We start from the raw sequence: 70,858 nt of genomic DNA, 5'->3' as shown, positions 1-70,858 counted from the left end.
GGCTACAGGTCATGGGTCAGAGCTCTATTTTTATATGTGGTCTGGCCATTATCCATTTGTATACTGTCTTTCACATTCCTCTGCTAGGACTCTCCAGCAGCGTCCCATCACACAGAAATCCCTGCAGTGGCCTAGAAGGCCCTGCACGAACTGGCCCCTTCTTCAACTCTAGCCTCATCTCCTTCCACTTGCCCCTGCTCTCCACTCTAGCCACATTGGCTTCTTTGCTGTTCTAGAATATGCCAGGCTCTCTCCCAAGGCACTAATGGCCTAACACACTGCACGACTTTATTTTTAATGTTTAAGTCAAACTCTCCCAACTAGAATGTAAATTCCACCTTGTTCATTACTATCCCAGCACCTAGAACATTGCCTTGCACAGAGAAAGTGCCTAATACACTTTTTTAAATGAATGAATAGATGAATATGTGAGTATGTGTGTGCAGATATATTTAATAATATCTACTACTTTTTATTGGGTGCTTAGAGTTTACTGGGCACTGTGCTTTCTTCTATTATCCATTTTTTATTCTTTATAGCTCTCCTATAGGGTAGGTATAGTCAGAGCCACTCATTTTTCAGGTAAGGTAGCCAGTCCTGAAGGCTACAGTGCCCAGCTTCTCAGGGACCTAAATAAATGTTTAAAACCTGAGAAAACTCTGGCTCCAAAATGCAGAAACTTTGGAATAACCCAAATTAACTAATGTTTAATCAAATATTTAAAAAAATATCATCAGTTGTTAACGTATGTCATTAATTCTGTGCCAACTTCTTTAATCATTAAATGTAGTGTTCATGAGAATTTCATTATATCTGGGAATAACTTTTAGATTAGATTTTTTTTTAACTCTGTACTTCAAGAATGCAAATGAATGCCAAAGGAGTTGAGAATGTGCAGATAATTATACTATAAATGACTTACTCTTAGCCAAATAATTTCCAAAGCAAACTTATGAAAATCACTTCATATTATTTTACAGTAATATGTTCTATTTAAAGTAGCAATTCTGCATATTTTTATAATTGATTTGGGGAGGAACCTCCAAAAGTAATAGTACCACATCCTAGGAAAATCTTAAAATAGCCTTTGATATAGTTAGCCCCACTTAACAGATTTAACTCCATGATCTGTAGTTTGAGTCACATTAGTCAACTTTCCTCAATTTCTCTTGACCAAACCCTCCCACCATCCTACCCCCGACTTCTCTCCCTAACCTTCATCGCTGCCAAGCTCACTCTGGGCCTAGGTACACACAGTGATGTGTATGTGTGAATGTACATGGGAATGGACAGACCAGGTAACATTTCTCAGGCCTGGGCCTCAGGCTCCTTTCCTCCCTTCACTTTTTCTCCATTGCCCTCTGAGATCCTTCCGAGTCTTTGAAAGCTACACCTGGAACGAGAAAACCAGCTATTCCTCAAATAGCCACAAGATGGTGCCACAAGCTCATAACCAGGCTTCTGTGGGTTCCCTTCAGGGAAACCGGAGACTCAGACCAGAAAGCCAAAGCATCCAGAGAGGCCTCTGGCTACTCTCCCCAGGATGACTCCAGCCCCTCACCAGTGACCCATGTGGCTCTGTTTGCACCACTGTGGCAGACCCAGTGGGGTTTGGCTCCTAATTCCTCTCTGTCCTTGCTTCCCTGTTGTTTTGCTCCTCCTTGTTCACCTTCCCATCTCCCTTTTCCTGTCTCTATTTTTGTGTCTGTTATCCTATCACCATCTCTCTCCTCGCATCTGTCTCTCTCTACCTCCATCTTCCTCAACAAATCTAATACACCATCTTATTCAACAAGTTTTAATAACATGTTGCTAGTCTTATTTTATGGCACATACTATGCTAGGCTCTGGAAAGTCAATGAAAGCAAGTTGGACTCTCAGTCCAGGGGAGTTAGCTCCCAGCTGAGGGGTGTGGTGGGCGAGGTTCTTTGTCCTCTGCCTCCTCCCTGTCCCCTTCCCTCCTCTCTTTAGTGATTGTCAGCAAATCTGGGGCAGTGGGGGTAGAGACTTTGTCCCCTTCCCCCCAACCCTGTACAGTGGAGTCAGGCTAGGCAGAGCAACAAAAACCCCAAGATCTCAAGACCTAATCTGGGGCAGTGGGGGTAGAGACTTTGTCCCCTTGCCCCCCAACCCTGTACAGTGGAGTCAGGATAGGCAGAGCAACAAAAATCCCAAGATCTCAAGACCCTCTTTATTCTAAGCCAATTCCACTGCTATATGATCTCCATTAATGCAGAGCCCAGCTCCACCCTAAATCCCTTTTTAAGGGTTGTCTTTGGGTCTGCTGGGCCTCGGTCTTCCCATTTGTGAAACAAGCTGGGTGAATTAATTCTTTGCTCCCTTCCATTCAGGACCCGTAGGTTCTCTAGGACGACTCCCAACCCTGCCTTGGCCTTGCAGGTGCATCTCGCACTCCCAGCTTCTCCTCACCAGTATTGAGGGTGTTGGCCTTCGGTCATCACTTAAAGACTCAGTTGTCCTGGCTGGTGAGCTGAAATCCACTGGCTTAGGATGGGAATCAAGGACCATTCACAAAAAACAGCCAGAAATGTTCTCCCAGCCTCCGACACACAAACAAATCTCGCCAAGGACTCACCTCCTCATCACTTTGGTTCATGGTGTTTGGTTTAGAGGCCTCACCAAGGGGCTAACCCAAAGACGCCTGTGCGAGTGATGCGATGACTAAGATTTTACCACCAGTATTTCTTTCCTTTGACTTTGTTACAGTTAATCAACATCCCAGAGCCAAACCCCCATGTTGTAGGCTGGACATCAGGGTGGGTGCATACTACCCCATCCTTATACTCTCCCTTCTTTCTCCAGGGTGGGCTCACTTTTTGTGCACAGCTAATGCCTCCATCAGGGTTCAAGATCTTACCTTTTCTTCCTATAGAAATTTCCTCTTTTACACTCTCTCTCATTTAAATTCCAAACGGGTTAAAAATTTACATGTAAAAAAATGAAATTAAAGACTAAGGGGAATTCTTTTATGGTCTCAGAATGAAGGCTTTTTACTTATGAATCAAAATCTAAAAGCCTTAAAATAAAATACTTGTCAATTCAAATACACTGTTCGAATTTCACAGAAAAATATCAAAGTCAAACTACAAATAAGAAATTGAGTTTTAAAAAAAGAAATTTACAACTCATATCAATAACACCTTCTCTCTGATGTATTTAAAGTGCTCCCAGATGTCAAAAATATAAATAGAAACAACCAGACCCAGAAAAATGGACAAAGTCAATTAAATGACAGTTCACAGAAAAGGAAACACAGTGGTTCTTAAACATACAACAAAATGTTCAACTTTACTCCGAATAAGAGAAAGCACAATAAAAAGGCTTCAACATAATTTAATGGAGAAGATATCTTTTCAACAAAAAGTGCTAGAACAATTGGATTACCATGTGGGGAGCGGTGGGGGAGAAGAACCTCAACGTTTTACCTCACACCATAAGTAAAAATGAATCACAAACCTAAAACTAATAGCTGAATCTAAACTTTTAGAAGAAAACACAGGAGAAAATATTCAAGATCTTGAAATGAGCGAAGACTTCCAAGATATAGGACACAAAATTTCTAACCATTAAAAAATTATAGGTTGAACTTCATCAAAATTAAAAACTGTTGCTTGTCAAGTTAAAGCATCAAGTTAGAAAGGCAAACTTGGAGAAAATAGTCCAAATATACATACCTGCTAAAAGATTTGAGTCCAGAGTATACTAAGAACTCTTAATGACATCAATAAGATAACCTATTTTTTAAATGGAAAAAAAATATCTGAACAGACACTTCACAAGTGCGTGCATAGACAGAGGCTCAACAGCACTGGTCACACAATATCCAGGCTTCGGTTTTAGAGACCTTGGTTGATTTCAGTAACTGACCATTTAGGCTACTTCCCACCCCCACCCCCGCGTCCCCGCCCTCATTCCCTGGTTTAGTTCCAACTCTATTTTAAATTCACCAATAAAGATTGAGCCTGTGGAACCGTAGGTCGCCACCCTGGATCCCAATAAAAGCAGCATCCCTGGCCTGTGCGCATGCTCTTGCTCTGTACCCACCTGACCTCAATGTGTGGCCCGAGGTGTGTTGTTTAATTGCCAAACCTGTGAGTAATAAACCGGTATTTTTTCAGTTTCCTGATGGTTATTGCTGAAGGGCAGCTCGTAAGAACTAGTAAGATCTCAGACAAGGACTAGTCTGAGCACAACACTGGTTATTGATAGGCTGAGACCAGGACAAAACACAGAATATTACTAACAATAAAAACTACAGACACTAGACACAAGAGTACATGCTGTATGGTATAATTTATATATAGTTCTAGACAAGTAAAATTTAATCAATAGTTTCAGAGAATTCATCACTGGTGTCCTGAGCCTCAGGAGAGGGAGCGACAAGGATTGACTGAGAAGAGACACAGGGAACTTTGTGAGTTGATGGAAACATTCTATATCTTGATTGTGCTGGCTGGTGGTTATACAAGTGTTCACATTTGTCAAAGCACATCAAGCACTACATTTAAAATGGATGCATTTTATTGTATTATACTTTTTTAAAAAGTAAATGCTGGAGGAAGATAGAAAAAAAAAACCATAATTTTGCTGGGACTGAAAATCCAAGTCTTAAAAATAAACAATTGAACAATTTTAAGAAACTAGAGATGCAATTTTTCACTTAACACGACTCAAAAAATCTAAACTTTTAATAATGCACTGTGTTGGCATGGCTATGAGGAAAAACACACTCTCAATCACTGATGTTGGGAATATAAAATGGGCATGTGGGCAATATATACTAAATTACAAATGCCCTGAACTAGCAACTTCCCTTCTAGGATTTTATTCTGCGTATAAACTCAATCATAGTTGAAATAGCATATGTTAAAGATTATTACAACATTGTTTGAAATAGCAAAACTCAAAAAATAATCTAAATGTCCGTCAATGCAAAACAGGTTAAATAAATTATGATACACCCATACAGTAGAATCCTATTTAACTACAAAACCAAATGGGGAAAGTGAGTGTGTGTGTGTGTGTGTGTGTGTGTGTGTGTGTGTGTGTGTGTGTGTGTGTCCTAGCTAATATGAAAAAAGCCTCAAGGGGTAATGTTAAGTGAACAAAGCAACACTATGCTTGCTAGGTTGCAATTTGTGTAATAAAAACCCAGAAGATACATATTTGGATTTCCTTGTATATATGTTAAAAAAAAATAAAAAAAAAAACTCCTGGAAGAATAACCAAGAAAGTAATACCAGGGGATACTTTAGAAGAATTTGTAGGAAATTCATGGAGTCAGTTGTATGAGGGATAATACTTAGTATACCTTTTCAATTTTTCAAAATTTTTGAACCAGTGACTGTAGTAGCTATTCAAAATTTAAATATTTAAAAAGTAACATCAACATAATACATTATATATTATGTATTATATATTATATATATCAACATAGCATAACTTTTTAACACATAGGCAGTGTCTAGTACAGCACAGGGACATACTTGGTACACAGTTAACATTTACTATTTTTATCCCCCCTCATACTTTAGGTTCTAGTTCCCCAAATCAGAGGGGCCCAGCTGCCTCTTCTGTGTCCTCACAGGGGGTTTCCCTTCTGCCCAATGTTCCCCATTTCTTCTTGCCCACAGAGCTGCAAGGCTCAGGTATCACCTACTCAAGAAGCCTTTGATTGACACCTTCCTTCTTCCTCCCCAAACCCTGTTTGGTGCCCCTCCTCCTCTTGTGGAGACTGCAAGGTCTGCTCAATCCCCTGAAGCATAGAGGCTCCTGAGCCTGTGGGCTCTCTTTCCTAGAGTGCTGACCTTGCCAAGGAGTGGCGAATATCCCCAGAACCAGGTATTACTGGTGGGCGGCAGGTCTGATTTCAACCACCTACATCCACAAGTTTCAGTTTCCCCTAAATGTTATGTTGATCCTCTCACGCCCACAGAGAGTCTGTAAGTTTCGGTTTCCCCTAAGCTTTCAGAGGAAGATGTCCATTAACCCTTGGTGTGCTGTGTGCAGTAGTGATGGAGGAAACAGAAATGACTCACTCATACAGGAAGCTCATGGAGGGCAAGCACTTGTACAAAGAATAGTGACACAGGCAGTGGGGAAGAGGCATGATGACAGCCCCAGAGTGGAGAGGGAGCCCAGGTGACAGCAAAGAAGATCATGTCCCACTAGGCCTACGGGCAGCAAGACAGGAATGGGAAGGCAGGCTTTTGGGCAGACAGCCCTGGCTGGGTGGCTTCCAGGTGGGCAGAGAGGGGCAACAGGCAGGGGCTTGGGCCCTCTGGGGAGGGGCCCTGGAGCTGTAACCTGAACCCAATGGGTGTGTGGTCTCTGCTGGGAGTACAAGAGGAGGCACAAGGCACTGGCAGGAATGAAAGGGTGAAGTGGACAGCGCCTGATGCCAAGGAAGCTGGAGAGGGCCCTGAGGGAGAGGGTCCTCAAAGGGAGAACTTGGATTTCTGTGGAGTTTCACAAACTTCAAGAAGTGATTTGTTTTTCTTCTTCTTCTTTTTTTTTTTTTTTTTTTTTGATTCATTTCTGAGGAATGGAGAAAAGCCCCTCCTCTGAGGTCTCTGGGGTTTGGGCTGGAGCATTGGAGCAGAAAGCCAGGCCAGGCTCCCAGAGCTGGGCCAGGCCAAACCTCCATGTCCACTTCCTGCCCTTCTACTAGTGGAGAAAGTGACCCACAGTGCAACAGAAGCAGCTGAGAGCAGCCCTATCTCCTAACCTAAATGTGGTGACTTTACCGTGCCCCACATTAGGTCGTTTCCTGGACCAGCTCTAACACACCCATATGCACCCTTTCATGGCAAACTTCCTTTTCAACTATAAAGAACATGAGTGCCCACTCTTGTCCCGGGGCTGTGACACCTTCCGCAGGAAGGGGAGCTGTGGGTGATTCAAGAGCATCATGAGGGCCTGTGTCAGCCTTCAAGGCCCTGGTCCCTGGCTGGCCAGGAATAAGGGCATAGCCTGGGGAACCAACTACCTCCATTCTCCCCACTGCTCTCCAATACACTGTAAACACTACATTTGAGTTTTCAAACCTCTGTTAAGAAGCACAGGAAGGGCAAGGCTCCCTTTCGAGCTACCCTAGGCCCTGGACTGGCCCCTCAAGCATGCAAGACAGAGCCGGTAAACAAGCCAAGAGGTCTTTAGGGCCAAGGGAAGAGCAGGCACCCCTCTTTCCAATCCCCAACCCACTGGCCTGGACCCAGGCTGCAATTAGTAAGGCGGGCCCAGCCGGATCCCCAAATCCTTCCCAATGCGGTGACCTCTTCTTGGTGGCCATCTCCCACTGCCAATCTCTCTGATCCCCCCAACTCTAGAGCCGGGAACCTGAGCCACGTGCTTTACTCCCTCACACTGGGACCAAACCAACTGCCGTTGGGCTTTCTGTGGGCCATGTCTCTCTAGTCAGGTAGCCAGCAGAGCAGAGAGACCTGGCCCTCCTGTCATCATGCTGTGTGCCCACTTCAGGGCTGGACAATCGGCAAGGATTGGGATGGGCAAAGGGTTGTCCAGAGAACCACTGTAGGTCAGAAGGGCAGGGTAGCCCGACTCAGCCTCTCCTAGCCTCTGGTGTTTCCCAGCCTCCATCTAAGGTGCAGTGCCAATGCATCCTCCAGCAAGACGCCCCCTGGCTTGGTGCCAGGTTAGGACTGGGCTATAGTCAGTCAACCAAGGCTGCTACTTCAGGGCCCTGAGGACAGCCTCCAGCTTCATGGCCACAGATAAGTCGCCCTTCACCTTCAGCCGTCCACTCATGTAGGCCCCCAAGGGCCACAGCTCCCTGCACAGCAGGGCCCGAAGGTCTGCCTCGGCCATCTCCGCCACCACGTCAGGGATGCCATCGGGCACCCCACATCCCACCCTCCCTTGCCCTGTGGGGAGAAAAAAACTAAGCATTAGTAGGGGAAAAGCTATGCGACAGCTATGCAACAGGGAAAAAGGGGCTAGCACATCCCACTGGGAGGAGTGGAGAGTAGTGGTTAAGTGTTCAGGTCCCAATATCCTGGGTTCAATTCCTATTGACTATATGACCACTCAGAGCCTTAGTTTCCAGACTGGTGAAATGGGGATAACCTCTAAGTCATAGGCTCATGGTGAGAAGTAAGTGAGAGAATGCATGAAAAGTGCTCAGCACAGAGCCTGGCACTCAGTAGGCCTGCAACATGTGCAGGGTTCTTGGTACAGGAAACTCTGCTTTCTGAGTTGTCCTGCTGATGAGTACAGGGTGGGGACACAATGGACTGGATAACCATTGTCTGCAAATGGTATATGGGTCCCCCGACTGCTATGGGTTCACCCGAAATTGTTGGCAGGAGCAGGGGCAGTCTAAAACAGGACTGGGGAAAGGGCTGCTACAAGCAACCTTGGTGGGAAGGAGAGGACAGGGAGGGCAATTGCACCTGAAGTGAGATCCAGGAAGTAGGTGCTCTGGGTGCCACTGGGCAGGATGACATTGAACTGGTAGCAGGCCCCAACTTGGTTGACCAGGGCCTCAGACAGGTAGGGCTGTAGAGCAGTGAGCAGCCCCTCGGCCGCAGGCTGCTTCGAACTGGGCCCAACACCGTGATGGGCAGGCAGCTCAACTTCATTCACCATCTCCAAGGTATCTGTTGAGGGGTGGCCCACAGGGTTGGGGAAGGAGGCAGAGAGGAGAGGTCAATATGCTGCCAATGTCAGGATCACTGTGGCCTCTGTACCTTTGTGGCAGTTCCCTCTTACATCCCCTTCAGGTCTGTGTTCAACCCCCTTCTCCGCTAAGAAGTCACCCTTGAGTATTCAACCTTAAGTCTCACACCCCATTTCTAAGGTACTCCAGCCTTGGAATTAAAACTCTTTTCCAGATGCTGTTGCTTTCTCCCATGAAGACTCCTAAAGGCCTCCACACACTCACAAATACCTGGACTCTTCCTACTGCCTTAGCCCTCGTCAGCTCTAGAATTGGGGTAGCCTGAATGGATGAACAGGGTATGGACTGCACAAAGGTGCTTAGTTAAGGGAGCAAGTACAAAGCTCAGCCTGTGCTGGACACTAAGCTGAGTGCCTTACTGAGCCTCTTACCCTTTTCTGGAGTCTCCTTATCTGGCCCTGGGTGCAGGGTACCCCCTGCCACTGAGGACATGCCCCCCCGCAAGAAGTAGAGAGCCAGCTGCTGAAGGGGGCTGTCCAGGCCAGGTCCAGCGGGGCTGTCTTGGGGCGGCTGCAGCACGGCCTCCACAGCCAGCTCCATGCGGTCCACCTCCAGCCCCCAGGCCCTGGTCACATCGTTGATCTCCAGCTGGAGGACAAGGTGGGAAGAAATGGAATTTATTCGACACATCTTTCCGGAGATCCTTCTTTGGGCAGGCAGGTATAGCCACACGTGGACATGGAGGTACATGAGGCACCACATCTGCCCTCGAGCGGTTTCCGACTGGGAACACAGACATGGGCAATTACAACCCAGCTGTGAGGCCAGGCAGGGCATGGGGCAGTGAGGGGGTGACGTCAGGAGGAGAAGTTATCCAGGTAAAGGGGCATCAAGGGAAGGAGGACCTTTCTAGACAATGCGAATACCATGTACACAAACCCAGACAAGAGAACCTGGAATGTTCTTGAACTGCGAGTAACCAGAGTTCCCTTTGGCTCAAGTGTGGGCTGAGGGATTAGAAATAGCTGAGGGGTCAGAGACAGCTGCTCCTGTTCACTTGGATTTATTCTGAGGTACAAGGAGCCCCAGAGAGGAGTTTAGCAGGGAGTGACAAAGCGACTTGCTTGTTGGAAGGATTCTCTTGGCTGCCACATGGACACTGAATTGGAGGCGGCTCGGGGTGGAGGAATGGAGACCAAATAGGATGTTGTTTCAAATCGCAGGCAGAAACAATATGGATCTGGTGTCAAGCTGTGAAGCCAAAATACACCAAGGAAGGAGCACAACTCTGCAAACTATATGAAGCTTCAGCAAGACACTAGAGAAAGAGAACCACCAGAGTGGTCATTTGCCCGGATGTGCGGTAACAGGGAGGGTGGTGAGAAGAAATCAGAGAAGACAGGTTACTGGATGTGGGTTCCCACATGGATCATGAGTGTGGACGTTTATCTAGGAGGACACACAGAGGGAGATACAGATTTGGGGGTGAGGACAAGAGGGATGGTAACTTTTTTAATACATTAAGCTTGAGGTGTGTATGGCACAGTCAACTGTCTAACAGGCAGTTGAATAACTGAGTACAGGGTGCAGGAGAAAATGGGGCAGAGCACAGTGTTGTAAACAGTGTCAAGAGGTAGCAAAAAGCCCTGGGTAGATGAGCTCTCCCCATGTCATAGGTAAAAAGAGACCACTGAGGGAAACCTGGAAACTGAAGGGCAGGAGAACAAGGAGTAACAGGAGTGACCAAGATGGAAGGATCGATGCAGGGGTGTAGAGAAATAAAAGCCCAGGGAAGCAGATGATTGATCAATCGATCAGGAGTAAGAGAAGGATGGGTCCACAGAGTCACAGGTTGCCACCAGATGAAGTAGAGGAAGGACTGAGAGGTGTCCTCTGTGTTAGCAAAAGGGAGGTCACCATGATGTCTATGTTATGAGCCTAAGGGAAGCCTAGACTAACGACAGGAGGGGAAGAAGGAAAAGGAAGAGAGGCAGAAAGGCAAAAAGAAGAGAGGATGAAGGCAGGGAGGGAGCCGGGCCCAAAGCACTGCTGGTGCAGGGATGAGCCTCAGACAGAAGTGGATGCTTCCAAAGAGGCAAGAAAAGTAGCACAGATGTTAATGAGTTTGAAGAGGTGACAATGGAGGAAGTTGAAAGAGTTCTTGTTCTAGTGTTTCTTCTCTTGAGTAGGACTGTAAAGCCTGCTACAAAGAGTGATGGTGGGGGCGGGGAGTGTGTGTGGAGAGGCTAGACCAGGGCAGTGAAGAGTGAAGTAGCTGGCCTAGAGCAGGTAAGGAGGGCCTGGCAAGTGAGAGGTGGGAATGTACAATCCCTCCAGATGAAATGTATGCAAAAAAGGGAGAATGAGAAATCTATGCCTGAACTGGGGCTTAAGGGAGGTATACTGGCTTTCCTGAGATTTCATTTTAACCACAGGCACTGACCTGACTGTACCAGGGGCCAGTTCAGTCTGGGCAATGAACCCTAACTGACTCTGACAACCTGGTGTGAGACTGACTCCCCGCCAACTGCCTCTCTTGGCTTTGTGTACCAAAGCCAAGTGCAAAAGGCTGAGGTTAATTTTCTCTTCCTAAAAGTAAATTAAAATAGAATGTGATTCCATGAATAAACTTGTTATCACTTATTATCTGAGTTTTATAAGATTGAGTACTGGCAATGAACTTAGAAAAAGACTAAATGAACTCAGTCAGAACTTACACAAAGAAATAGAAATCATAAAAAAGAAGCAATCAGAAATTAAGAATACATTAGATGGAATCAACAGTAGATTAGATGAAGCAAATGATCAAACCAGTAATCTGGAAGTCAAGGTAATGGAAAACACCCAACTGGAACAGCAAAAAGAATTTTTTTAAAATGAGGATAATTTAGGGACCTCTGGGACATCAAGTGTACCAACATTTGCATCATAGTACAGAAGAAGAAGACAGAGAGCAAGGGATTGAAAACCTACTTGAAGAAATAATGACTGAAAACTTTCTTAACCTACTGAAGGAGCAGACATGAGTCCAAGAAGTACAGAGAGTCCCAAACAAGATGAACCCAAAGAGGACCACACCAAGACACATCATAATTAAAATTCCAAAGGTTAAAGACAAAGAGAGACTCTTAAAAGCAAGAAAAGAAATGCAGTTTGTTACATACAAGGGAGCTCCCATAAGACTGTCAGCTGATTTCTCAACAAAACCTTTGCAGGCCAGAAGGGACTGGCACCAAATATTCAAAGTGATGAAAAGCAAGGACCTACTCCACCCAGTAAAGTTAGAATAAAAGGCTTCCCAAACAAGAAAAAGCCAAAGGAGTTCATTACCATCAAATCAGTATTACAAGACATGTTAAAGAGACTTCTTTAAAAAGAAGAAAAAGAAATCAAAAATACAAATAATAAAATGGCAAAACTACAAACCTATCAATAATTACTTTATATTTAAATGGATTAAATGTTCCAATCAAAAGACATAGGGTAGCTGAATGTATAAAGAAACAAGACCCATACATATGCTGCCTACAAGAGACCTATTTCAGATTGAAAGACACACAAAAACTGAAAGTAAATGGATGGAAAATATATTTTATGCAAATGAAAATTTAAAAAAGGCTGAGGTAGCAATATATATCAGACAAAATAGACTTCAGAACAAGGCTCTATTAAGAGACAAAGAAGGACATTACATAATGATAAAGGGATCAATCCAACAAAAGGATATATCCTCATAAACATTTATGCACACAATATAGGAGAACTAAATATATAAAGCAAATATTGACAAATGTAAAGGGAGAGATGGACAATAATAGTAGGGGACCGTAACAACCTATTGACATCGATAAACAATCGGACAGAAAATCAACAAGGAATCAGCAGCCTTAGATAATACATTAGACCAGATGGACTTAATAAATATTTTTAGAACATTTCATTCCCAAACACCAGACTATACATTCTTTTCAAGGTCACGTGAAACATTTTCCAAGACAGACCACATGTTAGGCCACAAAACAAGTTTCAATAAATTTAAGACTACAATCAGATCAACAATCTTCTGCAATTACCATGGTATGAAATGAGAAATCATTACAAGAAAAAAACTGAAAAACACACAAATATATGAAAGTTAACTAACATGCTACTCTACAATGAATAGGTTAACAACAAGATCAAGGAAGAAATCAAGAGAAACCTTGAGGCAAATGAAAATGAAAACACAATGGCCCAAAAATCTATGGGACACAGCCAAAGCAGTTCTAAGAGGAAAATTCAGAGCAAGACAGGCCTACCTCAAAAAATAAGAAAAATCTCAGTTAAGCAATCTAACCTTACAAAAAAAAAAAAAAAAAAGAATAAACAAAGCCCAAAGTGAGTAGAAGAAAGGAAATAATAAAGATCAGAGCAAAAATAAATAAAAAAGAGTCTAAAAAATATTATAAAAAATCAATGAAACCAAAGCTAGTTCTTTGAAAAGATCAACAAAATTGATAAAGCTTTAACCAGGCTCATCAAGAAAAAAAGAGAGGACCCAAATAAATAAAATCAGAAATGAAAGAGAAGTGACAACTTCTAAGTAAATACTACGAACAATTATATGCCAACAAAATGGACAATCTGGAAGAACTGAATAAATTCCTAGAAACATACAATCTCCCAAGGCTGAATCAGGAAGAAACAGAAAATCATAACAGACCACTACTAATGAAATTGAATCAGTAATCAAAAAATTCCCAACAAACAAAAGTCCTGGACTAAATGGCTTCACAGATAAATTTTCCAAACACTGAAAGAAGAATTAATGCCTATCCTCAAACTATTCCAAAAAATTCAAGAGACAGGGAAACTCTCAAACTCATTTTATGAGGCCAGCATTACCATGATACCAAAACCAGAAAAAGACACTAGAAAACAAACAAACAAACAAAAACACTATAAGCCAATATCTCTGATAAACTTAGATGCAAAAGTCCTCAACAAAATATTAGCAAATCGAATTTAGCAATACATTAAAAAATCACACACTGTGATCGAATGGGATTTATTCTTGAGATGCAAGGCTGGTACAATAGCTGCAAATCAATAAACAAAATGAAGGATAAAAATCATTATTTATATCATTAGATGCAGAAAAAGCATTTGACAACATCCATTACAAAATCCAAGCATTTGACAACACCCAAAAGCAAAATCCAACACCCATTTATGATAAAAACACTCAGCAAAGTGAGGATAGAACAAACATATCTCAACACAATAAAGGTCATATATGACAAACCCACAGCTAACATCATACCTAACTGTGAAAAGCTGAAAGCTTTTTCTTTAAGATCAGGAACAAGATAAGGATGTTCACTGTCACCACTTTAACCAACATAGTACTGAAAATCAACACAGTAAATCAGAAAAGAAAAAGAAATAAAAGGTATCTAAATTGGAAAAAAGTAAAACTGTCATTATTTGCAAATGACATAATTCTATATACAGAGAACATTGAAGATTCCACCAAAAAAACTACTAGAATGGAAAAATGGAAAAAAGTTGCAGAATACAAAATTAATATCTAGAAATAGGTTGTATTTTTATACACAGAGAACTTCAGAAAGATAAATTAAGAAAAAAAATCCCATTTATAACTGCATCAAAAAAATATCCAGGAAAAATTTAACCAAGGAGGTAAAAGACTTGTACTCATAAAATTATAAGGCAATGAAGAAAGAAATTAAAGATACAAATAAATGGAAGCATATATCGTACCCATGGAAAAAGAGAATTAACATCATTAAAATGTTCATACTACCCAAAGCAATCTATAGATTCAATGCAATCCCTATCAAAATACCAATGGCATTTTTCACAGAACTAAGATAATTCTAAAATTTGTATGAAACCACAAAAGACCCTAAATAGCCAAAGTAATCTTGAGAAAGAATAACAAAGATGGAGGTATCACGTCACCTTAAGTCAATCTATACTATGAAGCATGGTACTGGCATAAAAACAGACACATAGTGGAACAAAATAGAGAGCCCAGAAATAAACCCATTTCTATATGGCCAATTAATCTATGACAAAGAAGGCAAGAATATTTAATTGGGTAAAGACAGTCTCTTCAAAAAATAGTGTTGGGAAAACTGGACAGATAACGTGTAAAAACCTGAAACTAGACCACTTTCTTATATCACAAACAAGAATAAACTCAAAATGGATTAAAGACTTCAATGTGAGATCTGAAACCATAAAACTAGACAAAAACATAGACAGTAAACTCTTATATTGCTCTTAGCAATATGTTTTGGCTATGTCTCCTAGGGCAAGGAAAACAAAAGAAAAAATAAACAAATGGGACTACATCAAACTAAAGTTCTTGCACAGAAAAGGAAAGCATCAACTAAATGAAAAGTCAACCTACTGAATGGGAGAAGATATTCACCAATCATACATCCCATAAGGGGTGAAATCCAAAATATATAAAGAACTCATACAACTTAACGAAAAAGCAAAAAAAAAAAAAAAAGAAAAAGAAAAAGAAAAACCACATTAAAAAATGAACAGAGGACCTAATAGACATTTCTCCAAAAATGACATACAGATGGCTCACATAAGAAAAGATGCTTAATGTCACAAATCATCAGAGAAATGCAAATTAAAACTATAATGAGATATCACCTCACACCTGTCAAAATGGCGATCATCAATAAATCAAAAAACAACTGTTGGTGAGGATGTGAAGAAAAGGGAACCCTCATGCATTGTTGATAGGACTGGAAACTGGTGCAGCCGCTATGGAAAACAGTATGGAGATTCCTTAAAAAATTAAAAATTGAACTACCATATGACCCAGCAATCCCACTTCTGGTTATTTATCTGAAGAAATCCAAAACACTAATTCGAAAAGATATATGCACCCGTATGTTCATTGCAGCATTATTTACAATAGCTAAGATATGGAAGCAACCTAAATGTCCATCAATAGACAACTAGATATAAAAGAGGTGGTACATATATACAATGGAATATTACTCAGCCATAAAAAAGAATGAAATCTTACTATTAGCGACATTGATGGACCTAGAAGGTAGTAAGCTAAGTGAAATAAGTCAAACAGAGAAAGACAAATACCATTTGATTCCTCTTATATGTGGAATCTAAAAAAAAAAAAAATGAACAAAACAGAAACAAACTTATAGAGAACAAATTGATGGTTGCGAGGTGGGAGGGGCATTGGGTAGCTAGGTGAAAAAGGTGAAGGGATTAAGAAATACAAATTGGCAGTTACAGAATAGTCACAAGGATGTGAAGTACACACAGTGAATATAGTCAATATTGTAATAACTATGTATGTTATCAGGTGGGTATCAAGAATTCTGGGAGATCACTTTGTAGGTTATATCAATGTCTAACCACTATGCTGTACACTTGAAACTAATATAACATTAAATGTAAACTGTAATTGAAAAATGTTTAAAAGTTAAAAAAAAAGATCGAGCACTGGGTTGGGGGTAGGGGAGCAGTTGATCTGGCTCTGACCCAGCTCTGCTTTGGACCATGATTCTCAGAGGCATGTCAAATAATCCCTCCCTCCAAATAAAACAATAATACTGGCCCCCTTGCAGTGACATATAAAGCTGAGATACACTGGGATGGGCAAAAAGACTTTGTAAACTATAAAATGCTCTGTACGTGACAACGATTGCTACTGTCACAAGTAGTTTTCTGAAGAATTTACCAGTTGGTTGATTTACTTCCTGCAGGGACTGGGCCTTCCAGGACTAGCATTACCCAACTCCTCCTCCTGTCCTCTGACCCCAGTCTCCTGGAGAAAGCAGAGCTGAGGAAAATGAGGAAAAACTTCACCCAAGTTTCCATCGGGACATGGGAGCAGGAAACATACTGTGTCTCCATTTCTATCGTATCTTGTAACAAAGATCTGAGGTGAATTCCAGTATAGATAACTGCTCACACACGGAGAAGAGGCCGGAAAAAGGTCCAAATATCCTTATGTCCTTTCGTTGTCAGAACGAGGAACACAAAACCACAAAATTGCACGTGCTACACCTACACCATGGAGCACGGAAATTCCCAGAAGGTGAATGAGCCAGGCATGCCCCTGCTCCTCTCACCTACCTACCTGCCCCAAATCTGCAGAGGGCCCCTGAGGCCAAGTGTTGTCATGGCAACACCCACAGAGCAGTAAAGGGCAAAACCTTGGCAGTCAGAGGCAGCCTGCAAGAATTTATGTCAGGCCACTGTTAGCGCCTGTTTCTCAGGGACTAGTTTGCTCCAGATCACTATGGTCTGTGCCCATTTTCCGTTCCCCAACTCATAGTCCCACCCAGATCACTGGCTCTTCAGAGGCTTTCACACTCTTGGGCATATGGTAAACTGAGGCCCAGAGTGTTCTGTGCTTTGCTTAAAACACCTTGGCAGGAAGAGCCAGGCCCAGATGCCAGCCATTGAACTCTGCCCTATGAGAAGCTGCTTACCAGGAGCTGGTCGCTGATCTTGAGCTTCTCCATCTGGATCTCCCGCAGAGGTCTCTTGAGCAGGGCCTTGGTCATGGCATTCTGGGCCGTCATGCGCGTGGCTGTGTTCAGGTCCTTCACAGTCATCACTGACAGTACTGGGTCCCAGATGCGGAACTGAACATCAGCCCCCACGGACAGCACAGCCCCATCCTTAGAGGCCAACTGTTAGGGGAGGCCATGAAAGAGGAAATACTCAAGGCACTGGGGCTGCAGGGAGGTCAAGCCCACTGAGACAACCCAGCTTGATCCACCTGTCTGGTAGCTAGTGCTTCATGGACAAAATGGTGTCCACAAGTACACGGGGCTAGATATACGGAGCAAGGATGTCCTCCCAGCCTCCGGTCTTGATTTTCTGGTCTCTTCTCCCCTCCCCTCCCCCTGCCCCTGAGGGCTACTCTCAGGCCAAGGTACTGGCACCCAGAATACCCTCCGTACAAACCCCCACTCCCTCTGTCCAGGGGAAATGAGAAGCCCCTCACCTTGCAGGGAGGGACATTGAAGGCTCGTGTCCTCAGATCCACCCTCTGAAAGGAGTCAATGAAGGGCAGGAGCAGAACCATGCCAGGTCCCTGAGGGGTGCGGATCCGGCCCAGTCGAAACACGATCATCCGCTCATAGGTGGGCACGATCTGTCCACAATGGCAAGAGTGGTGAGCCCAGGTTGGCAATGATGTCTGCCCATGGCCCTCCCTCACCTCTCTTCTCCTCACCCTGGACAGTGTCAGGTATCCTTAACACCGTTTTTAGATGAGAAAACCAAGGCTCTGAGGGGTTAAGTGACTTGCTCAAAAATCACACAGCCCGTAAGTGAAACAGGCAAGATCTGGATACAGCTCTGAATGACTCCAGAAGCTATGTTCTCAACTACCATACGGTATTACTCAATCCTCAGAGGAATGTTTCATTTCTGTGGTCTGATGCTAGCTAGATGTGACTCAAACTTGGAAACTTTCTGCCCTTAGATAAGTTAGGAGCAAAGGCTGGACTGCTCTACCAACAACCACAAGCAAAGGGCTTCATCGACTTCAGGTCCTTAGAGTCTCCACAGAAGCAAATACGTCCAAACTGAGAAATGAAGGCCCAGAAAGGTGAAGTGATTTACCCAAGGTCACACAATACTTGTTTCAGTGACAGTTTTAGGACTAGGATTTGGGACCTTCTAAGGACTCCCTTCCAGACCACACCAAACCCAAAGGCTTTCCAGAAAAGCTGACTATGGTCTAGGGCCACACAAAGGGCAGGGCATGTCTGGGCTTACACCTTCACTGCAGCTTTCAGGTGTGATCCTCGACTATAGTTCGTCCTTTTCCCATCTTTACGATGGGAAACGAAGCTTGAATACCTATCACTCATAACCTGCTGGGGCAACTTGAGTGTTTTTCATTTCCAATTTAGCCTAACCCAAAGGGAAGAAAATTTGGCGATAAAATGTGTGCACCTCAAGGCCAGTGTCCAGACACCAGGACTTGGGAGTTTGGCTTCCAGCATGACTAGACAAGTCTGAGCCTCACTTTCCTCATCTGAAAGATGAGAATGAACAATCCTTGCCCCACTCATTTAACAGAAGTGTGGTATTATACCATTTAAGGAAAGGGGGCAGAGGATGGGGAATTCGTCCATCATCAATCAATGCCAAAGCTCTCAGTGTGGTCCAAACCACCCTGGAGTTGATCCAGTCAGCTTTACCTTCAGGGCAAACCAGCCAGAAATGGGGAAGGTGATCAGCAGCAGCATGAACCCCAGGAAACTGATGAGGCCATGGCAAAGGTAGGAGGGCCAGGTCTGAGGCACACCTGGTAACAAGAGAACTGAGGCAGTCAAGGGATGCCCACTGGGTCTGGCAGGACAGCTGCAGACAGTGTGAATGTGGTCAAATGTGCCTTGTGCCCACCTCTCCAGTAAGCGGCTCCTTCCTTCTCAGGAATCTCAATCTGCCCCTTTGCTTAATACTCCCATATCTTTGGGCGGTGTTAATTAAAAACTGTTCCCTCCTCCCACAAATCAAAACTAATGTATCTCATGTCCCACCCTCATACGACTACTCTCTGCTGGACAACAGCCATCAGATGTGAGCAGCCAAATCATGGGATGCTCTCCTCATTGGACTGAAAGGGAGTCAACCTTCTTGTCTAATTTATAGTGCCTTCCCATACTTGGCACAGAGCCAGGAGCACGTGGGCATCTTTGTGCTAAGCTGAATTGAATGCTGTTGGCATAACACATCCCTTCTCTACCATCAGTCTGAGAAGTGTGCTTTCAAGGTGACCTTTTGCAGATAATGCTTTAGCCTAAAGAGATGAATTAATGGTTCACCAATAGGAGCCATAGGTGAGGGCTAAGATGTTTTTCCTAGCTCACAATTCACTACATTTTAATGCCCTAAGGACCATCAAATGCATGCTTCACTTAAAGAGCTTCAGGTGGGAGGTAAGGGAGGAGGGAACTAGGAAGATGAGGCTCATCTATGCCAGAGGTCCTGGCCCCTGGAGAGCCAGGAGCCCAGGATAGGAGTGAAGCTGGGACAGCCTCAGAATCTGGGATGAGGTCGTCTCTGCTCTCCTCCCCTCTCAACCCTGGACAGGAAGCAGACAGGAGCCTCTGCTCCATCCTCCCTCTCCGGAGTCCCAGGATACTAAGTCTCCTTTCCCGCCTGGCTCGAATCCACGTGGCCCCTGCAGGAAAGGACCTTTGGATGGGGAAGCTGTCATTACAGGAGGGTCAGGAAGGAACCAAATCCTCCAAGATTTGGTGCGAGGCTGAGGAATGGGGGATTTGGAATGTGTGACTCAAGGCTTTGGAAGAAGACAGGGCCAGAGCAGACACATAGGCAGCCGGGGGGCCTTTTTGGCTTGTGCATCTCCATCAGCAAAAGGGAAGGTGTGCAAGCTCAGGGCGGCTAGAGGTGCCCTGGGGGTGAAGATTCTGTCACTTTTCTGCAGCCAAGTGCCCCTTGGCGTGTTGATGACCTTCTACGCCTAGACTTTGGTTTCTTTCTAGTCAAAATGGGAACTTGAAACCTCTGCCCTGGCCCAAAGGGCTGATAGGAGCCGAGGAATTGAGAGTTGGGGCGAAGTTTCTTAGAAGATGAGAAGATGAGAAGATGTCTGGGGCTGCAGCCCCACAGAACTGCAGATCAACGCTAGTATCCCAGCGCCCGGTCCCGGCCTCTCTTCACATCGTGTCCCTTCTCTCGGTCCCTCTTCTTAGGATGCTAGGGCGCGAGATCGGCAGACTTCTAGAGGCAGAGGTCGGGCCTGGAGATGCGGTCGTTTCCCCACCCCATCCTCCAGGTCTGCTGTGTTGGGCGGCTACTCACCAGCCCCTGTCCCCACGCCTCCCCGTTCCGGAAACAAGCAGCCTTTCTGCGAGCCTAGGAATCCGAAGTTCGACTGCTGGAAACGGTCAAAGTCCCCCAAGGGCAGCGCCCGGTACCCAGACCTGCCGAGCATGGTTCTTGGCAGAGGGTACACCTTCGAGGGTACACCTTTGCCTGTGCGTTGCCGGGTTAGACTGGCCGGGACCTACACCGCCCCGCCCTTACCGGCCGCCGCTTCCTGTTTCCCCAGCTCCCGCCGTCGCACAGCGCCCCCTGCGCTAGGAGGACCGATCTGCGGCCACAAGGCGAGAACGAAGGGAGGCCTGAGTTCTTGGGAGCCTAAAGGCCATCCTCCTGCATGCTCCCTTTCGGCTTTAGAAAGGGAGCAAGAGGAGTAGTTGGCTTCCTCAGGAGCCAAATCCTCTCCAGAATCAAGGAAATGGTACAAGCTTTCTCAGCACTCCCTCTCCAAGCTCGACTGGGGGTATGTGTATTGGGAGGGGAGGGGGTGCTTATCTAGAATTATAATTTCTCCAGGGCATAGTCAGCAAAATTTTCCACTTTGTGTCCCCACAGCCCAGCAAGCAAGGACAGGCACAGAGTGGATGGGTCTCAGTATTTCTTAATTGATTAGGTTACTGTGGTCAAGGTGGGGCAAGAGGGTCTGAACTTTGGCACAAAAAAGAGCAATTTCGTGTGCAGACTTCAGGGAACACGACAGAGTAAGGAATGAGGAGTTAGCACAGAGCTATCACAGGGCAGGCCCTCCAAGCATCATAGAGGTGAGATAGATCCTCAGCCCTGCAGGTCCAGAATAGCACACTCTTCGATCCAGGTTCTCAGAGGTAATTTGCCTCTCCATGGCTTGAGAAAACCCAAATTCAAATAGTGAATTTACTTTGAGAAGCATTAACTTGCAATAGGACATTGAGGGAGGCTGTCTTCCAAAACAAGCAAATAAATTAATAAAGCTTTCCTCGTCTCAGCCACATGCCAGTCTGCCTCCTCATGCCCCTCATCCCCTCAAGCCCCAAGCCATAGCCCAGTTCCAGATCTTCTGCAAATGGCTGCTCACCTTCTTTGCCTTTTCCTAGTTTGATGGCCTGATTCCAAAGTCCTAAAGGTAGTGATCAGGTTGGAGGATTAGGCAAGCTCCCAAGGCCTTACATAGTCCCTAGGAACTTGGGTCACCCCCATTTCCCCTCCACACACACACACCTCCAGATTATAAGCTTTTACAAGAGCAAGGCCTTGTTACCATCTCTTCTAGTCTGTTCCAAGCTGGAGCTGAGCACAGAATGGGTACACAGGGATAAGTTCAGTGGTTGGGATGGTTTGAAGTTTGGAGCCAGGGACACTGGCCCATTGAGGCCACCTAGAACTTTGCTTTCTCTCCACAGTAGCTGGGAGTCTTGCATGTTTCTCTGCTGTCAAAGAGCTAACTTGCTCTTTCCTCTTCATACCCACTCGCCAGCTCTCCCCCACTGTCTCAGACTTTCTTTCCAACTGTCACCCAAGGCATCATCCTATTCCCCTCACCTCCACTCAGTGCCCTCTCAGTGTTTCTGACTCAGGTTCCTACTTGCATCCCACAGCCAGTGTCTTAGACCAGGCCACCTGCTCCTAGGTTGTCAGAGTGGCCTTTCCAGCATGCACAATGGATCACAGTTATTCCTGGTTTCTAAACAAAATGTGTCCACCTCCTTAGCTACGATCTTGCCCCAGCCTACTCCCGGGCAGACATAGCTCATGGGCCCCCTCTTAAATCAGAAAATAACCAAAACTACTTTCTAAACAGACTCTCGTGTTTCAACCCTCTATGCCTTTGCACATGCTGTTCTCTCTGTTTAAAGTACCTAATCTCTGAATCTCTGGTGAATTCCCACCATTCCAATTCCCAGCGGAGGGATTTCTTTTCTAGCCAGTCTCAATACAATGTGAAAATCTCTGTTTGGGGGCCTGCTCTTCTACTAGATCTGAGGTTCTTTCAAAGCAGGCCTGGCTCACTTCTGTGCTCTCAGCTTCCAGATGCGGTGCGGTACAAAGCTGTGTCACTATGAGCTGATGAATGGTTCAAAGCCGAGGGCAGGGGCTGCCCCCTTCCCCTCCCCCAGGTTAACTCTGCCACCATCCCAATACCCCCAGGCCAGCTGTGCGTCTACTCTTATCCCTCTCCTTTCTCACCCGCTTGGCCCTCAGGCTCAGCCTCTCCGCCCCCTAGATCCGCCCCCAGCCTCTGTCTCACTTCCTCCGGGAGGCTGGCCCTGAGCGGGCACCACCCCTCTCGGACAGCTCCGAAGACTCAGCCCTCTAACGCACAATTCTCGTTCGACCTCTCCTCCCCGCCCCACAGATCAAAACCGAAAATCGAAACTGCGCTGGGGTTCATGCAGCAGGAGCCTGCACCCGCCGGATCCTTGGAGCCCAAGCAGGACTCCGCACTGCCCCACACGCCCACCATGCCTCACCCAGAGTCGCTCTCCGAAGACCACCAGCCCAGCCCTGGACACAGTCTCACCGAGGTACGACTGGGTTTGGGCAGATGGGGTTTAGGCTTTGTCGATTTGCTGTGGTGGAGAGAGAGGTGAGAAGGGAGAGGGAACTTGGCCAAGTACGCATAGGGAAGACCAGACCTCCTAGGACCCTGACCCTATTTGCTCCAGTAGGTGAATGAGAGAGTAGAATAGGGACCAGGGTGAGTTAGGGGAGCCTCTCTGGGCTGCGATTCTCCACTCCAGTGGCACCTAGGACCGGAATCTCCCACCCACGCCCAGGCGACTTGCCTCTTTGCCCTGTTCTAACGGAGGCCCACAGATTAGGGAGAGTGGAGGTAGAAGTAGCCCTACTGCCCCCTTCTGGAGTCAGGGACATGCCCCACGTGTGGAAAAAAAAAATAAAACCCAAGTCCCAGACCAGAATGGGAAACTGGCCTGGATTAGAGAGGTGTATCAGTTAAGGCCTCACAGCTCCTGCCGTTTCTCCTCTAGGAAGCCTTCCGGATACTTCTCTTGGAACACCCTCCCCGCCCAACCCCCATCACCAAGGAGCTTTATTAGGTTTTCCTCCTGGAAACTTTGCCTTAATCTTCTGGACAAGCCCCCAGCCTCCCACCCTCAAAGGAACTACTTAGATCACTTGCTCTGTGTTCTCCCCCGCCCTTTTGAAAGCACAAATAACACCAGATTGCAGTAATTTGCATTATTTGTATAACTACAACAAATACTACTTGTTAACGTTTATGAGCACTTTTCACGTGCCAGGTACTGTGTTAAACACTTTTTTTGCATTTTAACATTGTGGTAAACTATACACAACAAAAGACCTACCATTTAACAATTTGTAAGTGTATGGTTCAGTGGCATTAAGTATATTAACAATGTTTTGTAACCCTCACCATGATCTATTTCTGGAAATACTTTTTATCACTGCAAACAGAAACTCTGTACCCTTTAAGCAATAGCTCCTTATTCTTCCCTTTCTCAGTTCCTGGTAATCGCTAATCTACTTTCTATCTCTGTGAATTTGTGTACTCTAGCTATTTCATATGAGTGGAATCATACAATATTTGTCCTTTCGCATCTGTATTAACTGAGTTTATTTAGCATAAGTTTCATTATGACCTCAAGTTTCATTCATATTGTAGCACATATCAGAATGTCCTTCCATTTTAAGGCTGAATAATATTTCATTGTATGTATATACCACATTTTGTTTACCCATTCGTCTGCTGATGGACGCTTTGGTTTTTGGGTCAGTGTTTTCAGTTCTTTTGGGTATGTATCTAGGAGTGAAATTGATGGATCATATGGTAGTTCTATGTTTAACTTTTTGAAGAACCACCAAACTGTGTTAAGCCCTTTACATGAGGTTGATAATGTATCAACTGAGTTCTAACCCGAGTTCCCTGAAGGCAGGGATGTATCCTATATATTCTTTTATCTCAGGACTTGGTACCGAGTCTGATGGGAAGTAGATGCTGGAATAAATTGTGGGATGAGAGGAGGGAGGCTTGAGTAAATTGGAAATTGGCGTACTGATAAGCCCGGGTTTTGCATCATCCAATGACTGCCTAGAATGGAATATGAAGTTCCATTCCAGCTGCCAGCCGTTGGGCGGGTGTCGGGTTGTTGGGGATTCCTGGGACTTCAGAGCTCAATTCCTCCCCACCCCCACCCCGTCTCCCAGCAGGCCACCGAGGAGGAGTTCCAGTTCCTGTGCTGCCAGGGCTGCAAGGCAGAAGCCAAGTGCCCTAAGCTGCTGCCTTGTCTGCACACGCTGTGTTCAGGATGCCTGGAGGCGCAGAGCACGCAATGCCCTATTTGCCAGGCGCCCTGGCCCCAAGGCGCTGATGCGCCGGCCCTGGATAACATCTTCTTCCAGAGTCTGCAGCAGCGCCTGTCGGTGTACCGGCAGATCGTTGACCCAGGGGCGACTTGCACCCGCTGCAAAGAGCCGGCCGACTTCTGGTGCTTCGAATGCGAGCAGCTCATCTGCTCAAAGTGCTTCGAGGCCCACCAGTGGTTCGTCAAGCATGAAGTCCGGCCCCTGACAGAGCTCCGCGGTCAGTCTGTGCGCGAGTTCCTGGACGGCAAGCGCAAGTCCAACAACATCTTCTGCTCCAACCCCAACCACCGCAGCCCTACCCTGACTAGGTGAGCCAGAGGGCTGGTAGGGGTGGGTGGGGTGGCGCATTTAAGAGCCAGGTAGAAGGTGCGGGGAGCAGAAAACCAAAGAATCACAAAGCTGAGAACGTGGGACAAGGATCTTCTAGAGCCTTGCAACTCAAAATGTGGTCCGCGGACCGGCAGCATCTGTGGCGATGACCACAATTTACGCTGTCCCAACGAGTGAGTTGTAAGAGTTCCCGATTTCCCCCTATAGTAGATAATGCTGCAGAATCATCTTTGCACCCTATTCAATAATTCATTTAGGATACATTTTTAGAAATCCCATTGCTGGTTTAAGGGATATGAAATTTTTACATTTTGATACATGTTTTCCAAACTGCCCTTCAGAAAGCCTTGTAGTGGAATTTTCCGTAAGTGCTGCAATGGGATCTCGGTATAGCTAGCTGGATTCTAGGATGAGATGCTGGTAGTTTCTGTCTGGAAAGTCAAAACTGTAACACCTTGTTATCTGGGAATGTATACGTGGAAAAAAAACAATCAACTGCAGATATCATTACTTTTATTAAACAACACAAGATTTTAATTCATTTTAAAATAAATAATACATTTATATAGTTCAAAATATTAGAACCAAATTTATAAAGAGAGGGCAAGTCTCCATTCCTCTCTAGTCATGTGCCTAATTCCTACCACTTCTCTTTCCCCCATCCAGATAACCATTGTCACTAGTTTTGAATGTTACCAGAACTTCTTTGTGAATTTATACACAGATAGGAATATGTAGTCTTTTGAAGTCTTATTTTTACCCCTTTTAGCCAAAAAAGTAGCATACCTATGTGAACTTTGGGACCCTCCCCCGCAAAGATTGCTTGTTTAAGAATCTTTTGGTACTTGTTCTTGTGGATCTGCTTGCAAAGTGAAGATATTGTTTGCCTGTTGGGGACACCCAGAACTGCATTTCTGCTAAACTAAGTGTAGCTTGCTTCCTGCTTGGAGATTTACCACCTGCACTACTGAATGCATTTCCCCCAGATTCTTCAACTGCAAATATTATCATTTGAATTTGGATTTCTTTGCTTATTTTTAAGGTTGAGCAGCTTTTCATATGTTTTTTTACCACTTTTTCTTCATGTGCGAATTGCTTGTTTATGTCCTTTACCTTCCCCCCATTCTTCCTTCTTTAATTATAAGAGACTAACTTACAGTGCAAACACAATACCTCTTTTAACATTATGTTTAAGTTTTTAGTTTTATGTAATCTAATCTATCAATCTCTTCCCTTATGGTGTCTGACTTTGATCATCCTAAGAAAGAATTTTTCCTGTGCCAATGTTAAAAATATTTTCTTATATTCTATTTTAGTAATTTCATGGTTTTGTTTTTATAATTAAATCTTTAATTCTAATGGCATTTATTTTTGTTTGTGGTATATGAAAGGTAGAAACCTTTGCTTTATTTTTCTCCCCAAATGGAAAGTCAGTTCTCTCAACTTTTATTTGGTCTACTCTTGCCTTGAGCTGAAATGCCCTTTTTATCATGTACTAAATGCCCGAGTAGTCATGGGTATGTTTGTAAATCTCTGTTCTGTGCCAATGATCTGGCTATTACTCTGCTAATTCTTAACTGCTATTAGGAGTTCTGTAGCTTTATATTTGATTGGACAAGTTCCCATTCTTCAAAAATAATTTTGCTTTTCTTGTGCATTTACAGTTGATGTAGTTTCAGAACTTACATATTCATTGGGATTTTGATTGAAATTGCAAAATTTGGGGGAGAATTGGCTTCATCTCTGGTTATAGCTTTTGGATTTTAAAGTTTTATTTATATACATCTTGAACTTTAGTTAAATTTAGAATACTTAATAATATTGTGAATGGGATTTTTTCCATTATAATTTTTAATTATCATTAGCATTCACTAATGCTCTTAATTTATGTACATTAATTATATCTAATCATCTTATTGAACGCTTTTATTCTAGTAAGTTTTCTAATTGATTCTTTTGGATTTTCTAGATAAATAATCATACCATCTGCAAATAATAAAAACATTTTTCTTTATAATATTTATACACATTACTCTTTGTGGCTTTGTTTCATAGGCCAGACCAGTATTGAATAATAGTGGTTAGAAAAAGCAACTTTATCTTGTTCTGTCTTTCATGAAAAAGTTTCTTAGGATTTCTTGTTTAGTATGATGTATATTATTAACTTCCTTAGGTAACTTTAAAAATCACATTAGGAAAGTTGCCTCCCATTTCTAGTTTACTAAGAGTTTTGTTGTGATTTTGTTTTTGTTTAGCTTTTAACAAATAAAAATATTTTTAAACACTCAGGAATGGGTGTTCTTTTGGACTCTATGAAGGTATTCTTTCACCTTTTAGTATGATGAATTATATTAATAGGTTTCTTTGTATTGAACCATTTTTTTTAATTCCCAGGAGAAAAAAAAGCTCTATTTGGTCATGATATACTATTATTTTAATTCATAACTACATTCTATTTAGTAACATTTTATTTAGGCTATTATCTGTATTTATAGATGTGATCAATTTTTATGAGTATGTGTGATTTCTTTGTCAACTTTTCTTATCCATTTTATAACACTCTTTTTCAATGAATTTGGAAGCTTTCCATTTTTGAAAATGATAATATATATAAATTATTTAGCATAGTGCCAAGCATATATTAAGTACTCAATAAATGTTAAAATCTTGCTATTCTTATCCTTTCTATGCTCTAGAACAATTTAGGGAACTAAGCAATTAAGCCTTTAGCGGTTTCTTGAAAAACTAAGAATGGTGCCTTTTTTGAAGAATAGATTTTTTTTCCATGGTATTGGTCTGGTTTGGATCTTGACTCAGATTTTCTGGAACATTTTTCCAGTTCATCCTGAGTTACCTTTCATAATTTAAACATCTCTATACCTGTAATTATATCTCCTTTTTTTATTTCTAATATTATATATTTGTGGTTATTTCAGTGATCTTTTCTAAGTACTAGCTTTTGGTCTTTCCTTATATGTCTTACTGATATTAATATTTCCTTTTTAAGTGGCTTGTAATATTTGGTTTCTATATTTGGTGTTAATTTCTACAGTCCAGTTAGTTAATATGTAGGAGTTCTATATCTGAGACTATTTTGAGGTTTTCCTTGAGGCCTAGCATATTCCTTGGAAGAATATACTTGTAGGACTTTTAAAAAATGTGCATTCTTTATAAAGTACACACACACATTTATATATATACACACCTATATATAATTATATCTCATCTATATCTCTACTCTTGTTTAAATTTTTAGCACATACTAGAACATATTTGTGTGTGTGTGCGTGTGTACATTTATCAAGAGTAGATTATTACTCTTCTTGCAGATAAGGTAGAGTGTTTAGCATACTTTTTATTTTCCCGTTTCCCTTCCCATGCCCTGATTTAGTTGAAATGACATGACATTTTAGTTCTAGATTACCAAATTTTTATGCCTTTTCTATTCTAAGCATCCTTTGTTAACAGTTATTAAGTGTCACAATCACATAACCTCCTTGTTATTCATAATCTTAGATTTTAATTGGTTTCATTGCTCATAATAATTTTTTCTATAGCATATCTTCCCCTTTCCTGAATTATTTAATGTGATTAATTTTCCATGTAGCTGGAATACCTTAAGTAATTGTTTATTTTTCAGAAAGTTTACTTTATGAGGCCATAAGTGTCTTAACTTGCATATCCTTTTGCTGTCACACACAAAGAAAAGTTTAGCTAGGTATAAAATTCTAGGGTCACAATCACTTAATCTTGGAATGTATAAACACTGCTTCCTGAATTTCTGACCTCCAGTGTTGCAGATGAGAAATTCAGTTATTATCTAATTATTTTTTCTTTGTGCATAATCAGTTTTCATTAGCTAAGGATTTTATATAATTTTTTTTTCTTGAAATGATTAATCGGGCTATATCAGATATCTTTTTTTTCAATGATCCTCCATGTCATTGTTGATCAAATCTTTCTCAGCTCAAAGATATGGTCTTAGGCTTTTTTAATGTATTGATTTCACTTTATTTGCTTTTTTTTTTTTCTTATTAGAACTATTGTTACATGGAAATTGAACTCCAAATCCATCTTTTACATGTTTTATCCTTTTTTCATTAATTCTGTTACTTCATTTTGTTATTCCGGATTCTCAGAGAGTTCCTTGAATTGATTTTCTATTCACCAACTCTTTTTTTCCCCCTCAGGAGACTCCTTTCTACTGTTTACTACCTATGATAAGTTTTGTTTTGTTTTGTTTTTCTCAGCAATCATGTTTTTCTATTGCCAGAAAAAGGTTCATGGTCTCAGGATGCTTTTTCTTGTCAGCCTGTTCTCGTTTTCTCTATGGATGTACATCTCCCTGAAAAACAAACTTAGGATTTTTAGAAGTTTTATGTTTCCTATATTACTCTTATTTTAGTGTGAACTGAGAGTCAGTTTGGATGCCATTTTTGCTGCTGATTCTCTTTATAGGCCCTCTTGTTCTGTGTCCTCTGCTCACATTTAAATGCTGACATCTAGGTTGTATAGTTTTAGTCGTTGATGATGGGCTTTTAGCAGTTGTGTAAACCAGTTTCCACCTCCTACCCCTGCAGTGACGTTGGGGCTGCTCCCCCAGATGGTAGTAGCTTACAAGTGGTCCCACCTGCAGTTTGGGGGTCAGGGATGGATTTCTCTCCAGGTGCAATGGGCAAGGCTGCTCCAGCCAGCGAGAGGGCAGGATTCCAGTCAAGAAAGCATGACAAATGGCTTAAAAAAACTTGACCTTATTGTTTAAAAATCATACACACACTCACAATTCACATCATTTTATAATTTACCAGTGGTTCCTGAAAAAACTCAACTTGTTTTTTCTGTACAAAACTTTAATGTCATAAATAACCTATACCTTTCTTCAATAGTAAACCACTCTATCCTTTGACATTGATCTGCTTTAGGACACATGTTGAAGAGCAGTACCAGAGGTGGCTTTACACTTAGAACCTAGCCTGTGAGTGTCTGCCCTGGGGCCACTGGCATTTGATCACCATGACTGTGGAGTCCATGTTCCTACTGTGTGACAGGCCCTCTGCTAGGTGATAGGTTATAAATATGAACAGATACAGCCCTGGCCCTCGTTGAGGTCACAGTTTGGTGGAGGAACCAGATCCATAATTAACAATCAAGGCTGCAGAGTGCCGTCAGGAAACCTGCTCACTGTTGTCACTCTGTGCTTTCATAGCTACCCTTATCATACTGTCCTCTATCTTGCATTTTACCTTGCCAGTATCCCTATTTGGCACAGGGCTGACATCTGGTGTGTGCTTAATTTAAGGGCAGAAAACAGGCAGACACAAAGGCAAATGATCTCAGAAAAGGCCACCTGCCTAGGCCATATCAGCTGGGGAAGGCACTTCCAAGAGGGTGTCACAGCCTGTCATGTAAGGAAGGAAAAAGGGCATGGAGAGGTGTGTGTGTATATGTGTGTGTGTGTGTGTGTGTGTGTGTGTGTGTGTGTGTGTGTACATGTACGTGTACAAAGAGGCATTATTAAGTCTGCTGCATTTCAGGAACTGCAAGTAAAGGGTATATGTGAAGTCAGGGGCTGGAAGAGTGAGCTGGGAACAGATGAGGTAGGCTTGGAGGAGTTAGGACTCTATCCTACAATTTCCAGGACATAGAATGTTCTCAGCTTGCTCCTTTCTCGCGTAATTTACTCTTGTTTTACCAGTGAATAACCTATAAGGAGTGGTCCCCAACCTTTTTGGCACCAGGGACCAGTGCTCCTATGAGAATCTAATGCCTGATCTGAGGTGGAGCTGAGGCGATGATGCTAGTACTGGGGAGCGGCTGCAAATACTGAGGAAGCTTTGTGATCTGAGGTGGAGCTGAGGTGATGATGCTAGTACTGGGGAGCGCTGCAAATACTGAGGAAGCTTTGCTTGCTCACCTGCTGCTCATCTCCTGCTGTGTGGCCCAGAGGTTAGGGACCCCTGCTATAGAACGCACTGGTACCCTATGGGGGTTCTGTTGGAAACTCATTGATGGATGTGAAGCAGAGTGGGATAAGATCCTCTCTGCACTGTGCTACTGTGATTGAAGTGGGCAAATTTGGGAGCAGGGAGACTAGTATTTGTTTCTTTGGCTACATGCTTATTTATATTTCACCCCATTCCATAAAGAATTTGAGATTTACCGCCATGCTTTTGGGTATATGTACTCAACAGAATCTGAAGGAAAGAATCTGGACCAGAGAAAAGGGAGCCCCATTGGGAAACTAAGGCCATGGTGCAGGTGCGGGTGAGGACTGCAAGAATGCAAAGATGGAGGGATAGGGAGAAGGCCGAAGTCTCACACTGCCAGGTCCTACCTGACCTAGAGGTCAAGGTGGCTGCCAACCTTTCTATTATTTGTGAAAGGGATGCCAGGGAGTCCCAACCCACCTGAGAGTAATATGGGTCTGGGATGCAGGTGTAGCTGAGACCCATGTTTGGGCGGATGGGGTGGAGGAATTGATTCAGGGCCATCAAAGCTTATAGCCAGAGAGATCTTGAATTATATTTGAGTAGAGAAAACAAAAGACTTATTAATCAAGTTTGAGAGGTTTGATGAGATCATAAACTGGGAAAAGAGTTCCCAAGACCAGAAGTTGGAATAATAGGCAACACACAGGGGAGAGGCACACTGGGCAGCCCAGGGGAGGGTTTCAGGGCAGAGAAGGACAACATGCAATGGCAAAGCTGGTGGCAAGGAAGGGAAAGTCTGTTGGCTAAAGAGCAAATAGAAAAGACAGATCCCGATGGGCCCACTTAGGGTCAGGGCTGGGGGAGGAAAGCCAGATACCAAGGGTGCAAACTCTAAGGAGCTCCCTTGCCCTTCTGAAAGTCTGTATCCTAGGTATCTGGCTGGCGTCCTCGTCCCGGCCTTTCCCAGTGCCCTCTTGGTACCCTCTATGAAGTTATCAGTAAATTGTGTCTTATTGGGGATCGGTGATCTCCCTGGGATTGAATGTTGGCCTCCAAGGAGCATTACATGGGCAGAAGCGGCTGCTGCTGCAAGTTAGGGCACAGTCACATTACCCATTTTCAAGTTTTTCTGTGAACCTAACCATGAGACTTTGTTTCAGAGCCAGGAGCAACTGCTTTTCCTTTAATTGGGCAGGGGGTGTTTTTGGGGGGGCGGTGTTCAAAGGTAGATTTGGTTGGATAATACGTGGGTAAAAGGGATTCCCCGCCCCCGTCCCCACTCCCAGTGCCCTTCTGTGTTTTGGAGAAAGAAGCAAGAAATTTAAAGTAACCGAAACCAAGATCAGGGTTAAGGTTAGTGTCCCTGCCTTAATTCGGAAGTCTGATCTCTGCTTTCTCCAGCTATAAAGAGTGGGTTTTTCTGCTCAGGGGTAGAGGCTTTGGACATTTGAGAAGAATTTTTGATAACAAGACTTGAAATTAACAGGCTTTTGTCATTGATTCCTAACTCATAAGATTAAACTATTTGGAACCACATTCATCCATCTCTCCAGCCAGCCATTGAACAACTGTTTATTGAGCATTTATTTCATGCCCAGTATAATGATCGCTATTACTGGGAGAATAAGAATCCCTGTCTTTGAAGTTCTAATTTGTGGAGGGTTTCTGTCTACAGGTAAGTTGTGGGTATGCACATCCCTATGTCCCATGGCAGGGAGCCATAGGTATCAGAAGACTCGGCCAGATAAAGTGCTGGAGCAGTTTTAAGGAGGGTAAAGTTGTGTTTACTTGGGAGGATCAGGGAAATCTTGATGAAAGAGTTGACATTTGAGCTATACCATGACCTTAGGTGTTTGTGTGTATGAGTTTTAACTAAAACAAATATATAAATTAGTGACAAATTTTTAGTTAGTGGCTTAAGCAAAACAAACAAACAAAAAAACAACAAATGAATGGCTTACATAAGTGAATAGATGTGGAGCTAGCCTCTGACCTAACCTTATTAGATACTGAAATTGTGTCACCAGGACCTACTTTCTCTATTGTGACCTGACTATCTTCTCTGTCAGCTCCTTTCACAGAAGGATTTCTTCCTCTTGGCTGCAAAATGATTGCAGCAGCTCCAGAGGTTACTACACACTCTCACCCTCAAAGCCAATGGGAGAGAGTGAGAATCTTTTTCCAGAATTCCAAGCCAAGTCTCAGTGTGTATCTGACTGGATCAGGTTCCCATCCATAAAAGGTTCTCTGAGGCTGCTGGGGGATACCCAGGTTGACTTGAGCCTGAGTCACGTGACACCCTGAAGCTCATGAGCTGAGAACAGGGAGCGGATGGCTCCCTAAAGGGGAAGTCCAATTCTGCATGGTTACAAAAAGGAAGAGAAATGTGTCTTCCATATGTCTTGGAAAAGTCTCCAGCAACCACTGCAAGTGAAAACAAAGAAGAAGAAAGATTCCAGGTGTATGGAATGCAGTGGAGCAGAAATCAAAGTTCAGGGAACAGGTTTGAAGCCAGCCTCAAGTGAAGCTCCCTGACCCCTTGGTGCCTAGGCGCCCATTTCCAATAGGAAGCTTCCCTCTTCCAATATGGTCAGAGAATGGGCTGTCTAGTTGGATTCAACCTCGCACTAACACAATAGATCATGTTCCTATTTTTTGAGATGGTTTTCCTGTGCTATTATCTTAAGTTCCACACCCTCCTGTAAGATTATTGAGGAAGACATAACTGTTCCCCTTCTATAAATGAGGTGAGAGGCCAGAGCGCTGATGGGAACTAACCCAAACAGGAGAGCTCATGTGAGCCAGAGCCAGACAGGATACGTTTCCTAACTGCAGACTGTGCTCCTTTCCTGCTACTGCTTGGCCTCTGCATTCAGGCAATCCTTAACTAACGACTGTGCTGAGCTGTAAAAAAGGGATTCTATTAAGTCACTTGTTTAGAACTTGAAGTGTATTTCCCCTTAGAATTATACTATTAAAAGAAAGCATTCTATTTAAGCAATGTTTAAATTTACTTTTCCTTGACTTTAATGGGAGAGAAAGAAACGTAAAATTGGATCTGCTAAGCTTCAAAGAAATATTTCTTCATCCTAAAATATTTTCCTAAAAGATCTCTCTGAGATTAAGAATCATCATTGTTTGCTTTTAATGAAATGCCTCCATTTTAGGCAGTAGTAACTGAGCCTCTGCTATGAAAGATCAGGATGGTCCACTACCGTATTCCTAGTCTTGTTTCCATGTCACAATGGCTTCAATGGACTGCACTGGTCCATTTACTTTGATGTCACTTTTCACAGATTCTTTATTTTGATTCAGCTCTTAGATAGATATCCTCAATCAGGATTTTTGTTTGTTTATTTCCCAGAAAGACTTCTATGTTATGAATTCCGAGAGTCTCTCGATGTTAAGAACATCTGTCAGTTGCTCTTGTATTTGCATGACATATTGGCTGAGTACAATATACCTGGGTCACCCTCTTTCTTTTAGAAGTTTGTATTGTTTGTCCTCTAACATCGAATGTTCCTGAGGAGAGGTCTGAAGCCCAATTTATTTGCTTTTTCTGTCTTGATGTCTAAATATAGTTTTCATTCTTGAAGCTTATTAATTTAACCAAGCTGTCTTGGTGTTGAACTTTTTGTATCACATTATTTTGGAACCCGGTATGATCCTTCAATCTAAAAATTCTGTTTATTTCCATGAAATTTTCTTACATGATTCCTCTTCTTTCTTCCCCCTCATTTTTCTCTTTTTGCTCTATTACCATTAGTATTGCAATTTTTAATTCATTATTTTTAGGTTTTTCAGGTTAATAATCTCAACAATATTACTACAATTTGGGGGAACTTATTTAATGACTATTGAATGAATTACAAAGATCAGAACCACAGTATACATTCAAAGCTACATAAAATCATTTTATACACATTTTTATAAAAATACTTGAGAATATCAAAATTGTTTGCATCACATAGGATTTACTGCCTGTTTTCTATGTCACAAGATTCTATTAACATTTAATTATTAACTTTAGTCATTGAATTTTCTAACAAATTCTTGCTTGGGCATATTTTGCAATTTGGATTTGTCTACCAGAGATCTTAGAGTTGGTCCAGCTAAGTAGAACTGCCTGTTTATACCACGTAACTTAACTAATATAGTATTAAATTGTTGTGACCTTAAATATCAAATATTTTTCTTATTCATGGTTTTACTCAATTGATTGTTTAGCTATTTTCATCTCTTGCCATTTCATTTACTGAAAGTAGATCGAATTTAAATAACTTGATAATCACTGTACTTATCTATATGATAAACTTTGTATTATTATCTTGCAACATTTACTGGCTTGTAAATTTATGTTGCACTAAAGTTCACTAATATTCAATACTGTATATATAACTGTATATACAGTATATATAACTGTAGTGCGTTATTATAAAACTCAATGAATTTCCTCAAGCGATCTACTGTTCCAAAAATTGAATCTCTTTTACTAACATATAACTTACATTGATGCTTTAAAAATGTCTTGCACTTGATAGTATTCCAATTGTTATTCTGAGGGGCATCATTGCAATCATCTCAGCATATGACAATAATTACATTTTAAAAATAGCATCTTGGTGGCAGTGGAAAGCATTGATTGTAATTGTAGAGCCTGAGGTACTTAAAGATAGTGAAAGCATTATTCCTATTAATATCCCTTCCTCCAATTATTTGTTGGTTGGGAAGGTGGTGGCTGAGACCAGAGAACCTGAGGGCTCAGATAGGAAGATACTAGAAGAGAAGCAGCAAAGAAAGGTTGAGAGGAAGAAGCTTTGTCTGTTTCACACTATTGTCTTACACTGGCCCCATACCCAAGAACGAGGATGAAAAACTTTGTGCTTTTCCTTCCCCATTCTTCAATGCGGGTCCCTGCTCCCAAGACGCAGGGCTGGCATATCCATAGTGTACTATGTTCATCTCATCTCCTGGCTTCAGAAATCTTGTTTCCTCAACTGTGTCACCCAGGAGGTAAACAAGAGATCAGTCTGATTAAATGCATTCATACTACTGTGTAAATGACAGATCGATTCCTTTAAATTTCCTCTAGCTAACTATTTGAGTTTTGCTACTCCACCAAAGTGAAAGTTCCTAGTCACACTCGTTGGGGTGGGAGTGGTGGTAAAGTGGAGAGTTTTTCGGTTGCCATTCCGGCAAGCCAGGCCCCGCCCTGGAGTCCTGCTGTAGGGCCAGCTCTCCTCCACTGGTCCTATATTTATAGACTTTTTGCCTCCTGCATTTCTTAGCTACCTGTTTACTAGAACAGCAGAAGCGGCATGCTGCTTTGGTCCTAGCAAGAGGAGTGGCTGGACTGGGGTGGCCTGTCCATAGTGGGAAGGGAACAGCCCAGGGACCACATTTAGTGGTGATGTGTCCTTACTGTCAGCGGGGCTATCCATGTGTACATGTGTCGTTAATGCTCCTTCTTTGATGGCTCCAGTACGTCCAATGCGTACTGTGCTGGTCACTTCACTTATACCAGCCCACCTTTGTCCTTGCAATTGTCTGTGAGAGGCATCCTTATCTCTATTTTATAGATGGGAACATTAAGGCTCAGAGAGAGAAAGTACTTACTCAAAGCTTCATAGGTAGGAATTGGAAGAACTCAGATTCAGGCCTACATCTGTCCACCTCTAGAACCCATACCCTTTCTGCCATCAGGGAGCCTCTGGCCTGGAGGTTTAGACAGACACAGCTTTCGGATGGGGAGATTAAGAACCCAGGAAACATGCTGGGGCTTCTGTTAAAATATTAGCATCATAGTCAATTCACTGAACACTCATAAAGGTGTAAGTGAAACAGTATATCTCAGGGAAGAAGAGACAGAGCTTTGTGGTAATTTCAAGATGGGATGTTCTTTGAGGGTTTCCCATTACCTCCTACTTAAAGGCCAAACTCCTTTGCTTAGAATTGTTTATGGAAATTTTTGGAAAATCTAAATAGGTGTAAATAGGGAAGGAGAGAAAGAGAAAGAGAAAGAGGTAACTCCTATCAGTTCAAACGGTTTCCTTTCCTCCTTGCTATCTCTATAACCATCTAAAACAAAATGAACAACACTTAGTATCTCGCAACTTTCTTTTCTTATACTAGGAAGTCATGAATGTCTTTCTAAAATGTATATAGTTTTGAATTTTTAGGTAGTCGCATCTGTTGATTATATGATTTCTTCCGTTTCTTCAGTGGTTTTAGAGTCTTTACTATTATGAGAGTAAATAGATATGGTGTTATCTTCACATTTAACTCTGTGAGCCATCAGAAATGTATCTTGGAGTGTTATACAAAGCAAAGCTCTTACTCGATCCTCCCCCAACCCCGTAGCCATTTTTCCTGATTCCAATTGTTGAAAACCCCTTCAACGTCCATTACTTTGGGATGCTTTCTTTATTATATAGAACATACATTTTTGTAGATGCCAGGGCCTATTTCAGGACTATCTAGTCTATTCTGCTGATCTTCCTCTTGACTCTTAGACTAGTACCACTCTTTAATAATGGGAGTTCTGTAATGTGTTATCTGGCAGAGAAAATGCCCTTTCCTCACACTGATTTTTCAGAAATTGCCTAGCTGTTTGCTCCATTTATTTTGTCATGTGAAATTCAGAATCAGTGGGTTAAGTTTCAAAATCTCATTTGTAATTAAACTAAAATTGCTTTAACCCTTTATATGAACTTGAGGAGAATTAATATTATAATATTTAGTCTCTCCAATTGGGACCTTGTTACACTTTTCTGCCTTTTAGACTTTTTCTGGAGGGTTTTGTCCTTTTTGCCATATAAGTCCTTCCATATTTCTCGTTAGGATTATGTCTAGGGTTTTGGGGGGAGGGGTTGTTTGTTTGTTTTAGCACTTAAAAATTGCTGTCGTGAATGGGAGCATGGAAATTTTTTCCCATATTTCTTTTCATTTGCTTTGCTGGGATAGAATTAGGCTATTTTCTTCTCTTAATTCTGGTATAATCTAGCCAGTCTGGCTGCGTAACTTCTTAATAATTCTGCAGTGTTTTAGTTCATCCCTTTGAGTATTCTGAGGAACTTTCACTTTGGTGGAGTAGCAAAACTGTCATTTTGCTTTTTAGAGCTACTCCTCTCTCTATCTGAGTTAAGTCTGGGTTCTTGTCATGGAGCTCCTTGTGGGCAGATGTCTACCTCACCTCTGCCTCCTCCAAAATGCCAAGCACGCTGTAAGCACTCAATGACTGTCCCTTGAATGAGAGCGAAGGTATCCTAGGCCAAAGAGGTCATTCATTCCTGGTCTTGGGGCAGCTCCTTAATAGGTCACTCCAATTCAGAATCTATACCTCAGTTTTATCAGAAGGCTGGGGGCTTTTGGAGCCAGGGGGTCTGATTCAGGCAACCAAGTCACAAAGACCTGAGGCCAATTATCCACTTCCATCCAGATGGAGAGCGGTGACTGGTAACTGCTTTCCCTAGCAAGACCTCCAGGGAGCCTAGAAATAGCAGAGACTATGGTAGACACAGAATGTCTTGCTCTCTCTCCAGCCAGGCCACCCGAGGTGGACCCCTCCCAGGCTGGGAGCACTCTTTCTGTGGAAGAGAAGCCAATTTCAGGCTCAGCCCCTTTCCCATGGGTCCAAAACAAGGAAAATTACACTGGCTCTAGTTCTCTCTTTATTTCTATACTCTGTATAGTTGCCTATATTTATTAGTATTCCATTCTTTAATTTAAAAAATAGTTACATTCACAAGGTTCAAATATAAAAGCAATCTAAAAGGCATACAGTGAAATATCTCCTTCCACTTCTACCTGACCCCATCCATAACTACTTTTATTAATTTATGTGTGTTTTGAACATCTCTTTATTCAAATATAATCAAACGTGAGTATATTCTTATTTTTCTTTCTTCTTACACAAAAGGTAGCATCCTATACATACACTTCTGCGCCTTGATTTTTTTACTTAAAATATACATCATAATAGATTTTGAGCATTCATTATATGCTAGTCACTGTTCTAACTACACACACACACACGCACACACAATTTAATCCTCTTAACACTCCTTTTATTATCCTCATTTTGTACAGCTGCATAGTATTCCATTGTATAGGGGCATCATAATTTATATAATTCATTGCCTAGTGATGAACACTTAGGTTGTTTCTGTTCTCTACTATAATGGGCTGTATTGGATTGTACAGATGTCATTTCCTACATGTGGAGATAGAGTTGCAGAATACCACAAACTTAGGGGTTTAAAACAGTACATAGTTATTATTGTGTAGCTCTGGAAATCAGAAGTCTGAACTGGGTCTCATTGAGATGAAAATCAAGATGTCAGCAAGGCTGTCTTCTAAAGACTCTTGGAGAAGATCGATTTTCTTGCCTTTTCCAGCTTCTAGAGTCTGCCTGCATTCCTTCATTCATAACCCTCTTCCATCTTTGAAGTCAGCGGTATAGTATTACTCCGATCTCTGCTTCCATCATCATATCTCCCTTCTCTCGCCTCCCCTTTCCTTTATAAGGACTCTTGTGATCACACTGGGTCCACGCAGATAATTCAGGATGATCTCCCATCTCAAGATCCTTAATGTGTTCACTCTTGCAAAGTCTATTTGCCATGTAAACTAATATTCATTCACAGGTTCCAGGAATCAGTACATGAATGGGAGCCATTATTCCGCCTACTACAGTTTGTATCTGGACTCTTACCACTTACTAATTGTGTGACCTTGGGCAAGTTATTCTACCTCTTGTTCATTTTCCCTATCCTTAAAATGGGCATAATAATAGTTCCTACCCCCATAGGATTTTAGGATTCCTTGAGTTAACATTTATCAAATGTTTATTATGATAGTGTCTGACACATAGTAAATGCTACGGAATTGTCTGCTAGCTGAAATCTATTAAGTAAAAACATACATGTTCTTTGATCTAGCAATACTGTTTTTTTGTAATCTGTTTCATAGGAACAAAAGCATCCATGCATTAGGCTACACAAAGCATTGTCCATATTGGCCAAAAAAGAAAGAAAGGGAAAAAAGATACGTAAACAAGAATTCACTGTAATGTTCATTAAAAGGAGAATGAGTGAATCATTGTGGTCCATCTGGGATATAATGAGCTATTTATTAAAGACAATACAGTTGATCTACTTAATAGACCTAGAACAATATCCTAAATGAACGTAAATTAGAGGAGGAAGTTACAAATGGTATAGTATGATCTCATTTTTTTTTAAGTACAATCATCAACCCCCAAAATTGCTGTATATTTGAGCCAATTATTTAACCTCTGAATGTTTCTGTTTCTTCATTTATGAAATGAAGATAACAATCGTTTCCCCCTAAACAGTCTCTAAGCAAGGGTGAAATAGGTTGAAATGTGTAAAGTCTTTAGAATCCTGCAAGCAGCTGCATAGTCTGGATATTTTTGTAAGGTGGTTTGAGTGGAGAGAGTTGTGGAAGGATGCACCCAGGAGATGAATAACTTTTAAAAAATATGTCTTCGTATTGTTTCTATTGTTACTTCAGTAACTTTTTAATATTCTAATATTTTACTAGTAGTTGAGATACCATCACCATAACCACAAACACTGAATTAGGAAAAGCACGAACCTAGAAACATACCATGATTCAAAGTTTTGTAATTCTTAAAGAGGAACGTAATAAAAATTTAAAGGGAAAAAACAACAAGAGAGCCCTAAATCGGGCTGGCCTTGTGTGTCCACAGCATCTACTGCCGCGGCTGCTCCAAGCCACTGTGCTGCTCCTGTGCGCTCCTGGATAACGGCCACAGCGACCTCAAGTGCGACATCAGCGTGGAGATCCAGCAGCGGCAAGAGGAACTAGATGCCACGACGCAGGCGCTGCAGGAGCAGGACTGCGCCTTCAGTGCGGCGCAGGCACAGATGCACTCTGCCGTCAGCCAGATGGGGCGCGTGCGCAGCGACATGGAAGAGCTGATCCGCTCGCGTGTGCGTCAGGTAGTGGCGCATGTGCTGGCGCAGGAGCGCGAGCTGCTGGAGGAGGTGAACACGCGGTACCAGCGTGACTACAAGGAGATTGCGGGACAGCTGGGCCGCCTGGACGCTGTGCTGCAGCGCATCCGCACAGGCAGCGTGCTCGTACAGAGAATGAAGCTCTACGCCTCAGACCAGGAGGTGCTGGACATGCATGGCTTCCTGCGAGAGGCGCTTGGCCGCCTGCGCCAGGAACAACCCCAGAGCTCGCAAGCTGTCGTGCGCACTGACAGCTTTGACGAACTCAAGGTGCGCCTGCAGGACCTGGTCTCTTGCATCACCCAGAAGACAGGTAAGCACTCGAGCCACCCTTATAGCTGGCCTGTTTACTATTTAAAGGCTTGTGCCTTGATGCTGCCCTCCGGGGAAGGCAGAGCAGAAAAGATCATCTCCGTGTAACAGAAATGGAAACTGGGGGGCGGGTATTGTCTCTTGAGTTTGATCCCATCGTAGTTTCCAGGGCACAGGATAAGAGAGAGAGGAGGCCGTGATATGGGCCACAGCCACCCAAAGGGATCATGTTTGACTAATTTACAAGACCCTGTGGTTTAGCTGTGATCTTGTGACCCTTGGGGAAGTTAAGAAACTACAAAGCTGAGCACTAGACCCGATATCATTTTAACCCTGGAAGGACCAACCACACCACGAGGTTCTCTTAAGTCAACTGGAACATGAGGTTAGGGCGGAAAGAGGTTCAGAAAACCCCTGTGGTGGTTGAGTGCTTACCCAAAAATATGCTATGGCTCAGTGGAGGAGGTTCTTTGTCCCCAGAATGGCCTACCATCTGGACCAACTGCCAAACTTTATGGGCCCTGCCTGGTATTGGGCACTTGGGAAGTGGGAAACAGCAGACGGGTCCTCACTTCAAGTTGTCCAGTCCAGGATGAGGGCATATCACGTAGCTGGAGGATGAGACAGTGCTTGGCTCTGCAGTTCAAATTCAGGAGTTGTAGCAGCTCTGCAGAGCTGGATATGCCAGGAGGGTTTTCAAGAGACATGGGGATGGGGTGCACAAGAGGGCCTTCAGGGTGAGGAGGCTTTAACAGCTTTTTGACGAAGTCTCTAGGCTGGAATCTGAGCTCTGGATAGCTGGTGTGAGGAAGGGGAAGGAGGCTAAGAACCTGAAGGCCCCTGGGCAGGTGCCAGTGATAAAGGAGCCTCTCCTTCCTGCCCTTGGAGCTGATGGATGTGGGTTCATAAAAGTATATTCCTAGAGCAGGTGTGGATTCGTGCCTTCCCCACCTAGGCAGTGAATGTCACCCTATATACAGGAAATCACCCCATAGCATTTGAACAGCTTTCCTTCAGTATTGTAACCAGGCCCTGGCAAAGAAAGGAAATACATATTTTATTCTAAAACATGAGAGATTTAGTTTAGATTTAATCAAAACCAGGCTGTGGGTCAGAATAGTGTCATGGAGTTCTTGCTTTATGCAGAGAAGTCAGTGAACAGTAACGCCTTTAGCATTGTCCACTCTTTGCTTTTGTGTTGGCCCAGAAATAGAGGTGCACTTGGAGTTTGGAGCCAAAGGAAAACGCTCAGTAATGCCACCCCCTTCCTCCCTTCTGACTTGGTTCATGCCCACTGCAGTCAGGGGGCTTTCCTTCCAACTGCCAGCCCCTCCATGGAGCTTTTCCAGTGCTGTGAGAGGTTGTGGAGAATGGGTTTCCAGGGAAAGCAAAGGAAACATTTCCTTTTTCCCTTTGTCACTGTCCCAGGCCAGGATGCCTCTCACCAAAGATGTCCATGACCTGCCTATGACCTTCTCTATGTTCTCCAGATGCAGCTCTACCCAGAAGAACCAGCCCAGAGGCTACCAGCACTCCCAGGGCCCCTTTTGATGTTGACCTGGTGAGATGGGTTTGAGGGCTGATGGGGAGGTGCATGGTCCAGCAGTCAGGCAGGTTGGGAGTTCCCCTGTTTCAGAAAGGAAACTGACACTTGTCGTCCCTGTGTCTGCAGGCAGCAGAGGTGAGAAAGTGCCTGAGAAAGGGACAGGAAGTGGCTAGACTGGAGCTTTTGATAGGAGGGAATAAAGAAAGGATTGGCTTGCTTTAGGCTCCTAAATGCCACAGTAGCTCTTGATAGGACATGAGCTCTTGATGGTTTTAGGAGCAGTTAGACCCAGATATGTACAGGAGGTGAAGAAGGTGATCACTGGTAGGCTCCCCTGATGACTCAGTGCTCTGCACCCCACCCCTTTTCCTGGGGTTAACATGTGGACCTACCTTCCTCTCCTTTTCCCACACACATGGTTCTTGAAGAGGAATGGAGAATGAGGACAAGTGTCAGACCTCCATCCCAGCAGCCTGGGTTCCATTGGTGTGATTTCAGGGCCAACATATATCCAAGAACCATAGTTTCTCAGGATTGGAAGGCACCCATATCTCCTCTAATGTTGGCATTCCTTCTGCAGTGCCCTGACTTTAGCCGTTCAGCTTTCATGCACACACCTCCAGGGACAGGAAGCTCACTCATTTCTTGAGGCAGCCATTCCCATCTCTGGACTACTACCCTGACTTAAAGTGCTTCCCTGGGTAGAAATGCAATGGCACCCCTTTGACTCGCTCCCTGGGGTGCTTGCATGCATGGTTCCTCTCTACCAGGATCAGCTTCCCCAGTGCCTTCCCAGACTGGGCATCTGGTCTCCTCCACATCCTGCTCATCCAGGTTTGCATGTGCTTGCTTGTCTAGGACCCGGGCCCAAGACTAATCAGATCTCCATGGAAAACAGGTCTTCTGATGGGGGTGGTCAGGATGGTAAGCCTTCCTAGCTTTGCTATGGCATGGCCCATAGGAGAGATTGCTGAAGGAGAGGCTTCCAGGAGGAGGCAGGATTTAGGATCTGAGAGTTTTAGAACTAGGAGACAGCTTGGAGTCTAATTTCCTCTTTTAAGGAGGTTGAAGCTAAGGCCCAGAGAGAGGGTGTGACTTAACCCAAGGCCACATGGCAAGCTAGGGGCAGGACTAGAAGCCAACTCCTAACTGTCTGCATCCCCATAACTACTACATCCCCATATACACAACTTTAAAAGTAAAAAAAAAAGGACATTTTACTTTTTGGTTAGGTAATATCACATGATCAGAAATGAAAGCATAGAAAGTGATAAATGTCTCAATCCCACCTTGTCCCCCATCTGTGAGTTCTTAGGCCCACATATCTACCTCTGTGAACTTCTTACATATCTTTTCAGAATTTCTTTATGTAACTACAAGTAAATATGATTACAGATATTTGCTTTTTCCTTTTTTTTTTTTTTTTTGTACAAAGTTAGCATAGTACCACATAGACGTAATATTGTGCTCCAGGCTTTTTCACCCAATGAAGTATTCCTTCCTGATGCCTTTTTCCATCTGCATAGTGGTCTACTGAATGGATGAAGCATGCTTTATTTAGTCAGTTCTCTGTCTATGCATAGTTAGACATTTGTTTTGTATTATAAACATTACTAGAATGAATAATGTCCCCAGAGAAATCATATGAATAATAGTGGAAAATGCTGTCTGGGTCCACAGATCTCAGCTGTCTTTCAGGTGCCCGTGGCTGGTTAATGAACAGCAAGAAAGCCCAAACTGTCTGTGTAAGGTCTAGGCATTTTGCTGGGTCCTTTTCTTGAGGTGACCTCTCACTATCCACTACTAAACAGTTTGAACGTGGAGCATCAGAAGAATGCTCTTTTTGCAGAGCATCTTGTGTTCTTTAAGTAATAGGTTGGAGGAGGGGGCATGCGGAGTTGGGGAAAAGAAGTGAGTAACTCTGACTGCAAAGAACAAGTGTGACAGCTTGAGTGAGGCAGGCATGGTCCGGCTATGCCAGGAGAGTCAATCCCATCATCTATGCCCAGAGAAAGGCAACTCTTGGATTCGTGTCCCTCCCTTAGGAGGCAGGAGCTGGGCTTCTAGTGCCAACACTCATCCTTCTTGAACTTGGTTAACTTTCATTGCAGCTGTGTGCCTAGATGGAGATGACAACAAAATAGGCTTAACTAGGACTGCTGGTGATGGGGAACAGGGGGTGGCTCTGGCATTTTCCCTCCTTTGTTTCTCATAGGCTCTTTTTGTAATAATATTATAATACTTTAATGAAAAAAAACTTAATTTAAAGCTATAAAACATCTATAAATCAGTCATCATGATTTTCCTTTACTGAGCCCTCATATGTCCGCTGCTTCATTAACAATGGAGGAGTGGGACAGAGGCAGAGGAACCCAACCCTGCCTTTGGGGAGTTTATGGCCCACGTGAAAAGGTCTTTTACATACCAACTGTCTGTAGAGCCACACACAAAAGGGCAGAGCAGGATCTTTTCAACTTTATAAAAAATATTTTAGTGGTGATAAAATACACATAACAAAATTTACCTAGAAGTGGAATTGCTAGATCATATGGTAATTTCGTTTTTAATCTTTTGAGGAACTGCCATGCAATTTTCTATAGCAGCTGCACCATTACCAACAGTCTATAGGGGTTCCAATTTCTTCATAGGCTCGCCTACACTTTTTTTTAATAGTAAGTAGTTTAAACTTTTTTGACTGTCATCCATCATAAAAAAATATATTTTACATCTAGCCTACACTCTATATACACACACACATACCTCTAGCTAAAACAGAAGTTTTGCAAAACAAATTGTGTTTATTACATGGGCTCGCTCTAATAGTTTCTCTTCTGTGTAATGTAAAAAATGCGGGTCATGACCCACTCGATTGCTTTCATGATCTACTAATGGGTCACAGAGTATAGTTTGAAAAACACTGGCAGAGAGCACTCAGTGGAGATTGTGCACTTTTCCGAATCAGAGATCGTCCGTTCTCTCCCATTCCCTGAGACAGGCTCCACTCTCTAATCCAGAGACAACTCTCTTCCCTTTTTATAAAGATGCTGAGCAATAGGAACCCGGAAAGAGGGAGGAAGGAAGGAAATCAGTCCATTATAGCAGATGATGTAGGAGCCCACAGCCCACATCAGTGCACTGATACCGAAAAGAGCTCTGCCTGGCTTGGGTCTGGTACCCAGCAGGTGGCCCTGTTGTTCTGGGCCTTCCCTGTCCATCCCAGCCCACATTTGGCCAGGTCATCTCTGGTGTCCCACTCTGAGGGTGGCCTGACTGTGTCCTCCCCCTCAGGAGGGGCGGAGCTCATCCCAATAAGAAAAGCCTATCCCTGGCCTCATAATCTCACAGTTGGGTGCCCAGCTTTTCCGTTGCAGCTCTGCTTGATGAAGAGTCCCCTCTGCTGTGTTGGAATGCCTTTCCTTTACTGTGTGGATAGACCACAGGATCCCGAGTGACACTCGTCCACTGAGCACATGGAATTCGAGGCACCAACGGATCAGATTTGGGACAGGAGGGGCTAGGACCGGAGTCTGGGCCTCCTCTTTCAGAGGAACACTTCCCACATCACTCACTCATTTTCAGCAAATGGTCCAGCAGGCTGTTCAGTTTCATACAATAGGGAAGGATGGTGGGGAGGGATGTAAAAGAGACAGCGACTGAAGAAAAATGTGTGCAGACATAGGGAGGGAACTTCCCTTTCAAAAACGTTGAGTTCAGACCCTTGTCCGAGCTCTTATTAGGTATGTGACCTTAGGAAATAACTTTGCCTCTCTGCCTTAGTTTCCTCCTTTGTAGACAGGTGATTATCATAGGGTGGTACCCACCTCTTTTTTTAACTATAATTTCTTTTTATTGTGGTAAAATTCATGTAAATTCAACATTTTAACCATTTTAAAGTGTAAAATTTATTGACATTTAGTACACTCACAGTCTTGTACAGTCGTCCCACCTATCTAGTTCCAGACTGTTTTCATCACCCCAAAAGGAAACCCGGTAGTGAGGGAGCACGCACTCAACTTTTCCCTTCCCCAGCCCCTGGCAACCACCAAGCTGCTTTCTGTCCCTTTGCATTTAGATATTCTGGATATTTCACATAAATGAACACATATAATATGTATCCTTTTGTGGCTGGCTTCTTTTCACTCAGCATAATGTGTTCAAGATTCGTGTGTGTGTGTGTGTGTGTGTGTGTGAGAACTTCATTTCTTTTTATGGCTGTATAATACTTCCCTGTATGACTATACCACATTTTGTTTATTCATTCGTCCCTTAATAGACATTTGGATTGTTTCCATTATTGCTGCTAGGAACATTCATGTGCCATTTTTGTTTGAACATCTGTTTTCTATTCTTTGGGTATATACCAAGAGTAGAATCGTCAGATCGTATAAAAATTTCATATAAGATTTTTTGAAGAACTGCCTCTACTTTATTTTGGGATGGGTACATGAAGCACTCAGCACTGTACCTGGCACAGAGCAGTAATAAAAAACACTTTTCATCTTCATTATCACATGCTAAGTGCCAGGTGCTCTTATAAACATTTTACTCTAGCAACACACTTCATCCACACTACCCTGTAAGGTAGATAAATTATGATTATTCCCATTTACAGAAGAGTACTGAGGCCCGAGGAGTTCTAAGTGATTTGTCCAAGGTGTTTAATGGCTCTTCTGACTCAGGCAGAGAAGGCCCAGGGGTGGGAGGTGGGAGCAGAGTGGAAGCCACAGGGAGGCCAGTTTCAGCTCAGTGGAAGGATGGCCTTCCTGTTACAACTTTACCTCTGTAGAGGAGCTGGTTCCAGCAGCAGTGAGCACTTTGTCCCTTGAGCTGTGTAGGCTAGATGTTGAGTGAGCCTTGAGGAGTTACTTGGCAGTGATCCCTGGGCACCAGCACCTCAGGGTCACAAGGAAGCGAAGTCATGGAGGGTGTGATGAGGACTCCCTGGTGGGCTCTGGGCTTTGGACCAGGCAGCTTGCACCTGTGGCTGGTTGAGACCCTGGGGGTTGGGCTGACCCTAGGCCTGAGTTCCCAGCCTTGGTCCTGCTGCCCAGTCATTTCTGACTCTCTTTTCCAAACTTTGCAGCCAGAGGGGCCACAGATGGTTCAGGCACAGGCCCTGGGGCTGGCTGAGAATCAGCCTGTGGCTGTGGTACAGTCGGTTCCTGGGGCACACCCTGTACCCATGTATGCCTACTCCATCAAAGACTCCTCCTGTAGAAAGGTAAGTTCTTCCCAGGCCCCACCTTCCCTCCTGAGGGCCCAGATCCCACCAGGCAGTAAGAGGTGGAGCTGGGTGAGAACCTAGACTTTAATCAGTACCTTGCTGTTGGCTGCCCTGTAAGGAGGTTCTCCTCTACTAAGAATGAGCTACTCCCTGGCAGTCAGAGGCCTGGTGGTCCGCAGGCAGGGCCAGTGTGCATGGCAGCTTGGGAGTGTGTTCTGTGTGGAGAGAGGCATTACTTGCATGGCAGATAGCAGAGGGAACAGCAGGAGTAAAGGGGGCAGCCACAGACCCCTGCTACCCAGGTCTAGGTCTCTGCCCACCACCCCAGGACCCCTGGAGGCTCCTTACCTGGCCCTGTGACTCCCCACTGCACAGGAGGTCTCCAACACAGCCACACCACAGAAGAGGAAGTCCTGCCAGACCGAGTGCCCCAGGAAAGTCATCAAGATGGAGTCTGAGGAGGAGAAGGAGGCCAGGTTGGCCCGGAGCTCCCTCGAGCAGCCCAGCACCTCCAGGGCAGTATCACCACCCCACCTGGATGGGCCCCCCAGCCCCGAGAGCCCCACCGTAGGAAATGAGGTCTTACCGCTTAACAGCAACCATGAGACTGGCGACTCTGGAGAGGCAGGTAGGGAAGTGGGGTTCAGCAGAGACAGAGGCCTACACGCTGCCCTCCAGAGGCTGGGTGGGGCCCCTTTCTGCATTCTGACTGCACCCAGAGAGCCCAAAGCCAACAGCACTCCCAATGTCCTGCTCTCAGCTGCCATGAAATGGGACAAGGAGAGCCCACGGTTTGCCTAGGGGGTGAGAATGGATACAGTTTATTTTACCATGTGCTTTGCTGGGATTCCAGTGTGGGGAGCAGGAGGGGCTTAAGCCCACAGATCCTTAGCTCCTTACCCCAACACACTCTTATAGAACCCAGCTCCATGCCTCTAGAGAGTGTGGGTCTCCCCAAGAAACATTTATTTGGTGGGTGCCTAGTATGCTCCCAGAGAGGACTTGGGTAAAGTCCACACCCATCAGTTCCCTAATTTCTCTGCAAAGGCCACCCATCTGAGGTACCTCATTTGTCCTAGACATCTTTTATGGACACTGCCAGACAGGGAGTCCTTGGGCATGAGTTAAGGTCAACCAGTAGAATTCTGGAATGTTCGAGACACGAGACAGTCCAGCTTTCTTTTCATTCTAGGTCACAGACCCTGACTCTGGTCACACACTGAGCCCTAACTGATATTCCTTATTCCCAGATACTATTGTTGATTCAAAAAGTTTTGTTTAACTAACTATAGGGTATCTTTTAGCTTGAACATCTCATGGGGCTGAGAATTGGGATAAAACAAAATGCTTCTTTAGGATCGCAAAAGGTTCCAAACCAGGTGATGCTTGTCAAGCCTCCTCTACTGGGAGCAAATTCTGCATTCAGAACCAGCAGCTAAACTAGTATTCAGAAGGCACAGCAGGCAGTCATGGAAAGCCACTTAGAATAAACAGATCTACAGGGACACACACGGTGACTGTTCATAACGCGCCTTGCAGGGCACATGTCGCCCACCCAGTCCACTGCCCTGGAAGGATTCCCGTGGGAATATGGGGCGGGGGTGGGCTGGGGTGGGGGGTGGATAGCGGGCATCCCCTACAGGGCCTAATGCCTCCGCTCCTAACCAGTTTCAGAAGAGCGCATCGTGGTGATCAGCAGCTCAGAAGACTCAGATGCTGAAAACTCGGTGAGTGGCCCAGAAGTCGGTTCTGGACTTCTGCCTCCCCTGTTTTCCAAGTCCCAGGGGTACAGCCACAGCAGGTGAGTCTCAGACTTGCCTTGCACCTGGGCAATTTTCCAGTGAGGTTGTAAGTCCTGAGCTGCCCTGAGGACAGTCTCCAAATGCCAGCTGTGGGCCTGGACTACCCCAGTCTCCCCTCCAGACCAGGGCAGTGGCCTTCAGTAACCATATGTTCTCTTCTGAAATGTGAATAGATTGCTTCCTTCCAGAGCCCTGTCTCTTTTCTGGACTACCCAGTGCCTTTGTTGGGATTGTCCTTATTCATTTCCTGTCCTCTGCGCCCTTAACAAGGAGGGTAGACAGCAGTGAGAGCCAGTGTGGGGGTGTGAGGGTATGGGACAGCACTGTACAGGGCCCAGGCAAGCAAGTTTTCACTCCATGTAAGAACTTTTTTAAAGCATCCTATAATGGAACAGTGGCTTTGTGAGTTGTGACCCTTCTGTCCCTGAGGCTTGTTAATGGAGGCTGGCCAGTTCCCTGTCCCAGGGAAAAGGGGATCTGAACAGAGTGAAAGTTTGGAGTGGGTGGCCCCCGAATCCCTTCCAGTCCTCAGTCTGAGGTTCTATATTGGAAAGCACATGGAGCCCATGGAGACTGCTGCACCACACCCCCCGCCAGCCCATCCCCTGCCGAGAGCGCGAGGAGCATCCCACCCTTGCCGGGCCTCCCGTCTGCCCAGTGGCACATGCCGCCCCCCGTCTTGGCCTCCCCACCATCCCACCAAGCAAGCTGTCGTCCCTGATGCCGAGTCTCCCAGCCAGCCTGCCAGGTGCCAGGAGCGTACTGTCATCCAACGTGGGATCAGCTACTTGTCTCGAGCACAAAGAGTCACCCGACTTCGCCACATCTTCCACTTGCCACTCAAAATGTATTGTACCCCCATGTGGACTTGTACTTCCCCTGCCACCACTCCAGCCACCACCCCGGCCATCACAGGGCATCCCAACCATCCTGCCAACCCTCAAGAATGTACCACCCCCCTCCAAAGGGCCAGCAGCGAACCCCGCCGGGCGCGAAGGGCAGGGCGGTCCCGTGGCCGCTCCCTCCGGGGATCCTCACGCGTAACCCAGTGGCTCAACAACTTCTTCTCTCTTCCTCTCTCCTCTGTGACTCCCCAGCTTGATGCCTCTCTCAGGGGGGGCAGGGCAGGAGGCAGAGTGCTCCGGATGCTTAGGGCAGGAATCTCCCAGGATTCTGACAGAACCCCTATGAAGAATCCCCAAATCCAGGTCCCACTGGAAGTCTCTCCAAATGCATTTTCTCCACTCCGCCCTCCAGAAAGTCCCTCCACCAGCTCAGCCACACCTCAGACAAGCCTCTGAGAACCCCGAGTGCCTCCCTCTACAGCTATTAGCCACCATCCTCTTGTGACCTTGTGGCCAACACCTATGCCCTACTTCTGCTTTTTCCATCCCCCTGCCTGGCCGGGTCCAGCCCACACACCTAAAGGCCTCCCACACAGTAGGTGTTCATACATCTTGATCAAGGAGTGAACAGTTGCATGGACTCTGGGCAGGGAGACCTAAGTCTTCTTCAGCCAAGAGGGCGTGACTGAGATTCAGGCCACCACTCCACATGCCTGGGCCTCTGCCCAAGAAAAGGAAGCTTTTCTCACCATCTGCACCTCCCACTGCCCCACCCCCTTACCCCAAGCCTTTACTCTAGGTCTCTGCCAGGACCTAAACCCATGAGAACAGGGGCTGTGTCAATCCCAAGGCCTGGCAGGTAAATATTTGTCTCAATAAATATTTGTTGAAAGATCACCCTTGCAAACCCTTCTTCCTTGACCAACAGAGTCCCTGCTGGACTTACCTCTTCCCTGCAGGTAGCTTTTGTCTCCTCCCGGCACTGAAAGTTGGTTCTCCTGTGGGGTTGCAATGTCCCTCTTTCCCGAAACCACATTCTGTGAGTGTCAGAGGTAGGAGATGTGGTCAAGAACCTCTGCCTCCTGGGCTGTTTCAGTCCCACCATCTGCTAAGACCTGTGCCTTTGAGGTTCCACGTCTCAAGATGAACCCCACTTCCCCCAGCTCATCTCAGGCATCCTCCTGCTTTCCCCACATAGAGAAGACTTTGGTACCTGCCTCCTAAGTTTTCTCTCCCTTCTTCTTGGGGGACTGCAGGTATCCATCACCCTGGCCTCTCCACTTTTTGAACTCAGGAGACTTCACCCCATGGCCACCCCCAGGACCTCACCAAGAACTGTCCATCTCTAAAATGATCCACTCAAGACTCTGACCATAGCCTCCTGACCCTTGAGCTCTCCAGTTACTTCCAGGACCTCTGCTCTCTCCCACCGAGCTCCTCCTGCCTTTGCTTCCCTCCAGCCAGCAAGGCCCACCATTACAGCCAATCTTGCATCCAGATCTCTTCACCCTGCCTCCCCGTGGTTTGTTAGTCCTGCCCTCAAAAAGCAATCTCGGAGGGATTCTCTAGCTTTGCCTTCTCTGCACTGCCACCTGGAGGCTGAATAGTGTTGGAGAAAAATCAACGGGGAAAACCACAAAGGATAGTCTCTAAGAATGTGCTTGTCCTGCCCACCCCCACAGCTCACCGCGTCTCCACTGCCCAAGCTCCACACCTTCATCCCCACCCTCATTCTCCGCACACGACCATACCCTCTGCCCCAGAGAGACGACGGGAGCCCTCACATAGCTAGTAGACATCTGCTATCCAATATCTAGTCACAGATTCACCTGACTCCATCACATTCTTCCCCAGTACCTTCTATTAGGATGGAGGGACATCTACTCTGGGACGCTCTCCTTCTGTCCTGGCCCCAGTCCTCCTGTCTTTTGGGGAGCCTCCCCCTACCTCCCCATCCTCATCTGCATCTTCAAATACTTCCAATTCCTTATGAGCTAAACATGCTGAAGGAAGTCTTTTCCCTTCAGAACCTCCCCATTTCCAGCCCCTCGGCCCTCTTTCCTCACCCCACTTCCCTGCTCTCCCCACCATGCCAGTGAAACCTGCCCACCAGCACCGGGGTAACCTCCCCGGGTAGCCTCCAAGTCCAGGGGTCACCTTCAGTTCTTACTCTTGACCAGCATCAAACCCTCCCTGAGAGACTGCTTCCCCTGGGATCAGGAGGTCTTCCTCCTGCAGCCTGGCTGCTCCTCCTCACTCTCCTTCAAGGTCTTTTCCTTTAAATGTTGTTCTTACAGCTTTGGTTCTTAGCCCTCTTCTCTTTTAGTCTATGTACTCTCCTGTGATCTCAGTCGGGCCTGTGGCTTCTTATACTGCCCTGGAGCTGCCGATGCCAGACCAGTACAGCTAGCAGCCCTCCCCCGGGTGCACTCGAGTGCCCCATAGAGAAACCTCAAACTCATTTCCTTCTCTCAGTAAATTGCACCATCTGCCCAGTTACACAAGCTGAGATCCCAAAGCCGCCAGGGACACCTCTTCCTATTATTCCTCACAGCCAATCCATTTTTAAGTCTTGTCGTTCTGTGTTCTAAATTTCTCTGAAATCTGGGCACTTCTTTCCATCCCATAACCTTGATAAAATTAAAGCAAAACTGAGTCTTGGTGGAGGTAGAATCCTGGGAAGGAAACAGAGAAAAGGACTGGATGCCAGTCGTCTTACCAGACTTCCTCAGAGTCAAGTGGAAGAACTGACACCAGCCAAGTTTGGGTGGTGGGAATGTCAGTCTAATCCTCAGATGTCAGCAAGGAGCTAGGTGATGCCTGAGGTTAATCAAGGGAGGAGGGAGAAGCACGTTGCAGGTTATGAAGACTTGAACATTGAGAAGTAGCTGCTCACCTTTGAGGCTAGGTCTGGAGCGAAAGCCAGAGAACCACTGCTTTGATGTAGTTATTCTTCAGACACACAGGTTTTAAATTAACCATGACGGGAGTTCCAAACTTTCTTTAAAAGAAAACAAATTAGGTCCCCCTGGTACATTTCTCACCCATCTTCAGTGCCGTTTCCAGACCCTTGGTTCCCCTAGAGTACCTGCAGCAGCTTGGAGGGAGGGGGCAGGACGACATTCCCTGGGTGCTCCAGGCTCCTGTATTCACATGTCCTCCCCTCTTTGTGACCTTGAACCGACCTTCCAGTGAGTGACAGTTGTAAAATACTGGCCTGCTAAGATACTGCATTTTCCAAATGTACCAGGGCCTGTGCCCCCACCACGACCCCCTACTCGGGCTGCAGCTGTGTCAGTTGCGGGACTCCAGGCATGTCTGGGGGGCTCTGGTGCAGGCCTGCTGGGCTCTGGGAGAGACTGCGTGAGCAGGAGGGGCACTCTGAAAGAGACCTCGCCCCTGCTGGACGAGGCGGTGGAGCTGTAGTGAGGTGGAGGGTGAGACCCAGGCCTGATGGTCGACCTAGGGAGAGGACTATGATTAAAAACAAGAGTAGGTCAGCAGTGCCTCTACTGTAGGCCCTGTGTTAGGATCCAAGGCAGAAAAAGATAGGTGTTCTCACCACTCTTGCGACAGATGACTGGCCCCAGGGCCTGGCAGCAGCAGGACCAAGTAGAAGCAGGAGGGGACTTTGTCAAGAGGGCAGCCACTGGCAGAAGTGGCAGTGGTAACCGGCAGTGAACGGAAGGCCTGTAGGAAGCAGCTGACCCAGAGGAGGGACACTGATGCTGGTGAGTGTGTGTATCAGATTTTAAAAAGTGCTCAGCTGAGAAGATCAGAGCCACATCCCCTGAGAGGCAGCAGCCGCCTGTGAAAGGGCTGGAGCAGTGAGCAGAGGGCAGTGGGGGCCACAGGCTCGCTAATAGTGTGGTTCGGTTCACAGACACATGTGAGGTATCTCCGGGGGCCTTCCAGACTTTGCAAGAGCTGGGATTTTATATCTGCAAAAACCAGCAATGAATGTCTTGCCAAACTGATCCCAGCTGTTGCTTAACCTCAGATGCTAAGAAAGTCCCTCAGGAGCTGGGACTCTTGATAAGCAATAATGACAGATACTAGGTAGATATCTTCAGGTGATGGATACTGAATATCAAAGGGTTTAGCCCGACTGGCTGATGACCAAACATGGACTCAATCAGTAATTAGGACAGTCGTTCTCAACCCTGCCTGACACCATGATCACTTGGAGTTTTACCAATGACAAATTCCTAGGTCCCACCCCCAGAGATCCTAAATGAATCGGTCTGTGGTATAGACTGGGCATCACAAGTATTTCAAGCTGCTAATGCAGAGCCAAAGAAGAGAACCCTGAGAGAACGGGGGGATTCAGTTACACATCTGCGTCAGAGAAATGCTCAGATGTGTATGATCGGCCTTGACTGGAGGTGAGATGTATCTCCTGGGATATGACCCAGCAGGGGAGAGGAGAGCTGGATCTTCCCAGATAAACCTCCTAGACCTTTGGAAGGTGATTAAGATGTCAACCTAGCTGCTTCCTATGAGTACCCTTGGTATGGCTGTTGGACCTGCTGGGTTGAGTTGGAATGCAGCCAGCCTGCTAAGTTGACCTGTGATGAAAATAAGTGAAATACAGCTCGTGAACCAGATTGCGTATGCAGCCTGAAAAAAATCCTGGATTTCTTACGGCTCAGTCTAAGAAACACAGTCCATTAGCCAAGTATAATAAAGAAATTACAGTATATTTACTTGCATCTTTCAAAGACTATTGAAGGGGATCCAACAGATAACTCGCAGCAGCACTTCTTAAATTCCTTTTCCACTTTCCTTCAGCTCTCATCATCTCCACTCTCTACACCCTCAAAATGTTTTCCCATTGTTCACTTTCCAGTCCTTGCACATGGAATCTCATCTCTCCCTACTCCATTTCTGCCTGCATTTCTTTCCCTGACAAGCAAACCTCCGCTTTTTCCAGGGAAAGGCCCTTTCCTGGGTGCCTGGGTGCTGGTCTCTACCACTGTCACTCTCTCTCTGCTCCGCCACCCACTCAGTCATCCTGATGTGGAACAAGGCTGAGGCCTAGGGGTGGAACATGAGGGTTTTCCTTAGCGAGCGGGGATGGAAAGATGTTTTGTGCCAGAGCTTTTTTTATGTGCTGATTGCTTTTCTGTTAAACCTGAGTCTTTAGAAAAGTCTTTTTAAAATGTGCCAGTATATCTTTGGGAGGGAGAATTGAGTTTACAACTAGCTAGATTTCAGTGGAAGGTGTTCCAGTGAGACCAGCCCCACAACGAAGCCACACTTTATAAAAGTCCCCAACGGCAAGAGGGATCTGGGAGGAAGAAGAGTCAGGGCTGGGAGATCCAACCCCGCTCCACTGACAAGCTCAGTGGAAAGGGGATGTGCTTTTTATCAAGGGAGCTAGTAGGCTCCTCAGTAAGTTCAGGACAAAGGACACTTCCATGACTATAAAAGAGAAAATGGCCCCAGGACAAGGGGAGGCTCTAAAAATGAGGTTCTGGTGGCCATCATAAATGACTCTAGTATAAAGATGGGGGAGTTAGCCTAAAGATGCAGCTGTGCCACTCTCCAGGGAGCTTAACTTTTGGAAGAGAATATCTGAAGAGAAGATTCTGGCTTTAAAGCCTGAAGAGACACAGCAGAAGGAAGGAGACAGGTGGAAACTCTCAGGGCCACAGCAAGATCTTTTGAAGTTATGTTTGGAGAAAAAAGAAGAAGGAAGAATAGAAAGCCCAGTGTGCCATGTTAGTGAGTAGCAGGAGTCAGCCGAGGGGATAAATCTTCAGCCATTGGCGAGAAGAAGCTGAGGCCCAGGGGAGGACATAGCAAGGGGAGTCCAGCTCTCCACCAGCCCGAGTACAAGAACGCCAAGGCCTTATGAACAAAACAGCTCCTGGAGTCTGGAAAAAGAAAAGCACTGGTTTCTCCCATCAGGGAAGAAGGTGGAGTCTTCGGTGCACCAGCTAGCAACTTCACGGAAGATGCTGTAGAACAGTGGTCCCCAACATTTTTGGCACCAGGGACTGGTGCTCCTGTGAGAATCTAATGCCTGATGATGTGAGGTGGAGCTGAGGTGGTCATGCTAGCGCTGGGGAGCGGCTGCAAATGCAGATGAAGCTTCACTCACTTGCCCGCTGCTCACCTCCTGCTGTGCGGCCCAGTTCCTAACAGGACCCATACAAAACAAGACATGTAAAATAAGCCTTGGACCATGGCTGATTCAAGGGTACTGATATGCAAGGCACTTGACAAAGTCTCTTATTATTCTGTCTAAAGCTCCAGAACTCACAAGCTTCTCTAAGCGAAACCAGCTCTGGATGGATTCCTAGGGAATGTCTGTTTCTATCGATGACTTGGAGGAAGTTGGTGAACCTGGCGTAGGGCTGTGAAATGCAGTTAAAGTAAAACTCAGCCATTCCTAGGAAAATCCAGCACATTTTACCTGTGGTTAGTAATGACTTTGCTCTTGGCCAAAGTTTTGTTCAAACAAGTGTTTTACCTGGAGAGTAGAAAGGGCCTAGGAGAATATCTAGGCCAGAGACATTAGTCAGAAACCAGGGTTCATGGAGGCCTCAGACGGCCCCAGGTGAGGCTAACTCCATCAACTGGCTAGAGCCAGTCCGTAGGAGAAAAGCCTAAGACCTGCTCTATCTAGACTGCATCCTAGCAGTGCCTCCAGCCAGCTCTAGGACACTGGCCATGTTCCTTTCCTCCTGGTCTCTGTCTAATGTTCACAGGTGACAATCACAGGAGATTCTGAGCAGGCCACCAAAGACTGTGCAGATGACAAGCCGTTAACTATGTTATAAGAGGCTGTGTCCTTGGGAGCCAGGTTCTTCTCCCACCTCAAGGCCTTTCAAACTGTTCTTGCCTTGGTGCCGGGGAAAACAGAAGAAACATGAACTGGGGCTAGGAGGAGGGAACCTCATGTCAAACCTCAGCTGTTTCTCTGGAAGGGGCCAGGAGTGAGTGCTCAGCCCGGAGGAGCCCAGGCCTCAGCCTTTCCTAAGCAGCTGGTTCCTGGATGCTACGTGACAGGGCCTCCAGGCTCTGAGCTTTCTCCCTCCCCTGCTCTCACTGCTGGGCTCTGTGTGTCCACCTAGATGTGGTGTCCTAGGGGCTGAACGGTCCTCTCCCTTCTCTTTGTGTAGGACACTGGGACCTTGGCTGGCTTTGGGGACAAAAAGAGCCAGGCTCCTGGCCCCTTCCAGAGAAACATCTGGGGTTCAAGATGAGGATCCTTCCTCTTATCCCTGGTTCATACTTTTTCTGAGTCTGCTCAGAGTGAGGAACAGACACCTTCAGCCCTACCCACCATAGCACTGGGCCCTCCCGCCAGTTTCTGCACCCAGCACTACTCACCCCTGCGTACAGTCTCTTACGTGTTCACTTTCACACACACTGTATCAACACAGGTTCACAAATTCACACCCCCTGTGCACACCTAGATGCACATGCACACACACTTGCCCACATGCTCTCATCCTGACCCTTCCTCACTAATACATGTGCACTGGTTGACACACACGGCCCGCACACATGCACATACACATCTATGTCTTTTTATGCACACACATTCTCGTGCACATGCACTCACCTAAACAAATACTTTCTCTTTCCCAATAACGTGCCCTCCATCATGTGCATGCACATGTTTTGGCCACACCAGCTTGCTCTGTTCCCACACACACTTACGCACACACAACACCCCTGCTCACCGGCACATGCTCACATTACCAGTATGCTCCCTCTCGCTCTCCGGACCCCTGACTTGTTGGCTTTCCTGTGTTTCAGTCCTTCCAAGAGATGGATGGCAGCAGCAGCGAGTCCAGTGACCTTCAGCTGGAGAGCCCCAACTCCCTCGGGGTCTTGAACGACAGCCTCGCCGACCCCCAAGCAGAAGACAGGCCCCTGGTTTTCTTTGATCTCAAGATTGATAATGAAAGTGGGTTCTCCGGTAGCCTTCCCCATCCCTCTCTAGCTTAGTCTCTACGTTCCCAAGATAAGTGTAGGCAGAGCCATCTGCAAGGTCCAAGGGAGCCCTGAGCTCTGGCCAACGTCCGCAGCCAGAGAAGGGGCAGAGCACTGTGTCTCCCCTGGGACTCCCAGGCGTACCACTTGGTTGTTTGAATAAGGACAGCTGCCTCGACTAGTGCCTGAAAGTGTGAGGCAAGCACCTCCATGAGTTCACCTCTGATGAGCGCTTCTCTTAGCCTTGGGAAGACATCTCTAAACAGAACCACAGTACAGGAAGTCACAGCTATGAGACCAGCAACCCAAGCCAGTCCTTGGGCTGTGACTGCACATTTCTGAGTACAAGGCCCATTCCACAGGGGTCTGCACAGGGAGGCCAGCGGAGCCGAAGTCACAGAGAGATATGACCTCTTCTCCCAGAAGCCCCTCAACTCCTGCAGTGCTTGCCTGGGCCCTGCCCTGGGGCACAGACTCGGCCTAGGGCAAGCCTAGGCAGCTAGAAGCAGCAGGTGTTTCCGCAGGAAAGGGAAGTCACTTGCAGACCTCACAGAAGGCTCTGGGCCACACTTCGAGTGCAGTAGATTGAGCAGGCGTGCTGTTGGTCTCAGGGCTCCAACTGGCTGGGAGCCTTAGCTAAGTGGCTAATGGGATTAGAGGCTAGGGGCAGGGAGCGGAGGGCTAGGTATAGAGACAGAAGACAGAAGGGACCTGGATCTAAAGGATTTGGTGAACTCAGGGGCAGGTAGCAGGGGAGCTGGACTCCCTGCAGGTGATCAAAGGGCATTTGAGGGCAGCCGACCTCGTTCTGTCCTCACCAGCAGAGCCAGGGTCAGAGCTGCATTTGGAGGCTAATGTCTGGTTCTGAAGGCAGCAGGTCCGAAGGTGGGGTCTCTGGACGGTGGGTCGGCAGCCCTGGAGGTCCCCACTCCTACCCAGTGCCTCCTGTGCCTCTGGGGTCTCACCGTGCCCTTCTCTCCTGCCCAGCTCAGCAGATTAGCCAACTGGCAGCAGTGAACCAGAAAAGCAAGTTCCGAGTGCTCATCCAGCCTGAGGCCTTCGGCATATACTCCAAGGCAGTCTCCCTGGAGGTGGGGCTGCATCACTTCCTCCGCTTCCTGAGCTCCATGTGCCGCCCTGTCTTGGCCTGCTATAAGCTGTGGGGGCCCAGCCTCCCCTACTTCTTCCGGGCCCTGGAGGACATGAATAGGCTGTGGGAGTTCCAGGAGGCCATCTCGGGCTTCCTGGCCATCTTGCCCGTCATCCGGGAGTATATGCCCGGGGCCAGCAGCTTCAAACTCAAGAGTCTAGCCAAGACCTACCTGGCGAGAAACATGAGCGAACGTAGCGCCCTGGCCGCCGTGCTGACCATGCGTGACCTATGCCGCCTCCTCGAGGTCTCCTTTGGCCGCCAGATGGCCCAGCACACCTATTCCTTCAGCAGCCTGCAGTGCTTCACATCCCTGCAGCCCCTGGTACAGGCAGCAGTCCTGACACGTGTCGAGGCCCGCCTCCTGGCCCTCCACAACGTGAGTTTTGTGGAGCTGCTGACTGCACACCGCCGTGACCCACAGTGGGGCTTGAAGAAGTATAGCCGCTACCTGCAGGCCACCTCATTGCCTCCTGCCCAGTCTGTTCTCAGCCTGCAGGCTCTAAGCACCTACTTCAAAGATCTGTTGGAGGGGCCGGCCTTGGCACAGGCAGAAGGCACCTCTACTCCTCTCACTGCCCACAGCTTGGGTGAAAGGGCCTCCCAGCAGAGCTGAGAGAACGGGATGACTGGCTTGGAATCTCTGGGGGCAGAGAGGGATGGGGTCCCTGGACCAGGCCCCACCCATCATAGCATTTCAAGTTCCTAGTCCCCAGTACCCAGGTGGCATTCGGTCCAGAATCATTTCTCCTTCTTTGGGACCAAAATCCCCTTCTCTAAAAACCCTACAGAGAAGATCTGGGGCCACCAGATCCTCTGTGCAGGCCCTGGGCGCACCGGTGGGTTAACTCACCAGACCCCTGGCCCCTACCTTCTGGGAGCCAGACCAAGGAGGTCCTGGGTGAAGACAGCCTCTGAGCTCTCTAAGTGGCCCCCATCTTGCCCCAGTCACCTGACTTGCCACTTCCATGGGTATCCTTGCAGCTCCTCCTTGACCCCTGGCCACTGCCCAGGGGACCTGCTGACCACTCCCATGGACACTGCCTGCAACACCGGTGGTACCACAGATACCCAAAGTGCCTTTCAAGCCAAACTGCTCTTCATGAGCTGGGGCTCTCCCAGCCTCTGCCTGCCTGGAGGCTGGCCCTCTGTTCACTTCCCCCTGGAGCATTTTCATCTCCAAAGGGCCCTCACAGCTGCAGAGACGGAAGTTGCCATGCCATGCCTGTCCCCACTTTCAAAGTCTGACCCCTCCCTCCATGCTTGCTTCCTTCCTCTTGGCCACACAAATACCTCCCCTTAGTCGAGGCTTTGCTCTTTGATCTTCAGGCCACCAACCCATCCCAGCATGGCCTTTTGCTCTGTCTGCAATGCCCACCTCAGCCCTCCCAAGGAATATCCTCCAGCCAGTGCTGCTCTCTGTATAGTACAGGGACCCACACATTGGCTTCTCCTGACAGCCTCTACCCCAGGCCTCTGGAATCAGACTCTCTGGAGTGGGGCTCAGCAAGCTGTTTAGTTTAACAGGTTCTCCAGATGATTTTGATGCCCACTAAGTTCCAGAACCATTGCTGTGTAGACTGTTCCTCAAACGAGAAGCAGTGTGGAGTATCTGAGAAAGTCCTGGCCCTGGCACCAACTGTGTTAATTAGATGTGACCTAGGAAAGGGCCCCTTCCTGAGCTCCCATGTCCCCACCCATAAAATGGGCTGGTTGGCCAAGATAGTCTCAGAGTCCAATTCATCTCTGCCATTCTGGGGCTTTAGGAATGGACAACAGGCCACTGAGGCAGTGGACAAGATGGTTTCCTTCTTGAACCCTAGCTCCCAGCCCTAAACTAAGGTCCCCAACCTTGTGCTCACACCAGAGATCAGTAGCAGAACACAGGCAGGTCAGGGTCATCCCCTCTGACTAGCAGAACCACTGTCCCCTTCCCTGCTCCCATCCTTCTTCCTCAGCTCCCTGCTTCTGGGGCACAGCCCAGAACCCCAACCTCTATGGCCTCAGCTTTCATGTGGATGAAGGGCGTGCGCCCACACCTCAGCCCTGATCCAGTGGGTGCCCTGAAGACCCACTAAGGAATTACATAGTATCTTGCTACCATGGCAGGAGTGCTGGTTATAACAGCACCAATGCATTTAAAATAAGATTCTGATTTAAAGCAGGTGCTGCCTCTGAAGCTGGTGGGAACAGACTGATGGGGAGAAGGCAGGGCGGGATGTAACTGTGATGAGTCTTGTCCTGGCAGCTGCAAGGCATCCTCACCCTGGACTGAGCAGTGCTCACTGATTTCTAGCCCCACAACGCTTGCTTTCTTCCGACGTAGCCAATCACAGGCTTTATAACATAATGCTGTTCTGCCCTCTCTCCACTTTCACAGCCTTTAATAAAGATGTGAATCTTCAAAAGCTGATGCCCCAGTTCCACATTCTGCTCAGCCCACCCCGGGAGCCACTGAGCAGCCTCTTGCTTGGTGAAGGGGGCACTTCCAGGCCTTTGGGAATTATTCTTTGTGGGGACCTTTCAGAGAGCCTCTCCTTGATCAGGGCCGAGGGCCTCACATTTGTGAACCCCACATTCCAGGTGGGGAAACCAGGGAGGGCCTGCCAGGGGGGTCATCTCCAGAGGGAGGGAAAGAAATGCCAAATTCAAGAATTATCCCTGGAGAGAGTCAGGAGCCAGAGACCAGGGTCTGTAGGAACTTCACCTCTGCTGGGTAATCTTGTCCTCTGTGTCCCCAGAGCCACAGGTGGTAAAACCCTTAACAAGGGAAGTAGGGGAGGCCCAGGATATTAGCAATGTGTGACTAATGTGTTGTTGTCCTGGATGTCACAGATGGAATGGAATTCACATTAGTACTTTGAGGGATTCCTGTGGCACAGGCAGTGTAGGTGTTTTCACTCCCCTGGCCTGGATAGGTAGCCAGATAATGTGATTTGGTCACTGCCACCACCCTTAACCCCATCTCCTTGTCTCAGATTCCCAAATTCCAGTTCTGAGGTTTTTAGTCTCTAAGAGCAAGTGTCTCATACTTTAATTCTATCTCAGGTATATCGATGTCAACTAATTATGAGCCTGCTGGGCTAGAGGTCAGGACACTGAGTTTCAATCCTCAATAGCCTGTGACTCTGGTCTGGTGTGTCAAGCTCAGGCTCCAACTTTGTAAAATGGGACAATAAGGGCCATTTTTATCTCATAGTATCTTGTGTGAACCAGTGATAAAATATTTGTGAAAATAGCTCTTTAATATATGAAGAACTATACAAATGTAAGATCTTATTTTACAACCAAGATGACAGTGTCTTTATAAGCTATAGAGAAATAAACAGATATTAGATCTTAGCAGAAAAGTACATAAGCTTGTCTTCAGGTTAATGAAGAAAAAGACCTGGGAAGAACAGATAACTGTGGGAGTCCTGGGTTCTCGGGGAGCCAGGAAGAAGAGCAGGGGAGTCTCCCTCGGAATGGCTGAGCAGTAGGTGGTCCCATGTCCCCAGTATACCCGATGGGAGACTTAAGCCACACAGACCTGAGGCAGAGAACAGACTTCCTGTGACATCTCAGCTCAGTCCTGCCCAGCCCAGCCATTCTCCAGTGCCTCCTTATGAGGCCTAAGGATTCATTCACACCCCAAGAAGTTCACTTTAAAAATCTTGCTCTTCTACCTGCATAATACCAAGCTGCTCTCTGGTACCTGGCTCTGCTGTGCTCCTGCCCTGCATCCTCCCCTCATCTAGTCCTAGCCTGCCCCACTCCCATTTTCATTCCTATCCTAGACTCACTCTCACCCCTAGTCTCAACCCTGACAATACTCCATATCTCAGAGTTTATCTTGCACCCTAAACCTCCTAGCAGGCCCTGCTCCTCTCTCCTCTGACTTCAGGCTTGTTTGCACCCCCACATCCCACGTGCCCCAGCTCCTATTTCTAGATTAAGGGGGTCCTTTCTCACCTTTCTTCACGAACATTAACGGAACCCCACAGATAGTGACACCAAATGTCAAATCATACAGGGAAGTACATTGTGGACCCCGCCCAGAAGTAGCCGGGCTGAGCTAGAGCTCCTCCCAGAATCCACCAGCAGAGGGCGCTGCAGCCCCAGCGGTGTTTGACTTCTTCCTTAAACAGAGCTGCTGCTCCACGTGGATGCGGACTGTTTGGTGCTTGGGCTTCGGGCTCAGGTAGCCTGTGCTTTTTTCCAAAGTGCACCGCACATTTTTGGTGGTATGGGAGGTATTGTGAGGTAGATGGCACATGGAGAAACATTTGTTAAATGTTAATAGCTTCTAGAACATATTTGTTCAGAATGAAGTGACTGGAGTTCTTTAAAGGTCTGATTTAAGGACAAATATTAAGTAGCTACAATCTCAGAAGGAACACGGGTATAGCAAAACTTGTGACTAGGAGTGACTTAATTTGGGGAAACCCTGGGTTACCCGTGGAGCTAGAATGAGGGTTATGGATGAGGGTTAGGGCAAAGGTGAGGGCCCAGGTTGCAATTGGGGTAAGGATGGGTGGGGTTAGGCGTGAGGGTGAGGCCTAAGGTTAGGATTTGTGGTTATATCAAATTTAGGGTCACATTTGGTGATTAAGGTTAGGAATTGAATTAGGAATTTAATTAGGAATGGAGTTAGAGTCACGTTTGGGTCTATATGTATTTGTCACTTTAGCAACTGAAAAATCCATGAAACTGGATCCATGAAACAGGATCTTCTGAGGAGGATCCCCTAATATGGCACCCCAAGGGCAGTGCCCCCCCCTCCAGCATCCTCTTGTAGAAGCACTCAAGCACCTCCTGAGCTCACTGAAGAGGATGTGAAATCCAGGAATTACAGTCTCCAGGTGACTAATGCTCCTAAGCTAACATAACTGAAAGATAACTACCTGCTGGACACTAGGTGTTTTCTCATTTAGCACAGGTATCCTCTTTTAGTCTCCTGAACAACCCAGGCAGTTACATCCTCATCCTCATTTTATAGATAAACATGGGGTAGAAAGAAGGTTGAGTACCTTACTCAAAGTCATTAAGCTTGTATGTGATAGAGTTGGGATTTACCCCACAGGAAGCCTATGTCTAGACTGGAGCTATCTGGGTCCCACACTGCTAGGTGCATTGCTGTGTTTTGGGAGAGCCAGTTTTCTGCTCTCTCTTTCCCACGCCCTCCTGGTCTGCTGATCTAACAAGATGCAAAATTCAGACTCCGGAAAGCTCCCACCCTATCCTTCTGGTCCTAGCAGTCAAACTTATCTTAATTCTAATCTTTTATTTTAGAGCAGTGCTTCTCGAACCTTTTTTTCTCCCATTATTATCCCCATAAGGAGCCTTTTTAGACATTTTTTTTTCTCCTAGTCACAGATCCCTGAAATGAAATTTTAATACCATGGATATACTATAGGTCAGTGGTCCTCAACCTTTTTGTCACCAGGAACCAGTGCTCCTATGAGAATCTAATGCCTGATGATCTGAGGTGGAGCTGAGGCAGTGATGTTAGTGCTGGTAGGAATTGAATTAGGAATTTAATTAGGAATGGAGTTAGAGTCACGTTTGGGTCTATATGTATTTGTCACTTTAGCAACTGAAAAATCCATGAAACTGGATCCATGAAACAGGATCTTCTGAGGAGGATCCCCTAATATGGCACCCCAAGGGCAGTGCCCCCCCCTCCAGCATCCTCTTGTAGAAGCACTCAAGCACCTCCTGAGCTCACTGAAGAGGATGTGAAATCCAGGAATTACAGTCTCCAGGTGACTAATGCTCCTAAGCTAACATAACTGAAAGATAACTACCTGCTGGACACTAGGTGTTTTCTCATTTAGCACAGGTATCCTCTTTTAGTCTCCTGAACAACCCAGGCAGTTACATCCTCATCCTCATTTTATAGATAAACATGGGGTAGAAAGAAGGTTGAGTACCTTACTCAAAGTCATTAAGCTTGTATGTGATAGAGTTGGGATTTACCCCACAGGAAGCCTATGTCTAGACTGGAGCTATCTGGGTCCCACACTGCTAGGTGCATTGCTGTGTTTTGGGAGAGCCAGTTTTCTGCTCTCTCTTTCCCACGCCCTCCTGGTCTGCTGATCTAACAAGATGCAAAATTCAGACTCCGGAAAGCTCCCACCCTATCCTTCTGGTCCTAGCAGTCAAACTTATCTTAATTCTAATCTTTTATTTTAGAGCAGTGCTTCTCGAACCTTTTTTTCTCCCATTATTATCCCCATAAGGAGCCTTTTTAGACATTTTTTTTTCTCCTAGTCACAGATCCCTGAAATGAAATTTTAATACCATGGATATACTATAGGTCAGTGGTCCTCAACCTTTTTGTCACCAGGAACCAGTGCTCCTATGAGAATCTAATGCCTGATGATCTGAGGTGGAGCTGAGGCAGTGATGTTAGTGCTGGGGAGCAGCTGCAAATACAGATGAAACTTCACTCACCTGCTGCTTACCTCCTGCTGTGTGGCCTAGTTCCTAGCAGACTATGGACTGGTACCAGGGGTTGAGGACCCCTGCTATAGATTCTTTAGGATTTTCTACACACAAGATCATGTCATCTGCAAATAGATAGTATTTGACTTCTTCCTTATACAGATATGCTGTATATCTGTTCATGTACTCTGGTCCTTTCAAGGATTAGGAACAACTAGAGTATCTAAGACTATTAGTAGCCCTTCCTTGAACCAGTTTTAACCCTCTGTGGGCTAATAATGCCCTGTTGAGAATGCATGGTTTCAGGAAAGGCCCTATCACCAGTTATAGTGCAAGTCAGAAGTGTCAGGGAGTACTAACCCCTCCATGTGGCTCAGCTCATGGGTGGGGCCAGGCTGTAGGGAGATGGAAGGGAATATGGGCAGAGGTCTCTGAGGACATGCTTCCCTAGGTGACCTTGGTCCTGGACTGAGCCTGGGGGCGGAGCCTGAATCCAGGTGTCAGCTCCAGACCCTTTGGACTTGAATAAAGCAGATGTCTATAGACATCTATGGTGACTCTACTGGGAAAAGGGTCTAGAATTTTAACTGACTCCCCTCCTTGAAAAACAAAACAAAACAGAAAGTTTAGAAGTCTCTACCCACCCTTACGAAATGCATTTGCTGACAAATGAAGGGAAAATTCCTTCATTCTTGGCTCAAGGAACTTCCTGAAACTCAGCCCAAAGGAATTCTTTAAAGACCAGCTGCCTGGACTATGCTAAAGTCAGTATATAAATATAAATATCCCAAACTTCATAGCCAAGCGGATTTCAAAAGCTAGCTAGATAACCATGGAAATTTTCCACAAAGTTAGCCAGCCAAACAAGTGTGATAGGAGATATTACAAAATTCAATGTTGTTAAAACTGTGTTTGTTGCCCAGATTGAGTGCAGAGGGACTGGAGTCAGAATTTACCCAAGAGCCGACTCTCTCCTGAAGTTCTACAGCCATAAAGCCCCGGCTAACACCAGGATGGATAGATACTACAGTAAACCCAAACAACCAAGGAGGAGGTAGAGACTGGACCCACAGTGGTGTCCCTGTAAAGGCTGCTTGGGAGCAGGGAAGGGTGCCATGTAGTAGTTAGAACGTGGGCTTTGGAGGGAACCTGGTTTAAATGCCATCTCTGCTATGTGACCTTGCACGAACTGCTTAGCCTCTGTGGTCTCATGCAAGCTGGGGGTAATAATATATACTTTGAAAATTATGAGAATTAAAAGAGAGAACATGCAAAAAGCACTGAACTTTGGGAATTGGCAATACTCAATAAAAAATAACTATATATCTGTACAGCCACAATGGAAAACAATTTGGAGGCTCCGCAAAAGATCTAGCAATTGCACTTCTGAGTATTTATCTAAAGAAGACACTAATTCAAAAAGATATATGCACCCCTATGTTCATGGTAATGCTATTTACAATAGCCAAGATATGGAAGCAACCTAAATACCCATCAATAGACGATTGGATAAAGAAGTTATGGTACATATATACAATGGAATATTACTCAGCCATAAAAATGAAATCTCACCATTTGCAATGGCATGGATGGACCTAGAGGGTATTATGCTAAGTGAAATAAGTCAGACAGATAAAGATAAATACCATACGATGTCACTTATATGTGAAATGTAAAGAATAAAGTAAATGAACAAACAAAATGAAAACAGACTCATAGACACAGAGAACAAACTGGTGATTGCCAGATGGGAGTGGGGTTGGGTTGCTGAGTGAAAAAAGTGAAGGGATTAAGAAGTACAAACAGAAGTACAGCCATGCCACCCCGAACATGCCCGATCTCATCTGATCTCAGAAGCTAAGCAGGGTCGGGCCTGGGCTACTCAGATGGGAGATCACCTTGGAATATCAGGTGCTGTAGGTGTTTAAAAAAAAAAAAAAGAAAGAAATACAAATAGATAGTTACAAAACAGTCATGGGGATGTGAAGTACAGCATAGGGAATGTTGTACAGTCATAACAGTGTAATAACTATGTATAGTGCTAGGTAGGTACTAGATTAATTGGGAGGATCACTTCATAAATTATATAAACATCTAACTTCTGTGCTGTATACCTGAAACTAGTATAAAATAATACTGAATGTCAACTCTAGTTGAAGAATATGAATTAAAAAATAAATAAATATAGCTATACATCCAACACCCTAGAGGAGAAGGGGCTGTGCTGACTCCCAGAAGGCACTGTGGGCTTCTTCCTTTTCCTCCCCTTCCCCTCCCTCTTCTCCTGTCCCTCTCCTCTCTCTCCTGATTCTAGTTCGTTTGAGATCTGGGTGACTCTGCCCCCAACTGCTTCTCTCCGTACCTCTGTCCCCATCTCTATGAGCCTTCTGACAGAATCACCCTGCAGGTCGCAGGCTGGAGAGATTTATAGCTGTCCCCTCCCTCAGCCCCCACCTGGCTATAAGACACAGCCATCTGCAGGAAGGTCACTTTTTTGCAGCACCAGCAGAGATGTGGGTTGGATAGAGGAGGTCCTGGGAGAAGCAAATAAATACATAAAGCTTCCAGCTGGCTCAGGGAGAGGAAGCTAAGGCGTTCACAGGCACAGCACGGGTTCGCCTTTCCTGGCCTGTGCACACTGGATTCTCCAGGAAAGCCTATTTGAGACACTTCAAAGAGGATGTTGCAGAGAACTATGCCTGAAGATTGTCCCTCCTGGGAGGGCGCTGCATGGTGGGACCCTTCCTCCTTTTGGATTTGGTAGGGATAGGCCTGGGGAGTGAGAATGTGACAGATCTAAGCTACTATCCCAGCTGAGGCAGGTAGGCGGAGAGGGACATCTAGCCCCACAGCACAGGAGGGGAAACTGAGGCCAGGAAGGAAGAGAGAATTTTCTAAAGTCTCACAGAAAGTCAGTGGAAAAGCAGGTATAGCCCCATGACTCCCGATCTTCTGCTCCAGGCCCCCTTACACAGAATTGTACCTGGCTGTCCTCGAGATGTGGCCATTAGAACTGGTCTTGCCTAGGTGCAGAATTAGAGGCACCTCTGCAACATGCCACATCGGGAGGGGTTCTTCTTCCTCCAGATCTCTGCCCAGTCAGCTGCCTGACTGGGGGCACTCTCCCTGGGGGGGCCTGGCTAGAGAGCTGCTCCAGTGGAGAACATAACCTCAGTCTCTTAGGGGTACAGGGAGCTAATACAGGAGACCTGAAGCAGGCCACCTGTCACATCCAGAAACAGCCTCACAGAGGCCACCTCTGCTTCAGAGTCTCAAGGTCCTCCTAACCAGCAAGGTCAGTGATGACTACCAAGCTCATCCTGTCCTGGATCAGAGGAGCTGCATGCTGGGGGCATTCCCCAGTCCCACCTGCTCTGTGACCTCCTTCTTGGCCTTGATCTTCCCTCCGATAATGTGAAGGGGTAAAGAAGGAGGATATCCAGGCCCTGAGCTCCGACATTCTGTGACTCTGAACATTAAGATGGGTGCAGGCTGTCTTTCCAGCCTTGGCTCCAAGTGACCTGCTGGAGCAGATGGAGTCTGTCTTGAGAGTACTAGCCTTCCGGAAGCCCCAAGTTCCACACACAGGAGACCTGAACATGCTGGAAGGTGCAGGAGCCTGAAAGCTCTCTTAGGGGAAAGACGGTGTCTGCCTGGTTCACAGCTGCACACGTGCCAAGCACAGCCCTGGCAACATGGGGAAGATTCAATTACTATTTGTGGAATGAATGGCATAGCAGACTCATTTCTGCGAGCTCATCCCTCAGCTTCTGTGTGCTTTGCTTCTGACAGATTACACCTACAACTTTCTTCTGAGGCCTGCCCTTGGGCTACTGAAGCTGATTGCCCACAGGTACAGAGAGGGGAGTGCCTGGAAATTTCCATCCCTGGGGAGGCCCCTGGTCTGATTGCTGTGTGTTGATTGAAGCCACTTCCCTGGCTAAATCAGGACAAACTCTGATGTGTAATTTCTGCCCAAAGTGCCCTGCGACAGGCCAGGCTGAGACTTCCTGAACTCATACCCTGCTTTGAGTGAGTCTCAGAATATGTGTTTATTGTGTCCTTTCTCCATGTCTTCTGATGGCACCAGGCAATGGAAAACTGAGGGTTGCAGAGCAGAGAGGAATGGCCAGAACTGCAAGAAGAGCCGTGTCTCCCTTCTGCAAGCCCCCACTAGCCAAGGAGCTCCTGGTAGCCTTGACCTTTCTTACTGGGCCTACACACCTATTCAGTGATCAGATTTCATCTCTAAAGACATCACCCACTCTGCACTCTGAATCTTGCTATGTGAAGGACTTACAGGAAGTGTTTCAGAGCAGGAGGACTCCCCCTACCCACAGAGCAATGAGCAGCAGTTTTAGGGGGAGGGTTAGCTCCTGGGCTCAGGTGTGCTGGTGACCTCAAGAGATGGGGCAGAAAACAAACTGCCCAAGGCCCTGAGGAGGAGGGCCAGCAATGGCCCCAGACTTTCTGAAGACATCTTCCTGCA

At 45.7% G+C, this 70,858-nt stretch overlaps 2 protein-coding genes and 1 pseudogene across 11 annotated transcripts; 2 read left to right on the top strand and 1 right to left on the bottom strand.

Annotated features, from left to right (window-relative positions):
- Positions 1-3,319: 3,319 nt before the first annotated feature.
- On the bottom strand, positions 3,320-20,743 carry STOML1 (stomatin like 1). Of its 3 annotated transcripts, XM_006922640.3 has the most exons (7): positions 20,510-20,743; positions 18,880-18,986; positions 17,673-17,822; positions 17,152-17,355; positions 9,091-9,307; positions 8,433-8,639; positions 3,320-7,904 (listed from the first exon to the last, which is right to left on the bottom strand). In XM_006922640.3, exons 1-7 carry the CDS (start codon positions 20,640-20,642, stop codon positions 7,711-7,713), a joined length of 1,212 nt encoding a protein of 403 aa, XP_006922702.1. In that variant the 5' UTR covers positions 20,643-20,743; the 3' UTR covers positions 3,320-7,710. The 3 variants fall into 3 exon arrangements, with proteins under 3 accessions (XP_006922702.1, XP_015453220.1, XP_024896168.1); XM_015597734.2 differs by lacking the exon at positions 18,880-18,986 and having other exon boundaries at positions 20,510-20,648; XM_025040400.1 differs by lacking the exons at positions 18,880-18,986; positions 20,510-20,743 and adding an exon at positions 17,904-18,859.
- A 2,038-nt stretch (positions 20,744-22,781) lies between these two features.
- On the top strand, positions 22,782-62,351 carry PML (promyelocytic leukemia). Of its 8 annotated transcripts, none has more exons than XM_025040395.1 (10): positions 22,782-23,031; positions 24,698-25,161; positions 40,847-41,427; positions 42,917-42,987; positions 43,831-43,896; positions 48,056-48,193; positions 48,572-48,824; positions 49,865-49,923; positions 58,617-58,767; positions 59,781-62,351. In XM_025040395.1, exons 1-10 carry the CDS (start codon positions 22,897-22,899, stop codon positions 60,557-60,559), a joined length of 2,697 nt encoding a protein of 898 aa, XP_024896163.1. In that variant the 5' UTR covers positions 22,782-22,896; the 3' UTR covers positions 60,560-62,351. The 8 variants fall into 8 exon arrangements, with proteins under 8 accessions (XP_024896163.1, XP_024896162.1, XP_006922699.1 ...); XM_025040394.1 differs by having other exon boundaries at positions 22,783-23,031; positions 24,695-25,161; XM_025040397.1 differs by having other exon boundaries at positions 22,786-23,031; positions 24,695-25,161; positions 59,786-59,925.
- A 5,824-nt stretch (positions 62,352-68,175) lies between these two features.
- Positions 68,176-68,292, top strand: LOC112471702 (annotated as a pseudogene).
- Positions 68,293-70,858: the final 2,566 nt, after the last annotated feature.

This window comes from Pteropus alecto, unplaced genomic scaffold, assembly GCF_000325575.1.
Source record: "Pteropus alecto unplaced genomic scaffold, ASM32557v1 scaffold38, whole genome shotgun sequence".
NCBI lineage: Eukaryota > Metazoa > Chordata > Mammalia > Chiroptera > Pteropodidae > Pteropus > Pteropus alecto.
This window is presented reverse-complemented; position numbering and strand designations above follow the sequence as displayed.

Excerpts from the sequence above, each read along its gene's own strand:
- PML (XM_025040394.1), top strand. The coding sequence starts at position 22,897 with ATGCAGCAGGAGCCTGCACCCGCCGGATCCTTGGAGCCCAAGCAGGAC. Across the intron at positions 23,032-24,694 it reads CTGGACACAGTCTCACCGAG|CAGGCCACCGAGGAGGAGTT; the intron begins GTACGACTGGGT and ends CCCGTCTCCCAG. Across the intron at positions 58,768-59,780 it reads TCTCAAGATTGATAATGAAA|CTCAGCAGATTAGCCAACTG; the intron begins GTGGGTTCTCCG and ends TCTCCTGCCCAG.
- STOML1 (XM_006922640.3), bottom strand. The coding sequence starts at position 20,642 with ATGCTCGGCAGGTCTGGGTACCGGGCGCTGCCCTTGGGGGACTTTGAC. Across the intron at positions 9,308-17,151 it reads AGATCAGCGACCAGCTCCTG|CTGGAGATCAACGATGTGAC; the intron begins GTAAGCAGCTTC and ends CTTGTCCTCCAG. Across the intron at positions 7,905-8,432 it reads CTTCCTGGATCTCACTTCAG|GGCAAGGGAGGGTGGGATGT; the intron begins GTGCAATTGCCC and ends TTCTCCCCACAG.